The 61,967-nt window shown below is 38.9% G+C and overlaps 1 protein-coding gene across 4 annotated transcripts; it reads right to left on the bottom strand.

The window, feature by feature from the left end:
- Positions 1 to 2,644: 2,644 nt before the first annotated feature.
- Positions 2,645 to 60,945, bottom strand: atp11b (ATPase phospholipid transporting 11B (putative)). Of its 4 annotated transcripts, none has more exons than XR_004846494.2 (32): positions 60,619 to 60,945; positions 48,271 to 48,387; positions 46,954 to 47,043; positions 44,789 to 44,869; positions 43,994 to 44,101; positions 42,088 to 42,216; positions 40,872 to 40,975; positions 39,610 to 39,657; positions 39,187 to 39,251; positions 38,556 to 38,637; positions 38,320 to 38,470; positions 36,941 to 37,138; positions 36,540 to 36,698; positions 35,975 to 36,162; positions 34,326 to 34,394; positions 33,894 to 33,967; positions 33,516 to 33,619; positions 32,502 to 32,683; positions 29,800 to 30,003; positions 28,447 to 28,600; positions 28,211 to 28,313; positions 27,962 to 28,107; positions 27,655 to 27,714; positions 27,033 to 27,160; positions 26,613 to 26,751; positions 26,153 to 26,176; positions 24,923 to 24,988; positions 24,148 to 24,251; positions 23,003 to 23,168; positions 21,728 to 21,813; positions 13,449 to 13,612; positions 2,645 to 7,752 (listed from the first exon to the last, which is right to left on the bottom strand). XR_004846494.2 is itself a non-coding variant. In XM_035943167.2 (32 exons), the coding sequence occupies exons 1-31, from the start codon at positions 60,643 to 60,645 to the stop codon at positions 17,928 to 17,930; spliced, it is 3,444 nt and encodes a 1,147-aa protein (XP_035799060.1). In that variant the 5' UTR covers positions 60,646 to 60,945; the 3' UTR covers positions 13,473 to 13,612; positions 17,879 to 17,927. The 4 variants fall into 4 exon arrangements, 3 of the variants coding, with proteins under 3 accessions (XP_035799058.1, XP_023154635.1, XP_035799060.1); XM_035943167.2 differs by lacking the exon at positions 2,645 to 7,752 and adding an exon at positions 17,879 to 18,015 and having other exon boundaries at positions 13,473 to 13,612; XM_035943165.2 differs by lacking the exon at positions 21,728 to 21,813 and having other exon boundaries at positions 60,619 to 60,943.
- Between the last annotated feature and the right edge of the window lie 1,022 nt (positions 60,946 to 61,967).

The following is a 61,967-nucleotide window of genomic DNA, read 5'->3' as shown; positions in this document are numbered from 1 at the left end:
ACAACAACAAATGAGACAATTTTCAACAAATTAATGAAACTGAATTCATTTAAAACTATCAGAGTCTGTTTTAGTGTCAAATTAAAGCTGATTACTGACAACTAGAACATTAACGTTACTGTTTTAATCACATTTAAGTTTCCTGAACATTACATTAATGTCAACCAGCCACAGTTTTATGAACTTAATGAACCACATTACAGGAACACAACACACTTCAGCTGTTTACATTGTAGTGTCTGATGTGTTACTTATCATATGGAATCTAGAATGTGTTCTCCTTTTAGAAGGCATCCTTATAAGGATTCCTATGTCAAAGATATTGATTGACATTGCTCTTAGGGGCCTCTGTGTCTAGGAGAAAGATTGACAGGGCCCTCTGTTTGCTATTTTGGTCTTTTAGCTGAAACTATTTGTTGTGACTGCATATTTGCCCTCCTTGTTTAGAGCATATAAAATGACCACCAGCCTTTTGTTCGGGGGAGAGTCATATTGGCTGGGGAACTCTCCACAGGCAGACCATGGTGTCTGTTCAGATGCTGTCTTATTTATGTAATAAATTATTATATTAAGCAACAGTGTCAACGGACGTTTTCTTCAACATCTGCACATCCTTGATGGCTAAGAGAAACCACGACAGCATGAAACTCCACACATTAGCTTGATGCTACGTTAGCTTTAATCAGGCTACCACTGAGCAGCTAGCTCAGTTAGCATCACTAACATTTAAGCTAATATTTACTATGCTAACTTTCTTCTCTGGTCACACACACTGAAAAAACTCCACCAACATCTGGAGTGCATGGCACACATTATATCTGACATTAAAGCTACATATAAAGTGCATTAAAAGCGGCACCGATCCGAAAATAAACATTTACTTACCGAACTATCAGAGTCCTTTCAGTGTCTGCTGGTAGAATCAGCCGAAGGCAGAAAACTGGTTAAAACAAGCCAACGGGCAGGAAAACTGTCTGTGGAAAATGTTCTGCTGCTTCACCGATAAATAACCAACAGTTATTATATCAGAATTAATCCAAACGAGGACAGCAGCGTCTCTGCTGCCTCTTCCATAGGACCTGTCAATCATTCCAGACCAGACTGTCAATCAAGTAGTCCCGCCCCCTGGCTTCGCAAAACTTTAACGCTCTATAAAAACAAATCAATGATTTATTTTAAGATCGGCCACCCGATCTCTCATTTTGACCATGAAAACTAACGAAAAAAAATGTATGTACAGTCTATGCACCGTACTCTGTTTGGCTCCACACTTGCTGATGACCACTTCCGGTCTCCGAAAATGAAAAAACGGACCTTTTTTCGTTTCTGTCTCTTATTGATTTTACTTTCTTGTTATTCTAAATATAAAACTAAAATAAAAGCATTTTTTGAAAAAATCGTATATCCATTTTTGATCATGAAAAGGAAAAACGCCTTGTAGTTCAATTTTAATTTTTGTATTTTAAAACGAAAATCAAATCACCACTCGTTTTTTGTTTTTCAATACCCGTTTCAGAACGGAAAATCCAATTACCAGATCCGTACACGGACCCTTGAAGATAACTTTTGGTCACTTATTGCAGTTTGTTTTTTATTTGATTCCAGCATTTAAATGTTGTAAAATGCTACATAAAGTCTCACTTTTATTTCCCCCAAATGATGTTTTATTAGGTTGCGATACCCCATGAAGTAGCCTTGCAAAGAAAGGATATTTTGAATAGTTTTTTTTTTTTTTTTGAAAAAAAATTACTTGAACAGTTTTTTCCACTCTGTAACTACTACTTGTCTCACATTTTGTGTCCATTAAAGCTGCATTAGGCAGAAATGTAGAAAACAGGGTGGAGGGGTCTCAGATTAATCTAAAATAATATCTTAATCTTTCACTTTGGTAGTATACTGTCATGGTTATTTTCAAATTATTTTCAAATAATTATTTTTAAATTTGCCAGTTAAACTTTTAGTCTGTTAAATTGGAAAAACAAGTCATCACATTATACCTGTGTACAAACCTAAAGCACTTAATATGTAACACATAAGTAATAGATAATCATGGATCCATCCAAATGTTGACAAAAAATAAGTCACATTATTACATTTATTTTAAACTTGAAGGTAACTTTTGGTCACTTATTGCAGTACGTTTATTTGATTCCAGCAGCTTTTTCTTCTAAATGTGCTTTCCAGATTCTGTTTTCATTTCATAATGTCTCATTCTTTTACTTATTATTGTACACTTTCTCTATCTCCTGGTCCAGCAGGTTGTTTCTAAACAGCCCAAAGGAATTCTCAAATCTGAGGTGGAGAATATCATCCAGAGAATATCTGAGGAGCCTAATCGACTATCACGATGTTAGTTAATTGTTTGGCTGATTAAATGACTCCATGCTACATATAAAAACAGGTTCAAATGCAAAAACAAACAAACCCATCAGGTTAGCTTTTTTAATTAAACTTCTTCCTCCTTGCAGATCTTCATGTCAGAGTGAATCTGACTGAATCCTAATTAGATTTCTCTCCTTCATTAACATCATGGAAGCTGTCTGGTTGTTTACCTGTTGTGAGCTGCTTTATTGTTGTTTTGTTTCAGTTGATGTCTCCTTCTCATGATTGCACTTTAATGAATAAACAACGAATAAACACCCGCTTCTGAAAAAATGTATTTATTTCGTAAATAGAACCGCATCTTCAGCTATAAGACAGATTTACAGACAGGAGGAGGACGGACAGACGGACGGACAGACACAGCATCAGATATCAGTGAACAGAAGAGTGATGGCGGTGGCTTATTAATTGTCAGGTGCGACACGATTTACTGATGAGAGGAGGAGGAGAGATGGTTTCCACAGAGACGACGAGCAGCCTGCTGTCTGACTGGATGACGCTGAGTCACAACATTCTGCTGCAAACTGACATTTTAGTTCCGACTCCGGCTTTTTAGCTGATTTGATCACGGAAGCCTTAATTCAATGGAGTCTTTTTAGAAGCTGTTCTGCACTGAGGTCATCTGTCTGCAGTCAAAAGTTCAGAACTTCAAAACAACAGTGAAGGCTGAAGTTTAAGGACAATTTATAGGCAAAATTAACACAAATTCTGAAAGTGAATCATCACTCTTCCAGCAGCTCAGAGCTCTTTTAGCTCAGAATGGACCCAGATGAGACATGGACAGTATCTCCGACAGCAGCAACTCCTGCAGACAGACTGAGCTCTGGGTCTCTTTGAACAAGGTGAAGCTCAGATGTTGCCTCTGATGGATGACATGGAGACCATCAGAGAGCTGAGGTGTGATCAAATATTAAATCTCTTTTCTGAATTATGTGTCTGAGTAATCTTCCTGCTCCTGGAAACGCCCCGGAGGCCTCGTCTCCAAACCATGACGTCAGTGCTGCAGCGCTTTAGAGAATCTGCTCCTGGTTTTCACATGATCGGTCCACAGCTGTTCGGACCCGAGCAAAACAGATGTGAAAACACCACTTTGGTGCCACTTGAGAGTGAATTACTTCTGGCGTTTACATCTCATCTGATTGCCTGGTTTGAGGCTTAATTACTGCTGGATGGTATTTTTGGTTTCTGGCGTAAACGTGGGGGAGTGTGGAGACCTCAAGTGTTCAAATCCTAAATATTTAACCAGAAAATAGTAAATGAAACTCTATTATTTTAAAATGTTGTAAAATGCTCCATAAAGTCTCATTTTTATTTCCGCCAAATGATCTTTTATCTTTTTTTTCAAATAAATAAAATAAAATAAAATTCCAATAATTCTTTAAAAGTTTCCTGTAAAAGTTTTATTTAAAAAAAATCCCCCAAATTTGGCAAGAAAATTCTAAATATTTTCAAAAAATTTGTAAAAATCTTCCAAAAAAAATCCTAAAAATATCTAAAGTGATTCCATATATATCAGTAAAACTTCTAATACTTTCTTTAAGAGCATTCACATTAAAACCAACCAAAATCCAGTGAATTTCGCTGGATTTTGGTTGATTTTTTTGTGAACGTTCTTAAGAAACATTTTAAACATTTTTTTTTCCATCAAAAAATGTCCAAAGATTTCTCAAAAATGTTGAAAATGTGGACATCAGAAGTTTCACTGTGAAAATATTTTTTTCTTCCACATTTTCAAACTTTAAACTGGGTTAATTTTGACTCTAAAATGTTTACTCACCTGATGTGTTCTGAAAAGCACCATATTCGGCCAAATCTCCCATAACAGGTTAGATCTTCTAAAGCCTGAAACTTGAGTCAGGCTGCAAAAACGAAGGTCTAGTTTCCTCTGGAGCTCCAATTACAACACACTGACTGGTTATAATGTAATCTTTGTCCAGTGACGCCCAAAACATATTGCCTACCTCGACTTTAACAGTTCTAAAAACATAATTACTCATGTCACAGTGTGCTTTTCTCATCAGTTTAGTTTTGAACACTAAGGGTCACCACACTGAGCACAAGGGGGCATCAGATCTGCTCTAACACTGCAGGTGTTTCTGCACAGCTCCGTCTCATTTGCCTTTGGCAGGGAAGCACTAGACTTCCCTCCTCGGCCATCTGCTCCAAAATATCATGCAGAAATCAGCAGCGTCGCAGCACTGATGCCCCAACACACCGAGGCTAGCGGTCGTCTAATTTCGTTGATGCTTCTACTAACTTGGTGGATGATTTTTTTTTCCCGTTTTTGTCAAATCTGACCTCACAAGAGCCGAGTGATGATTCATTTATGGCATCCACTGACCTCTGAGTAGTTTAAAGGAAAATAACAAACAGACTTTAACTGGAGACTGATAGGAGTATTGTGGATCGACCACATCACCCAGCTCTGCTCCTCATCAGTTTTAGACAATAAACGACACGGCAGGCTCACATTTTTCCAAGTCTGTCTTAAAACAACAATCAGGCATTCAGAGTTTTTCCTCGCTTGGATTCGTGCTGGCCATAATAATATCCACAAAATTGGGTCCTCCTTGTTCTGTGCAAAAATACCTCTACTGCAGCTCAGTGGGAAACAGCAGTTTAGGGAGAATCAAAGCAGGAACTCTGCTTACTGAAAAGAAGAAAACTCCTCCGAGTCCGACTGCTGACACTGTTCAGCGTGCACAGAATGAGGACACTGGATTTTGTCGCTCACCTCAAAAAGAACTTTTTCACCGATCAATAGTTCGTTCAGTTCACATACAGACATGGATATTACTTTAGGCGACAAGGCGAGTAAAAAAAATGTGAGCCTGATAGAAGTGGACTCTCTGTGGCAGTTAAAGGGTCGGCTGTGAAACCTATGACGGTGTACTTTTCTTAATCCATGCACAGATCACAGGCGTATCAAGGTAGATGATTTAATAGCAGATATGAGGTCAACTGGTTAAAAACTGGAAGCGTCCTTTTGCTCTTTTAAATATCTGATGGCAGACTAACATCCTGTTTACAGATACATCGATATGTAAGAAAAATCTAACACAAATACAGAAAAAAAAGTATCGCAATAATAAATAGACACTTCCACTGGCAGTTGCACCCGTGTGAACAGAAAGGAACAAAGAGAACCGTATAGAAAATAAACAACAAGGACATTCAATGAATTGACTGACAACAGTATGACAGACAACATGCTGAACCATAGCAACACAAACATCCTGTGACTCTGAACGCTCCCTGTGTGAGCTGAGGCATGTACCGCTGCGTCTAAAACGGTTGTCTTGGGGGATTTCTACGGTACGCTTCTGTCAAGAACCTTCTGGAGTTCTCCTCAAAATAAGAGCCGTCACAAAGCTCCTCCTTCCAGCTTATTTTGGATCAACAGCGGGGGAACAGAGTGTCAAAGAGACACGGCCTTTGACCTGCATCATTCAACAAAGCTACGTGACAAACTGTACCTTCAACCAACACGGCCGCCACACAGAGAAACATTAAACCTCCACACACACACAGACACACTTCAACAGCTGGTGAAGAGAAACACACACATGGCAAAAACAATGTAACAGCAAACAGGTGATTTAAATGATTTCAGTGGTGACGGGTGACAATGATTTTTTTTCAGAAAAGAAAACCAATAAAATATGAATCTGATGTGATTTGTGCAAACGCTCTGCTTTTCTTTTCCTATCTGCTCAAAGTGAATTATATTTATCTATCTGAACATAGAGACATTCTGCTGTCTGTGTTGACATGCATCAGCCGCGATTTGGAAAAGCATCTCACCATTAAAGCCATTTTTGTCCCACTGAAATAAAAACGATACCATCTTCTGATCAGAAATGTTTCCAGGCAACTCAGATGAAAGATTTTATCTCCAAATCTGTGTGTACAGATGTTAGAAAACCCTTCAAATATGCCCTGATCCTTACTGTCTTTAATGCTGAGATACCTTTGGTCGTCGGGCTGATTGAGAAAAGGCATTAGAGGGGATGAGTACAAAGTAGCAACAGGCTCAAACAGCTTCCATCTGCAGTACCTTCAGTAATCTCTCAATAATAGAACCTCTTCAAAATGTATGGCTTTTTAAACATCCCGCCTCTTTCAGAGCGACACATCGGGGAGACAAGAGGCCTGAACAGTCAGACGAGTAAGCAGCACGAACAACAACTAGTCTTCTTAACAACAATATATAAGCTTCTGTACAATCAGGCACAAAAATAAACACTTTCTCTTTCAAACTCCAGTCGGAATCCTTTGGTCTTTGGTACCACAGCAGAGCTGAAGCTCCACGTACAGTATTGAGAGAGTACTGCAAGGCTGAAGGAGACAAGTCAGCAGAACCTCTGGGTCAGGATGGCTCTGGATGCTACAGGACTGTGGGCGGTTTAGCTTTTTCCCTTTCAGTCTGAATGAGAAAGAAGGTGCAGCAGTGGGGTCGGCAGCTGACAGACACCCGTGTTAGAAGTTTATGGAGCGGTTTTCTGGAAGCAGTTTGATGTGGAGCCTTCGCTGCTAGTCGACACCTCGGAGGTGTTCTCATAATGCAGTCTGACGCTCCCCAGCTTCTGCCCTGGTGCTACATGCAGGATCCTGGTTTGTCAAACCGACTGTGACCTCCGCTGAGGTCGGTCCACTTATCCAAACCGGCTGGGTTAGCGTACCTCTGTAGCAAAAATAGCAGACAGCCAGGAATCTCCATTCTGTGTCTGCTTAGACTTAGAAGGTCTATTTAATGCCAGTCACAAGAATAAATGCTTGGCAGCTGATCAGAAAATGAAAAATAAATAGCTCTGTAAGAACTCATGGATCGAAGGGCTGATCAGACAGACTTTAACCATTAAAGACACTTTTAAAGGTAGTGGATTCCTGTAAGGTGTGTTCAGGTGATTTTACAGGACTTGCTGAAACCTGAATCTTCTGACATGAAGGACTGCAGCTCCACAGACGTCAAGCCAGGCTGACTTTTGCATTACAAATTTTATTTCCTTCAATGTTGCAGCTCCCATCTGATCTTCCCCTCAGCCTTTCTAAGAATTGATTCACTCAGGGACACAACCTGGTGAAGGATGAATCAACCTGCGGCAGCGAGCCAAGTCCTCAGGTTCTTCATCCCGTGTGACTGCGATGACTCCAGCTGAGAGTGCACTGAGTTTTAAGTGAAGCAGTTTACAAAATGGTGGAAGGGCGGAGGGGGGTGTGGTTATGGTTCATAGCGGAGTGGTAACTCTCCCCCAGTCCTGTGTGTTTAAAGTCAGTGGCGCTGGGAGTCAGCAGTGGGTGGCCTCGATGGGCGACAGCGTCAGGATGCTGCGATCGTTGGAGTAGAAGTTCTCCGTGTCGCTCCAAGACCTGAAAACAGGCAGCAGTGACTGAGGGTTAGGAGACTGATGCAGTGTGTGTGTGTGTGTGTGTGTGTGTGTGTGTGTGTGTGCGTGTGCGTGTGCGTGTGCGTGTGCGTGTGTGTGTGTGTGTGAGTGAGGTTTGGATTACAATCTACACAGCCTGACTGGAGGAAGCAGAGAAGAGGGAGAAATGGATGGGTGAAGAGTTAGCAATGGGTGTGATGTTAGTAGTGATGAGTATCAAAAGTCTCTCTTCATAAACTCACAATAATACTGGTTTAACAAGTTTAAACTGTTTTATTTAAAAACACCTCAAATGTATTTTTTAAGGAATATTATTTAGCACAGATTGAAGGGTTTTGGTTCATATGAATGGCAGATTTAAATATTTCTATTACTCCTGTCATTACCTTTCATTGTGAAGAAGTTTCGATGCTCATGCTCCTGTTTCCAGCTAGAATAGTCATTTACCACATTAACAATGTCTAGACTGGATTTCTGATTCATTTAATGCTATTGTCATTGAAAAACTGCTTTCTTTCAAAAATAAGGACATTTCTAAGTGACCCCAAACTTTTGAACGGTCGTGTATGTGTATACAGTTGTGGGTTTGAAAACATGCCCACACAGTGTTACACTTCTAATGGTGACAATATCACAATTTTACCTTTGATTGTTGTGAATTTAGTCAGTAATACTCGACTTAAAAAATAACTTCAACCAAAATTTTAGGCTTCTGAGTAATGAATGCTGCTACCTGGAGTTAAATTAGATGTCAGTTTAAAATGTTAAATAAACACCTAGAGCTGACACAATCCAGTAAGCTGAGAAATTAACTACTGACGGACATTAAATTTGTATTTAGTGAAGTGGATACAATAATTTCTGCTCTTTGTACCACCACTGCTGTTCTGTAGAAAGAAAACAGAACTATAAAAACAACCAAGAAAACATCACCAATTACAATTAAAGCACTGAGTAACTGTGGACATATTGCAACTGAACGATCAAATAAAACACAGATTAAGATTTTATAGATTTTAGGCCCAACAGGAAAGAAATGGAGACTAAATATGCATATATACACTATACTCTCTGATTTACTTTATAACTGTTCCACAAAAGCAGCAATGCACCAGAGTCTGCTGCTGATGTAGTTTTGATAATGTTTAGTGACAAAGGTTCAACAGGTGAAAAAGACCAGTTTCTAAAAACATGCAGTTCCTGCTGTTGTAAAGCTGTTTAAATATTTGAAATCTGCTTCCTTTTCCGGATCTGACTTGTTTGTTGTTTGAGTTTTTGAGGTGAGACTTGAGTTACTCAACTTATGGATATAAATCAACACAATTATTATAAAGAGAAAAAAAGTCATGGTCAACAAGCATCAGCAACATTCTGGCCTCATTCAAGAATAACCATCAGTACTTGATTTCCTGCAGGTAAAACATACATCCTGAAGGTGTGTTAGCTATTTCAATATATTTGCTTTACTAGAAAAATATGTATTATACTGTACCATGTTCCAAAGCACTAAACACACAGTATAAAATTCTATATTCTGTTTTTCTATATTCTATATTTAGAGGCATGACAGACTTTGGATCTCATCCATTTGTTAACCACTGAAAACATTTTGGGATTGACAGACCAGTGTTTGGGCTGAACAAGAAGAACACGGATACATCCTGGAAGTCACAGCTTGCTGCTGTTTGAATCCGCCGTTAAAGGTCACAGCAAAACAACCTCCACTGCGCTGACTCACATCAAAGCTGAAGCTGAGTTGATGATCAGAGCTTCTACCTCAGAGCACTAGCAGGGAGTAGCAGGCTGACTGTGGTTCAACATCACTTGAACAGTATCTCCATTCTGACTGATCCACCTGATCTTCACGTGACTGCAAGAGTGAAGCCTGAAATGTACAATCGCTCATATGTTTCATAGCTGAAAATGCGACCAGAGGAGAACTGCATAACTCTGCACCTGTTGATTTAGCAGCTGATTTTTTAAATGCTAAAAATCAGCTGCTCCTGATCTTTCATTTCTCAGTGCTCTCTGTGATGAAGACAACCGTTTTAAGACCTGGTAAACAGAAAACAGGGCCACCCAGGGACTTTAAATAGGCTGATGACTCAAATGGTATTTTGACTGGAGGCCCTCTCGCGTGCTCCCACACTAACTCAGCTGTCTACCAGGGCTGGGGTCAAACGGAAACATCTCAGTGCTAAAACCATCTTTGCTCCCCGGGTTACGGTAGACTAAGAGGACATTAGCAACTGAAATACTTTTGGCACAAGCCAGTGGGAACATGAGCCCAAGAAAAGAACAGAATAGGCAGATTTCTGACAAGATCAAGCTCACAGGGGACGCTAACAGCACATGAATAATTAATCTGGAAGGTCGAACAACATTATGCAGATTTCAGACACGGAAGGACAAAGACACAGCGAGGACAGAAAAAGACAAGTGCAGGAGGAGGGGGAGTGTGTGAGGGGGGCACAAATACATACAGGTTTACATCGTATATAAAATACCAAAGGCAACAGCAGCCGCCATGCAACAAGACAGTCTGGGCATCCTTGTTTTGTAGCTTCTCGTAGACAAATAGAGTGGAGTTCCTGTAATTTAAACCTGTAGAGAAGGTAGACTCCACCCAACTGGAACACCCCCAGCTACAAAACAAGCATGCCCTCAACATTGGCCTCTTCTCAGAAGCACATATAAGGCTTCAGGATCCAGTACAAAAAATTAGTAGATACAGCGCGTAGCAGAAAAAGAGACTCTTTGAGACTACACTTCCCAGCAGCCTCTCTGGTTTTCAGGTATGGTCCCCTTGTTCTTAGAGGAGTAGGAGCAGGATGGCAGCTGAATCTCCATCCTCTATTTTCAAATTGGAATGCAGATGCCTTAAGTTGTAATTAATATTTTCAGCAGTTCAACAACGCAGGCTTAAAGAATCAGCTGCTGAAATAAACAAGTAGGATTGTTCAGCTTTTTTGCACCACAGCTCACATGTCTTCATTTTCAACTGCATAATTTTATACCAAAAGGTCTCAGTAAAAGTTGCTTGGCAATTGGATGGAGACCCAGCTGCCTGGGTGTGACATCTAAACGGGCGCCTATCTTGTTTATTATTAAAAACATCTTGGACTCCTGTGGACTCCTGACATCCGTGTCTGTTCCTGCCTTGTTGCTTCTAGCCATGATTCAGCTGTAGCATTCAGTGCTGAAACAACAGGCCAAGTCAAGCAGCCAACCACAGTCGGGCTTCCAGTAAATATCAGATAAATACTTTAAGTATTATATAAGTTGTAATTATGCTTGCTATATGTCCTTTCCAGTCATTAAGCATAGAATACAGGAATGGGTAGATATATTCCCTTTCCCCTATGGCAGTATCCTAGCATTAAGGCCAAATGTGGTGAGTCTCACCACTTATTCAATCAATTATCTCCTCAAACCCAAAAGGTGGAAGACAGGGACAGTAGGGACGGACAACGGTGTGTGGTACATAGAGGGTTCGTAAAGTGGGGGGAAGAGAGGATAGAGACAAAAAGGGGAGGAGGGACAAAAAATAAACCTGCAGATTCAGCCTCAATTATATTAGTCGACTATGCTCTTTCTATTTACAGCATAAAGCACACCTAGACAATATATTCTCTGTGTTCATTGTTGTTGTTTATCCTTTGGAGAGTACAAATTGGCTGCTGTTTGCTCACTTTGAAGAATCCAATTGGCTGCTTCGTGCCAAGGTCAGAAAACAGATCAATCATTCCCACAGGAAGAAATTCATCTAAATTTAATCATGCATTTAGTGGCCACTTTATTTGGAAGCAAAATGGTTTTGTGTCTTTCAGTGAAATGACCCTGAGTGGGATATTTTATGGAGGATATCCTACCAACAAACGTCTGGGAAATAATGACGGGTATAAATAGTGAAGAACAGGAGAAGGTTTATGCTCTTCATGGGCTGACTCAAAGTTTAAATGGATTATTTGATGTGAAACATGTTAATGATTTTCTTCTTCTTTCTGTGGTTGCGTAGAAGACAGTGTTATCACAGAGAGTCTGCAGGTTGCTGTCCACAGGGGTTGAAGGGAGGGTAAGGAGAAACACTGCTTCCCTTATTCACCATGCATGCTGTCAGTACCTTTACAACACACAGTTATGAAGAAACAAACATGCGAGCCCACACCACCCGTGTCTGTACAAAGTCTCCTGAAAAAGACTAGCACACAAAGAACAAGAGCGCTACATATTCATTACGGATCTAATCAATACTGAGAGTCCCAAGCTGTTTTGAGGAGTATTGATTGCTCAGCAGAAAGAGCTGATCAGGTCAATTAATCAATGACCCCACCGAGTCACTGGGATTCAGGTAAAAAGACACATTGAAACTGCAGACTGGGCAGACCAGCAAACTGTGAACTCAGCTTACCACTCTTTAGAGCTGCACTAGGCACAAGCCCTTCTGACAAAACTGTTGATATTTTATCATCATTTGTCACAAAGCGGACCTGCAGCACTGAAGAGAGAATCAGTCTGCATCAGCTGAGCTCACTTTGTGCGGTAAACTGACATCATGTTTCATTATTACTGTGCACAGAAGGCTTTATATTTCAGACACGGCTCACTGTCATCTCTGGCCACCTAAATGCAAAATTGCAAAGTGGCACTTGAAAGCCAAGTTGCTACAACTTTCCACTTAAGAAGTGCTTTGACAGCTCTTCAATCATGAGTTAATACTTGGAGTGTTTCACACATTTTCAGTACACATTTAGTGTTTATGATTTGGCCAGCTAACCATTGTTTGGTTTCAGAGTAGACCTCCAATGAATAAGAGGATCCACTGGACAATACAGGAGTCAACCTAAAGCTAACAACTTATTACAGTGGTGGTGTCATCCTATAAAGTGCATTAGAGATTAGACAATTTTCACTGAAAATTGGCAAAAGAAACTACCTCCCATTTGGACACCAACCTTTGATTTGAAGGGAGCACGACAGAATAGATAGAGGAGACAGACAGAACAACAGATCATAGCATATGATAAGACATAGACACATGGGATACAGACAGACAAACCCTTACATATGGGCGACACAAACAAGACATAGTGTAGTATTGAGACCTGCTCCATGCCTGTATAGTGCAGAAACAGAGCATTGAAAGGACCCTAGTAGAAATACTGTAACCCAAACTCTCCTTGGCCAGACTGCCAAACAACCACACCTGCATGCTGTGTAGAAAGCATGGCCATCGCAATCTAATCAGTCGCTGGTCTCTGCTTACAAGGAACACAACATATTTCTGGTAATACACTCCTGTGGATAAGAGGTGAAGCACACTTTTCTGTCTGGTTAATTTAAATGTTCAGACTCCAGACTCTCCCAACATTGACAGTGATGGAATTGAACAACTCATGAAAGTGCCGTCCTTGATGGCTTGATCCACAAATCTTCAGCCTCTAACTCCTCCTTTGGCTGCTGTCCCAAAGTCCTGCTAAGCTGCACCTTAAAACCGATCTGTATGACCCTCTGAAACCCAGCTTCACCAGAATCTGAACAAGAGAGACTTAAAGTCACGTCACAGTCACATTATGGGCTATAACAGTCGGACTGCAGCCCAAATTTTTGACACCAAGATATGGTGAGGGTTCGTCAGGATTCATAATCATTGTTTCTTGTTGTTGTCGTCTTCCCCACCTGTTGCTGCGGCTGGATGCGTGGCAATTGTTGGCGCTGGCCTTGCACTGTCCGGTCATTTGCTCCAGGAAGTGGGCCAGGCGGGAACAGCCACTCTGCCCATGTTGGTAGCAGCACAGGGACTCCACACAGCTGAGGGTCTGCGCCTGGGGGGCTGATAGAGACTGGAGGAAGGTGGTGAAAGAGCAGAAAGAGAGGGTGAAGAAAATGGTGGCATGTGAAGTTGGAAAATGGCATAAGGAGAGTCGGTGAAATCCCAGAAATAAGAAGAGAGGACAAAGGAAAAAACAAAAGAATAGGAAAGCAGAAGTGAGTGGAGAAAGAGAAGAAAAGAGTATGAATTAAAACCAACACGATACAGGCGGACTGTTTTTTTCTGACAGGATGATAAGGCAGCTGGTGGATGACATATTGCATGCTGTCACAACAACAGTGATGTACACAGAAAACATTGGAAACATGCTAGACAGGGGACTGAAACGTTGCAAATAACAACATAAATCACTAAACCTGTAAGCAAAAGAATCTTTGAGGAAACAGACCAAAAATACTCAAAGTGATAAATCAAAAATGATGTGCAGTATAACTTGGGGTGGTTGTAAAGCAGATTGCATCCTTGGTCTTCTTTGGAAACAACATTAGATCGAAGAGCTAAGCAACTGTTCTCAGGCTATACAGTTAATTTTGTGTGGGGATGCAAGTTTTGAACAATTTCCATAAGTGAATTTAGTATGTTTGCTGCATAATCATCTCTGCTACTTTGGGAATGTGAAGAAAAGATCAAGTAAACAGAATTTACAGTGCTATAAATGAACAATAATGACCTCTTTAAACATTACATTACTATATTACTGATATCAGAATAATCATCATAGCTGATCTACATGATGCAGTGACTTATTTACTATAGTTAACATGAGTCCAGCTGCTGGAAACAGCTGTACACAAATACTGTCGCAGCAACTTGATCAGTCCAGGAAATCTGTCAGTATTTATTGCTACCTCTAAAATGTATTATATTCAGGGCAAAGAGTTGCTGATACAATTTAGTATGTTGTTAGAAAGAATGTAATCAGAGTCCTTTTGCTCCTGAAATTACAATTAGCAGTTAGACAGCAGAGAGGTTGGCTCATTTTACGTAAAGCCTTGAGTTCAGTCAGTAAACACACCTGTAACTCCATCTCATTAAAAAGTAAGTTGCATCACCTGGGGGGCACAGCCAGCCACGACAGGAAATCTACAACATCTTCTCACATTTAAACTGCTTGTCCCTCATCTTTGGCCTTTTCAGTTAATATATTTCTAATCCAATAAATTATCAACGACACTTATCTGATTAAGAATCTTCAACATCCGCAATTCAGATTACCTATTTTCCAAATGTCAATTTTAAACTATTACAAATTTCTATGGGGCCTTATATTACATATTATAATAGTGGCTGGGCATCTTACACAGGATACTGTGTGCATAATCTACAGCAAAGTAAAGACACTATATTTAATTGGGCACTTCAGAGTAACAGATTGCTCTCCTCAGATATTTAAGCACCAGTAAGAAGGTCGAAGCACTATCAAAAAGAATCTACAATCCACTCTATTTTAATTGGCCGCTAATTTCACTGCAGTGGGTCAGGATGCACCTCTGGTGGTATAAAATGATTTCAGAGTGATCCTTCAAGGCAAGATGAGCTGTCTCTCTGTTGCATGGCCTCTAAAGCTCAGCTCAGGTCTTTCTGCTAGCCTGTCATATTTTTGATGGATCACTCAGCGTCCAATCCACATCCTTCAGCATAAACTAACCATGAACCAAGGCCAGCTGGTGTGATTCATAGGCAGTTATTTAAGCCAAGCTCCTTTTAACTTCTCTTCCCTTAGAAAGGCATTTTATTAGTTTATGCATATTTCTTAATAACCTACCCTCTGCACGTATCATATGTAACTCTGTGTATCGGGACTATATTGAACAAGATGTGTGGTATCATAGTTCATCAAGTCCAAATGGGTATCTGGAATATGAAGTCTTCTGTGCTGCTATCTTATACATGCACATGATAAGAAACAATACAGCGCCGCCATCATCTTTCCCACTCACTTCCTTTCATATATGTGAAAACTAATATAAAACTCCAAAATATTGCTTGTATCAATGTAGAAGCTGCCTTGCAGTGCAAGGAAACCTCTCACTGTCTGAATAATAAGGCTAAAAATAGATTTTGAGACTAATCAGATTTTTCAGAGAGCCAGTGATGCATTGGTAGATAAAGCTGATTGAAGTTGCTGCCTTGGAACCTGTGGGATCAGGTGGCTCTGTTTATCTGAGTCAGCACCTGAGAGACGGTGTGTGACGGAGAGGAGACAAAGACAAAACAGAGACAGAGTGGTGTGAGGTTACACTCATTTAGTTTGCATTGTGTACCCTCCCTTTGTGCAGCCTAGGAGGACAGCAAAATTAGAGATTAACCCTTGATTTACTTTAGGGACCCACCTGGTTCTTGTGATTTCAGGTATTATGTGTTGAGTCATTTGTCATGATTAAAAATTACTCTGGTACAAAAACACATCATCCTCCCAATTAATGGAGTGCCATTAACTTCTTTCAGGACAGGCAGAGCAACGTAAACACGAGGTAGACTCAATGAGTTAATGAGTATCTCCAAATTTTGCTTCATAAGGAAATTAATTTTAAATGTTCGTCTTTGATTATTTCATGTTGTCCCCTTTGATGTAATACAAAACTGTCCTGTATTCATGACTGAATGTGCCACTCATGAATTCTACAGTGCTCTGACTTATAATGTTGCTGTTGGTAGATTTCTCAGCAGCAGAAATTGGAGATACTGTTGGCAAGAAACCAAAGTTCTGCTTCCTGGCTGGCCACAGCAGAACACACTCAGTTTGATCTCACTATGAATTATTCTGGCAGTGTCAGGTGCTCCAAGGTTTCAAGGCTCTGTCTCTATCACAACATGGGGTTTTCTTTTTGTTTTTGTCTTTGAAAAATATGCAGACAAACTTATCTGTGTAGCTATAACATATAAGTCTCCACTTCTACCATGATGAAGAGAAAAGCTGAGGTTTCAGTCTGTGATTTTTCCAAACAGATTTACTTTAAACCACAGAAAAAAGCCACCAAGTCTCAGCTGTGCTATGGGCATTAATGTGACTGAGGCCAGTGTTTATATGTTGGTAAAATGTCTTTGGTGTTTCTATGCTAGTATGACCACGAGTGATAAAAACTTTTCATTATGATGACTGATTTAGCTTGCTCAAGCCAAAGAGCCACAGCATCAACTGGTGAAGCAGCAATCAGTCATCACAGGACTTGCTATTCACATATCAGCTTCTAGAAGAAGTATCGGCTGAACTGGTTATTTCAGCTCTGTACTGTTTCCAGCCAGCTCCTTGGTGCCATTACCTTGCAAAGTTCTAACAAGCAGGTGTCAGACAATGCCCCCTGTAAAATCAGGCTAGTTCTGTGGTAATCTTTTGTTTTTAGACTTTTGCAGAAATGCCAGAATTGAATGAGTTGCAAAAAATGACCAATGACAGCAATATGGATGACATCAGAGTTTGGTTGATTTACTATATTAGTTAGAGTTCAGCTTGGTTCTTTTATTTAGCGCAACATTTTGTTGGTTGACAACAGAAACAAGAAAGCAAAGTATCTTTGGCAACTGTAGTGCGCTTCAGTCTATTCATGACAACGTAATAATGTTGGGTTTTTAGTGTGGTATATGGTGCTCACAAAGAACATTGTGTGGGGAGAAAGCAACACACTGAAACTGTTAAATTATTAAAGCAAAAAAAAACAAAAACAAACAAAAAACTTTAAAAGGGATTACTGAAGCTATCAAATACTTACAAGCATTCAATGATATATCATTGAGTATGGCAGGAGCAGATGGTTGAATGAAAATATGGCAAAGACAATGAAGCCAGCATGCCAACAGCATTCTCTCTCTGTCTAAACTCTAAACCCATACCTGATCAATAACAGTGAGAGGTGAATTGAGACCGGGTTAGGGAAAGGATGGGCACAATCATGGTTGGGTAAGGGAGGACAGGGTCAGTCACATCTGGGCCAGGAAGGATGAGGTTATTCATTGGAAGGGTAAGGAAGGATGAGTTAATTATGACTGGGTGGGAATGCATGGAGTCATTCATATACAAAGTGAGACGGACAGAAAGACATACAGGAATAGTATTTTTACATATGAATATAAGGGCAGTGTGGAGGGCAGCTGTGACATACAGCCATGAGGTAACAATCAAAGGTGCAGGTTGTCGGAACCAAACAGAAGGGCATGTGCAGTTGACCGCAGCTGTGAGGGGGTGACCAGGGTTGGTTGGTCCTCGGGTGAAGCCATAATGCCAGAGCAGTGACAGCACGAGGGGGACAATGGGAGTGAAGTACAAGTATGGTACTACCTAGGGGAGCATGGGTCTGGGCTGGGGGCAGCAGGGGGAGGATAAGCAGCTAGCAGGTGCCAATTGTCCTCCCCTGGGCTCCGCTGGGCTTTAACAGGGTCATATTCTGGGCCGACTGAACCCTCACCCTCTTCCATCTGAAGGACACAAGATGCTTACAGTGAGCCCTGCTGGCTAGTCAAATGGCTCATCCATCAGTCACCCAAGGAGACTGATGGGAGGCCAGACACTGACACAGCAACATAACAAATCACACTGCAAAAAATATCCATCTTAGTCATTTAGTCTCTTATTCCATGTTAAACAAATTATTAATTGGATGTTCAGATCCGAAAATACTGTTTCTACACTACCAGTCAAAAGTTTGGACACACCTTCTCATTCAATGCTTTTCATTTATTTGTATTATTTTCTACATTGTAGATTAATTCTGAAGATTAACACTTTTTTGTTTACAACATAATTCCATTTGTATTCTTCTATAGTTTTGATCTCTTCAGTATTAGTGTACAATGCACAAAGCCAGAAGGTGTGTCCAAACTTTTGACTGCTAGTGTACTTGTTTCAAGGTTTTTCTGGTATCTAGTCTTGTGTTTAAGCATGGTCTTGTTTCAGGATAGGATGCTCGATTTGAACAAATCCTAATTTTGAGCAATTTTTTGTCTGACAGAGATTAGAATTAGGCTTTTCCAACTGGACATGTCCTCCATTTTCCAGTGAAGCGACTCAGTTAAAGACTAAAGATCTATGAGTAGAGTGGATACGTTTTGTAGTGCTGCTTATTCACCAAATAGCAGAATAATTAGTCCGTAACAAGCGGTCAGTCAGTCAGTGAGTCAGTCCATGCTGCACTGTAGGGGGCCAGTTAACTGAGGACATTTCTGACCCTCACTCTATAGTGTTCTCTAATATACTTGTACTCACAGTACACAGAGAGCAAAGCAATGGCTGAGCCTTCACAAGTGACCTCATCAACTTAGCAACTGAGTTGAGAAAAATCTTTTTGGCTTACAAGGCAAGGGATCAGCTGGTTCCTGGTTTTTGTGCATGTCTGGTCTTATTCCCCTGTTGCAGATCTGAACCAAATTTTAATTGGAACTGTGAGATAATCATAAATCACTAATTGTGACAAGGCCTTTCTGAAAATTTCAAGGGGATGATGAGGTCAGTGGAGGACAGCTTTTATTTCCCACAAAGCAAAGACAACTGAGCACAGTGGCTAGAAGGCCGGTAAGCTCAGAAACAGCTGAAAAAGTAGGCAACAAATGAGCAGAAAGAAGCTTGAGGCATACGAAAGATGTCTCAAGGGAAGCACAGATAAGAGCGAATCTATTAGTATCCAAACCAATTAACCTGCTGCTGAATCTATCAGAGCTACAGAGAAAGCAAACAACAGTAAACCCACGAGAGCCCTCTGGGTTCTTTTGTGATTACTTCCATCTAATCTAATTAGGTAAAAAAAAGATCCTGACAGGTACTGGAATTATTTCAACAGAACTGAATAAATTGCATTATACAGCACAATGACATGAATATATCCCTTTGATTTTAAACTCAATAAAAGCATCATGGGTATTTTTACTAATTCAACAAACAAATTACTCAAATCGAGGCAATAGGATCTCTTTTGCACAATGTACTATGTGCTCTCAATTAACACAATGATCTACAAATCTTTAGTTTGCTTCTGCTCATTAAGTTTGTATGATGAGAACTGCTTTGTCTAGAATAAATATGATAACAGCTATGCAATGAATTGTACTGTCAGGAATTACACATTTAGTTTTTGTTTCAGATTGTTGACTGATGGTCATTGTCATTTTAAAGCTGCTTTGTTAACAGGCAAGTTTCTCATGTTTTATCTCATCCATAATACATAATTTAGAATTGACTAATAGCATCTTGCAGTATAATACAACTCAATCGCACCACTAACTACAGCCTACAAGAAGACCATAAATTTGGATCTACTTGACGGTACGATTTATTACATGTATTAGGCTGCTTTGGTTTTAGTGAGGTGTACAAACTGGCAACTAAGTGTGCTATAAATCACTATAAACATTAAAAACAGCGTATTATTTTTAGAATATGACAGTTAGATTTCCAAGTAATTCCTGAGAAGCATACAAATTAGCATGCTATATAGCTGTAAAGGTGAAGATGTGCTCAAGGCAAAGTAGCATTTAAATGAACTCAACCCATAGTCTAAGATCAAGGTATTTCTTTGGACATTGGTCGTTTGCCTTTATCCAAAGAAGCTCATGCTAATGTTAGCATTTCCCTTGCAGGCTGTTTATAGTGATATCAGCTGTGACAGTGTAAGATCTTGAATTCATCAGTCCACTGACTGCAGCAACACAGCTGTTCATCATGCGTCTAACAAGACTGCATCATGCTGCTGGTACAAGACGGCCCAGACCACTTCAAGAGTTTGTCATGCATCTGTACTAGATTATAAGTCCTGTTCTGTGAATCTGTTGAAACCATGCAGGAGGACAACTCTGAGGTAAGGAGGGTGTCTCAAGTGGTGAAGCCAGTTTGAAGGCTTCCAGCTGGACATATGTCATGAGGATGGACCATGCTATATTGAGAAAGGGGTGGTTTGATGGGCTGCACCATGCGACTGATCGATGTGCCACTTGTGAGGGGCATGCCAGACTGTGGTTGTAAGACAAAACCACTTGGTAATGGTCGGGAGGCAGATCTGATCAGATACCCTGATACAGGATGTTGTAGTCAGAGCTGTGATTTCCAAATCATGACCCCAAAAAGGGTCTCTGCATTACAACATCGCTCTCACATTATAACGAGTGGCGACGGAACAGTCAAAATTAAGTGAGTAAGGAGTGCCGTGGGATTTCACATTCATTCATTCATTCATTCACATCATTTACCTATTTGTTCATGCAGTGGGTGGGTAGGGTAATGACAACACCATGCTGTGACAGGCAAGAGTGGAAGAGGTCTCAAAACACATTCTCTGTGTCAGCCTACAATGCAACACATGCAGCGTCTGAAGGCTTGATATCACATTCTTCTGCATGATCTCCAACCCCACAACGCCCCCAAAACAGGTTTAAACTTCCCTCATCCCAATCACAGAGAATGCTGATTGGCTTGTCCAGGGCATGCAGTCACAGACATGAAACAAAAGGCCCTGCTCCAAAACCAGCAGCACACAACCCTACAGTTGAGGTACTGCCAGCGTTAGAAAAAGGCCTCAGGAGGGCTACATGAAGTCCAGACCTGGGAGAACGTTTTTCTGTATCGTACGAACGACTATAACCAGGAGCGCTTATTCAGTAAAGCAATGTTTCTACTTTTAGAGGCTGTTCACAGTATCTTGTAAATGAGACCTTAACCCCAATTTTGTCAATAATCTGTGATTAGATATTTTCGTTTCAGACTTGTTCGGACATTTTGACGATTACAGTATCTGATAAAAACTTTGCAAAGCAAATATATATATATTTTTTACCAGACATAGTATACAGTTGGATTGAAATTTGCAGTCATGTACAGTTCTGAATAAAATGACATAAACCTCCATTGATCATAAAAATAATTTTAAAATTTTTACATCTTCATGTAAGACAAGACTCTAAGATATTCATAAATCATTCGTACTGTAAAGTGAACAGGAGTGAAATAATATTTAAATAAACTGCAGCATCAACGCAGGAAATACAACAAGTGAGTACTGATGCTGACTATTCAAGTAAATGTACGAGTCTGCTGTATGGAAGCATTGCATTTGAAAGAAGCACTCCTGAAATATTTGTTTCATCTGAATTGAGTTTTCGATCTATTTTAAGCCCAGGCCTGAATCAGTCTCAGATCCTCTACCTAATTTTGCCCAGCTGGCTCTTGGCTCTGGACAAAGGCTGCAGAGCGATGAAGTCATCACCTATCGCCACACGGTTGGAATACATCTACACCAGGAGAGTACAGACAAAGGATCAGGTAAAGAATACACAGACACACAGAGAGGTTAGAAACAGGGCTCTCACACACACAATTTATATATACACACACACACACACACACACACACACACACACACACACACACACACACACACACACACACACACACACACACACACACACACACAGAGGAAGACAAAACAGAACAGAGGTTAGAGCACAAACACAAACACCACATAGGATTGGAAAAGGCAGGTAATTTTTTTCTGAGAAATAAGCAGAGAATTGTCAAAGGAGGAGGGTAGAAACTAAGTCATAAACAATCTCCAGCTGTACAAATCAATACAGTAACAGTGTGGGTCTGAGAGGTGGCCAGGCACACAGTGTCTGTCTATATGGGTATGTCTGTGACCAGAGCCAAGTCATGTGGTGTGTACGAACACCATGACTGTCCTGTTAAGAAGTGGGTTACTTGTGACCACAGAAGCTGGAAATAATGAGCTATTTAAACAACGTGACATTCAGAACATTTTCTCTCTGTAAAGCTTCTGAGTTTCCTTAACATTTTAGTTTATTTTCTCCCTCCAGGCCCTTCTCACATTGCAGCAGATGTAATTTCCATTTTTGTGGCACAAGTAGGAATACACATAAAATCTAACAGTGTGCACAGACGACAGTTTAACTACTGGAATGTATTTGGTCTTTCCTGTGCAATTTCAACACCTTTAATTAGGTTTAGGTTTGAGCCTGGGCCTGCAGACTTCACAGGAAAAAAATTATAAATTTACAGATATGACTTTAATTACCAAAGATTACCAAAACTAAACTGTGATTAAGAGCAAAAACAAATCATCTGCAGTTCCCGAAGTAGCTACAGCAGAGTAGACTCAGAGAAAAAGTACAGAAAAAGTGTTCAAATAAAACAACTGTTGTGACCAAGAGAATTATGCTGCGCCTTGGAGTCAGGCCAGCAGGTTGCAGAGTTTGTAAAAGGCAGGAAAACCTTTGGGAAAGAGCATATTTAATCTGAAAACTTCAACTGTTCACAACCAAAGGAGAAATCCTTATCTACTGCAGACAACTGGATGGAACTTATTAACAGAGGTTTCCAGACAACAACCTGTAAACAATTTCCCATTAAACCATCACACTTTGCTCTTGTTCTTTGTGCTTCTACACCTCCTCCCCTCGTTACCTGACTCTTCTGTGTGCTGGTGGGCTGCAGATGTCTGTAGAAGACCTTCTTCACCACATCAGGAAAGAGGCAGGTTATGACGATGATGATAATGGCGAACCAAGCTGAACCACTGGAGAGCAGCTGCACGAAGACGAAGTACATGTCCTGGGTGTGCAGGAATGGCCTGGTGGAGAGTGGAAAGGACACAATGGTTATATACTGCAGAAGAAAGGGAGAAGATATCTAGCTTTATGCATCTCATTATTGGTTAAAACAAGCCAGTCTTGGCTCACTTTGCCCTTTTCTTCGTAAATTTAGGTCTCTCCGGCAATAGAAATCGTGCTCTTTAAAATATTTTATTTTTCCCTGACACAAAAGTTTAACGACCGGTGCAGATGTCAGACTACAAATATCAATTATGGCCTGGTATCATTAGGATGGCTCCTACAAGTCTCGGTTCACTGGACTGGACAAAGTGGTTAAGATTGATCTGATCAATCCAACATGCAACCAGACATGCAGACGGGATTCTAACAAAGCCTCGGTGATATTCGTGTCTCGTGACAACGTTGGTTGTTCCATTCAGACCCTCAAAACTATGCTGGCAACAAAGAATGATACAATACATTTGCATTATTGTAAGTGAATGTCTTTAAACAGCAATTTTAGGAAAGGCATAAAATACTGTTGATTATTTTAAAGTAAAGTTGAGGTGGTAAATATAGACATTTCAGTAAACAAACTTGTCTTTAAGTTTATCACTGAGGTTGGAGTCTGTGGTGGCATTGCACTGAAATGTATCTGTTTTTCCTCTCGTGTTTGTAAATGCAAAATGCATCCCAGTTCAAAACCACTGCAAACTACAATACAACCTGGATAATGCACATATGGTTCTCAATGTGCAATTATGGCTTGCCATCTGTAATTATGATTTAATGCTTTAATTGTTGTTTCATTCAGAGAGAGCGTTCCAAGGATTTAGTCCTTCTGAAATAGTGTTGTATGGCCATTGCACAGTATGTTTTTCAAACATGGTTAGATGTATAGTCTGAGCACAGGGACATATGAAGCTATGGCAAATCATTTTCCCTGAGTTCAGATGCAACATGTTTTTTTTACAATAAGCAAAAAATATTTAAAAAATTGTAAGAAGTTGTTTGTACCAGATAATGCCTCCATAGAAGAGTGAGAAGATGAAATAGAAGGCAATCGAGCCCCACGTCACGAAATGGTTCATCCACGTCCAAAACTGAGTCTCCAATGCAAGCTGTCATTACATATGTTGACACACAGACACACATACAGGAGGGGGAGGAAACAGAGCTAGGCGTAAAACACTGATACAGGGACAGGGACAGTACTCTGTACTGTAAATAAAAGACCTTGATCCCAACCTGTGACAAATAGTCTCCTGCAGTTAATGACCACTGACATCATCCTGTTCATGAGATATTTTATTTCATACTGGGACCCTGGCAGTACAAATGTGTCCCCATGGACCTAAACACATCATTCAACTTCTGGCTAATGAACACAGTAACCATGATCTGAGAGTTGCATTCAGCTATTATTAACAACTAGGGAGAAAAAGACTCAAAAAATACATGTTAGGAAACAACTAACTACGCATCCAACTTGTTCTTATCAAGATGCACGGCAGATATTAAAACACCTCTTTATATTTAATTTGGTCACTTTGTCTCACTCCCAGGTGTATTATCGGGGTCTGCAGCTTGTTAGGTGCTCAGTTTCCTTCATCAGCCACTCATTTATGCTAACTGAATAACTTGGATTTTTGTTTTGTCCTCAGCAGATGGCATATGGTAACTTGGTATTTCTACTCTACTACATGTTCAAATGTCCCTAAAACTACTGTTGGCTAATCTCAGAAAGACTACACTACTTCACTGTGAGAGTATCATATTAAATGTCATTTACCTTTAATGTGACGGTGATGACCATAACAGTAAAGACCAGCGTTCCAAATGTCCAGTTCCCGAACATCTATAAACACAAACATACTGCAGTTAATAGCAGTCATTCTTAAGTAAGACTTCACCATCTGGGACTGGGTGAGCTGATCTATGTTTTAATTTATATGTATATGTGATGAAGAAACATTTTGTACAAAGCAGCAGTCTTATTCAACAAGTTGCATGGTGTCATGGTACCTATAATAAGGCCTTGTGTGTGACTGCCATCAGTAGCTCCACTTATAGAGTGAGAGCTGTGGGAGGTACAGTTTTGATGCCAGCCAATTCAAGACCCTGCTGGAGTCTGAACATTGAAGGCTAATAACGCGTGGAGTAAGACATATCTCAAGACTCGCAAGGAAGTACACAACAGTTGTGGACCCAGAAAAGGAATATTTTAAGTTGCTGCTTGTTTAAATCACAATTATCAGTTTTTACCAAAATCCCTACAAACTCTTCCGTATGGGCCACCTTTCTTGAAAAATGTTATGTCATTTTTGGTCTCTTAACAATCACTGCACTTTTGATCCACTGTGTATGTTGTCCAGATTTGTCATAATCAAAGTGTAAACTTAATCTTGTTGCTATAGCTAGTCAACTAAATTTGAGGTAGTATTTAGGCCTATGAGTCTACAGTGTGAAACTGTACAAAAATGATCATATATTTGAAGCTTTTGTGACACTTTCATGTGATGATGAATCTAGGTATGTGTGGACTTCTGTGGGCTGTATGTATGTCTGAGAGGGAGGAAATTATAATCAGAGTGATTTAACTTTTTCCATTAATACTGTATTTGAGCAAAATCAATGCAACTGTGAGCTACATTGACAACTGACTTCAAGCAATAATGAAGAAATCACAATTGATTTCAACGTACTGGCATCTTCAAGGTCCAATGAGACATGACCTTAGTTATAGCATCGATCACTCTACTCATTTTCTGAGTTTGTCAAAAAATAACATTCGTAAACAAAACAATCTGACTTTGTTGATTCAGCAGAGTACAAGACGGTATCCAAAATGAGCCGATTTGTAAATAGTCTTATGGCAAAGCATAGGTATTAAAATTCATCCCATTCAAGAGCATCATTATCGAAACTTCATTATCAAAAAAACGTGCTGAGGCATCTTCCTGACAGTCCTCTCATTAACCCCCCAAGGAGACATGCATTCAACTGTAGAGCAGACTCTTACCAGCTGCCTGTTAGCTCGCAAGATCTGAAGACATGCACAGCGTGAAGGCAGAAGGAGAAAGGCGTAATCAACAAAAGATGGAAGACACAGACAACCAAGAGAGAGCAATAAAAGTGAGTGTTTTCTGAAATACCAAACTTGAGACAGAGAGAAAGATATGCAGCAGGGAGGAAAAGAGGCGGAAAGAGAAGATTTGTTAAAGTGTTAAACAAAAAGAATGACAAAGAGACAGATAGGAAAAGAGCAAGATCAAGTAAACAAGTGGCTACAGAAATACCAGCAGGTAACCAACCCCATCAATAGCGATAACACATTCACAAATGACTGCCCTGCATTTCTTTATTACCGTCCATTCGCGGCCTGAAGTAACATTTTCTTTATTTGTTTTTGGAAAATCCTCTCGGCCAGACGGTTCTCTGGATTTTACTATCAAGTAACAACATCATACTCCATCACCCACCTGTCCATTGCCCATAAGAGTAGTGTCTTCTCCCATCAGTATGTACGATCCAAAGAAGAAGACAAAGGCATGACAGAAGCCCAACAGAGTCCAGTACAAGAATGTCCGGAAAGACAACATAGAGTTCTTGCTGATATCCCTGTAGAATACAAACAAAGTAAGTTCACAGAGTATAATTTTGTGATTCAGAGAAAAAAATGTCAAGGAATTAAGGAACAAGGAGCACTCAGAGGGCAACAGCTTACTTAAAATGTTACATAGATTAATTTATCTCCAAGTAAAATTGTTAAGTCTGTAGATTGTGATACAGCATAAAACAAAGTTGCATCTCTTTTTAAAATAAATTAAAATAACTGTTTTCAGCAAACAGTGAAAGATAATATGCAGCAATTAATATACGGTCGTTAGACAGAGCCTCACCTGTACAGGCCAGGTTTGTTCTGCAGTATATGGGGATGGACCAGCTGTTCAAACAGACTGTACACCAGGATGGGCAGCGAGGTGAAGCAGATGTTGTACAGTGTCAGATAAACACTGTCATACAGAGTCTAGTTTGGACAGAGACAGGATTTCACTTAACACCAGCCTATTAGCTAAAACTGCTATCCACAAAAAAAGGCTGAATAAGATACACAAGAGAAAAACGTCATATGAGATGTTCTAGACATGTTACAGATTATAATGTGGCATAGCCTCCCACTATAAGTCAACACTGTATGTAGTCTCATGTACTACAAATAATTTCTAAGGACCAATATCCTCCATGCTGTTTACAAAAATAAATGATTTCAAGTTCCCGAATTATGCTGCATAAATATGTTAAATGCAAATTAAAAAATGTGAATGGTACAGCTCAATTGACTATAAGCAAAGTTCTTGCTTGTTCTTGAAACATGCAAGAACAAGCTTTACAAAGAAGACCTCTTGGCTATTTAATATTACACAACAAGATGAGCAAAAGGACTGTGCAAGATCAAAACCAGAAACAAAACAACAATGACATATGAAAAAGTGAGAGGAACAGAGAGATAAAGAGACTTACTTGTTGTGAAAACAAACAGAAGAACTGGTATAAAAACTGGGGTGTGATAAAACACACATTCTAGAAAAGACAGAGTGAAGGAAAGAAACATTAAAATACGGCACGGAAAGGAGACACTGATTCCTCATAACAGCTGGTGTAAAAACCTGTGTCTATAATTTGGAATATAACCCTTTCCTGATGTGCATGGGGGTTGGTATGGAAGCGAAATTTCAATACCCTAAAATATTTTACCAAAATGAACCCAGCTATCGTAGACCAAAAATTGTAAGGAATGTATGTATTTGTAACAGCAGCCAGGCGTTACCTTGTAAAAAAAGTACTGTACAAGCGTAGCTATTCGAATGTAGTAGAAGTGACCGTGGACCAGCAGTAGTTTAGCCAGGAACTTAAACCTGGCAATTGCATAGTCACTGTTTCTCACGGCCTGGCGACCCTCCTTCCCCATGATACCTGGAGATACATGCATACACACCAACGAACATGAGATGAAGCAAATGACTTGACAAAAACCATGGAGTTTGACACCACATTGTCAGTGCATGTATGTGTTTACCTATGCCTACGTGGGCTTCCTGTATCATGCTGACATCATTAGCTCCATCCCCAATAGCTAAGGTGATGGGTTTTTCTGGAGAGGTCTTTAAAAGACGCACCACCTAGAAGGAACAAAGGAACAATGACATCTGGATCCATCACATGAACACATCATGAGTGGCAACGAATGTTGTTGCTGAAATATTCACACTATTCCATTTCTGGTTGGCGGTGTGTACAGCGGTGGGTCAGTACCTTAGCTTTCTGAAGTGGGGCCATGCGGCAGCAGAGCACAGCTGAACAGTTTTTACACACTTCCATAAAGAGCTTCTCGTGTTCCCTCAATGCTAAAGACAGGCTGGCCCCATCTACAACCAACCCATGCTGTATGACATGGTCTTCCTTTATCCTGGAAACAAAGAGTCCAAAAAGAACACAATGTGAGGAGAGGAAAGGAAGGAAATACTACTGGTGTGTAATGCCATTTTTCAAACTTACGATTAGTCCTTTCACCAGCACAATGACTTTTTTTTCTTTATTAATATTTGGAACAAAGTCATTCTACTTATTCAGTAACCCTGCATTATACCTTCTAAACCCAAAGCAGTTTTGGGACATTTTTTTTGCTCCTGTGGACATCTTTTTCACTGCAATATACATAAACAGAAAAGTCCTGCACCTCTGTGGGACCAGCACCAGGATGGCTAGAAGTAGAGAGAAATCTGAAATGTCTTTCGGTTTGTATGACAGATTTAATGCCAGAAATAAGAGAAAAAAACTAAAGTTGAGTATTTATGATTATTCATATTACAAAGTACTGAAAACGTCTAGAATCAACATCCTCAGCACCTTCAACAGTGTCCACAGGTTGACAAAACTGGAAGAAAAGCATTGGCTCTTTTATACTTTAGATATTTTACTACTTACATTCTGTCTCTACAAACTCTGCATTTATCACAAAAACAGTTCACCTTGCTAAATGTATCTTTAACAACTTTCTTTGTTGTATGCCATTTTGGACCATGCTTCCTTTTTTAATTGCTTAGGTGTATATTATTATTCTCCTCTCAGTCTCTCTAACAAGTTTCCAGACTTAATTCTCAGTGTTCTGCCAAAAAGACTGGGAGTTTTGGTTACATGACTGTCACATCTGAGTGACTGAGGGCTTATCTTTTTTTCTGCAATTGCAAATCCAAATATTCTTCCTGTCTGTTGTTACACTTTCTTTCTATGATAAACTACATAATTTTTTCTTTTGCTACAATTTAGCATGAGTTTCTCACCAGCTGGCAGGTTTTGTGATTCATAAGTTTAAAGACTGAACATTATGGAAGAATGAATGTTACCAAATGTGGAATATGATTCTTCAGAAAATCACACAAACATCATTCTGTGATTTTTTTTTTTTTTTTGTCATTATTGCCTTCACTGAAGCAACTGTAAACATGTTACTAGACTTTTTTTTGACACACAGTCCTGTAACCTTCTGCCTTACTAATGGTGTACCCTTAAGGATTCACATGGTAATGCACATTTTCATGACAATAACACTAATGCCATCAGACAATAAATGCATTTTAAAAGCAGAATTACACAAATTGCCCTCACCTTCTGGCCAGTCTGCGGAGCTGCTCGGCACACTCATTATCAGAACGCTGCTGCAGGAGCTCCAAGATGTTCATGGTTCTGTGGAAGTGGCCACAGGACAGGCTGACACTGACTGCTGTCTCATGTTTGTCCCCTGTCAACACCCATACTTTAATTCCTGCCAGCCGCAAAGCCTCGATGGTCTCTTGGACTTTGTCTTGAAGTCTGAGGCACACAAGAGAGAGACAGAATATAGACCATGTAGTCATGTAACACAGAATAGTATATTCAAAATGTCCAGTGATTCCTGAGTATTTATAGATTAGTTGTGGGTAAGGCGACATAGCTGGCTGGCCTTTAAATCTATTGTTTAACTGTCCTGGTCTTGATGTAGTAAAACCATTCGCCAAGCTTACTAGTGAATTGTAGTGTTCATAATTTAATACCTCCAGGGATTAGCAGTAACTCTACATTTTCTTAAATTATTTTTTACCTCCCAAGTAATGCCAGAGCATGGACAGACCAGTTTTAAAGCAAACAAAAAAACTCTGCATGCAGTTAGACTAATAGGTAATCTAAACAGACTTCTTCAACAGCATGACATGAAACTAAAGGCTCCTGTTATTCATATTTGCCTACATGTTATTCATGCCTGATGAAAAGGAGAGGGTGAAAATGCCTCTAAAATTAGGCAGCACAGATTTTTTGGAGAATACAATATCTCTAAGCGCAGTTAAGATTCCTACAGGAAGATTAACAGACGGCTGATATGATCTAATATTACCATGCCTATCAGCATTACATTCTTCATAACAGACTGAAAACAGAGGGAAATGTTAGTCATGTCTTCCATAATAGAGAAGATCCTTTGATCGTGACCATGTGCGCCTGGGGAGGAAATCATTTCAGAAACAGAAACAGAGCTTCGGAGAGAAATGAGAGAAAGAGCAGAGAGAGAAACAAAGCGGGAGAAGAGAGAGGCTTATGTGAGGAGCAGATGGTGAAGGGATGCAAACACATATCAACATTCATTTTCAGAGTGGCTCAGTGGGGTGACGTCTCCATCTCCCTACTGACTATACATTGTTCATTGAAGATGCTCCCTCCCACTGTGTTTGTCTGTTTTTGGGGATGTGTTTTCTACCATATTATAAAACTCATTTTTTTCTATAAAAAATATTTTTTTCTATTGTAAATTATGTTTGACTCACACAGCTAACATTGTACAATCTTCACTGGAGGTGGAGCAACGAAAAGTAGACAATCATAACTAACAACTCCTATTTTTATTGAGTGTTTGATGTAGCAGTACTGCATTTTCAAGTAACAGACAATTTTACATTACTAGCTCAATGGCACTGGCTCTACAAAAGACAGTACTTTAATCTAAATGCTTATATGACCACAATGACATTAACGTACTTCCTAAGAAACAGGTTAATGGCTTTCCTTTCTTATCCATTTTAATTTAACACATGGACTTTTGCAAAATATCAGTGTATACAAACAACAAATGAGGCTGAGGGAAATTTTGTTTTGAATGTTTGAAGGATCATGCTAGATTAAAAAAAAATGTCAAGCTAAAAAAGACCAAAGTCACTAAGATTTATCCTCTGGAAACCTTGACTATGAGTACCAAACTTTATGGGAATTCATTCAATAACTGTCAAAAATTTTCACTAAAAAACAAAAACCTGCTGGTGGTTCTAGCAGTAAAGACAGGAGATCGTGACTATCCAATAGCTGATCAGATATTTAGATCTGGATCAACATGGTGGACTAACTGTCAGATCACCTAAACAAACAGGAAAACCACTAGCCAGTGTAGCTAAAAATTCACAGGCAGCACTACAACATTCATGTGTTACTGTCCAATCTCTTATTACATGACACAGATTGTTGTTAAAGCTATCCATGCAGAAATAAAACATATGTTTCTTTTCAAACAATAACTACATGTTATTTACTCACTGCCAGTGGCAACACATGATAAAAGACATACGTTACATAACTCAGCATGTCGATTAGCACTGGAAGTGAGCAGTAGGCTGTAAGATGTTTGTCAATTATCTATACTATTCATTAGTCCTAACATTAATGCCAATAACCAAACTACACTCCAGCGCATATTTACAAATCCAGAACTCTTGATTCAAAATAAGCTTCCTCTAAATGTACAAATCAATTAACTTTAGTTTGCACATACCTAACTTTATTAATAGCAAGCAAAGGAGGTAAGTAGATCCAGCACAAAATTGTGCAACTCTTTCTTTGATCAAGAAATGTCTTCTGGGTGTGAAATATTAACCCCTTGACGGCTGAATTTTTTTTACAATTAAAACAAAAAAAAAAAAGGTGTTTTTGCTTTCCAGCTGATGCTAAAATAAGTGGAGATTGTTAATGTGTCTATTACACACAGACCAGATATATAATAATAATAACAGATATATAATAATTTAAGTCCCACTCCGATGAGAAACCAGTGCTTGCAAAAGGTTCCGAGGTACGTACTGAATATGCACAAACCGGCATTGGGGAAATGGATACTCTATCTCGACTGCAGTCTGAATGAAAGTGGTATGATGCAAATTCACGACCATAGGCATCAAGAGGTTAATAAGCCACAGACATAGACATTAGGAATGAGTTGATAAATGTGATGTGAACTGTTTCTAAGATATACAGCATCAATATATTCCAGTTTAGATTCAGAGCTTTCATACTTGTCTTCTACCCCTGTTGCTCCCAGAAGCTGCAGGTCTCTCTCGATGTAGCTGAAGGCTTCCTGCAGTCTCTCCTCCCTCTGCTGCAGCGCGGTGCGGGCGGCGTTCAGGCGCCTGTCCACATCAATGTACTCTTCTGGACTGAAGTGTCGACACGCTACCACCAGAGTCCGCAAACCTTTCTACAATGGCATGAGGAGGATGGGTGCACAAAAAAAACCAAAAAACAGAAGAAAGAAAAGAGAATTTAAGAAAAATGAGAAGCAAGAGAGGAAAGCGGTATATAAAATGATGGAGGAATAAACAAGAGAACACATTTGTGCAAAGAGAAAGGTTAAATGGGAGCAAGGAAAAAGGAAAAGAACAAAAGCAAAGAGAGAAAAAAACTGAACAACAAATTATCAAAGCTTAGCTTTAAATCACAGAACCAGCCTGAGGGGCAGATGACCACAAATCAACCCAGTCCAGAGCCCCGACTCCTGGGTACTAATGTCTGATGGCAAGATGTGGGGGCTGGATGTGTGTGTATATGTGTGTGTCTGTGTATGTGTGTGTGTATATGTGTGTGTCTGTGTATGTGTGCGTTTTATGATGAATTTATAGTCTAATGGGAACGGAGTGTGACAAAGCTAAAAGTAATCACAGTAACACTGTCAGGCCTACATACACAGACACAACTGTGAACATACTGTATGAATCAAAAATAAAATATTTAAAAGCTTTCGTTTTATGTTGGAGAGCATTTTTTCTCTGAAGTGGCAGTGTGGTACATTAAGTTATTAAATGAGTCTCAAAGGACAGGCAATGTCTGCTCATCAGCCCTTCTTCACATGGGGAAAAGATGAACAATGATAATTACATTAACTCAAACTGTGTAACGCACTATAATATACACAGCTACTATATATAGAATTTCATCTGCTACTGTGCAGTGATCGAATGTGTATTATGACAGTAACAGTAAAAATTGCTGCAGAACAATTTTGTTTTATAAAATAAATAAATAATCCTCACCAAGGCAAACTCGTCAACGTGCAGTCTTGTCTTTTCAATCTCACCACTAGTAGTGAAAGGCAAGATGGCTGACTCTGCACCCTTGGTGAAAAGCACTTTGCCTCCTTGAAAATCAAAACAGAAAGAAGGTGGAGTGAAATATAAATATTTAAAAAAAAAAAAAATAATAATACATATTATATCTGCTTATAAATTTATTAACAATATTAAAAGTCTTTCAAACTATTTTTAATATTGTTGATGGCACTGATTTCATATTAATGTTGTTTTTATGATTTGTCTTTAATCATCTCCTCTTCGACTGTATTGTCAGTTTGTCCTATGCTTTGATGTTAGTGGCTGAAGGCAATGTTTTGCAGTTGAAGAAAGTGGTGTTACCCGAGGGAGTCTGTAGAATGACGCTCATCCTCCTGCGATCAGCATCAAACTCTAACACATGGAGTAGTTTATACCTGAGAGACCAAAGACAAAGAAAAAAAACAGTGTGTTAACTTCACTTTGTGGGGCTGAAATGACTGGACACACATATTGTCACGACTGGTTTTGGACAAGTGGATTCCACTTTCTGTCTTAACATTAAATGCAAACTATGATAGCATGAATCACTCCAAAGTGTTGCATCGAGATCAAAATATAGATAAAACAAGTCATCATTTTACCAATTCATTTCACATTAGCTATGGAAATATTAAGCCTCAACTGACTGGTGATCACATCCATCGTTCTTTATGTGATTTTAATAGTCTGCTGAAAATCAGTGTACAATAGCTTAGAGTATTAGTGCTTTAGAAAATGCAAAAGGTGACATACTTCTCTGACTTGCCAAATGTTTTGATTTCCATGGTATCTCCGCTGCTGCAAGTGAAGGCCACTCCAATCCTGAGGGAATAAAAAGACAGCACTCAAAGGTAGAATTATTAGGAGAGTGAAGATGTTGACCTTTAAACACTGGGTGACAATCCAATTTAAAGTTGAGTAGGTTTGACTTTTAGCTACAGCACTCCCCTTAATACATTCAATCATTCATTCGCTAATCCAGTTATTGCTCCTCATTAGAGTCATGGAGGCCTGCTGTCTGTGGTTAATGGCATGTGTTTATAATTTGGGGAAAAGCCCAGACATTCTCAAGAAAGGCAGGAGGACAAACAGAAAACTTGCCCTACACCTATATACTCTTGGACCATCTTGCTGTAAAGAGATTAAACATTGAACCACAGCACAAATGAAACAAATCTGAGATATTCTTGAACATCATGATGTATATAAGCAGTAGTCTGGTGATCAGTTTCTCAGTCAGGATTCATTTTCAGTAAGTCAGATAATTGTACATATTTCATTACGTTGTTAAAAACAACGACTGACCTTCTTTCTCACTCTCACTCAATGACAGTTTCCAAAAATTAACAGTCTGTCGGCTGTTGTCACACCTTCAATTGCAACATTAAGTTAACATACACATTTAATCTTTCAGCTCTTATTTATTGTTAGACTAGTGGTGTCTCCCTGCGGGTTTTAGGAGAACTCGTGATTAAGTAGCACTGAGTTGGAGGCCAGAGGGAGCGTGAGGACAGGGTTGTACAGAAAGTGTGAGAGAGGATAGATGCAAACACTGGCAAGGATTTACACGAGAAACGGGTAATGTAATACAACATCAAACTATATCGATATAAACTGTACTGTCTCATCCTATAAACTGTGTAAAAATACATCTATATGTCTTAGAGAGTTGCTATGCCACACATGCCGATGCTCTTGTAGAACTGGTTTTTGAAGTCCTGGCTTCTTGAGCTCTTCTGTATCAAACAGAGAAGAATCAGTTCCCATTCTATAACTGTTTTATCCCTTTTTCAAGCCATTTTCAGCACAGGTCCGCTTGAGGGTTTCTAAACCACTCTCTTGAGACTGAATTGCTGCCTGTGCTGTATTTCTGTCGTACTAAAAAGGAACAAGTATCCCGCAGTCCAATCTCCACAAATATTTCAATGTCCCTTTGCTGCTGATACAATCAGTCAAGGCTGTACAGCAGATGGAATTTAACGTCATGTGAAAAGCGAGGATTTATACATGTGCAATGGCCAAGAAATGGTACAGATATGATGTTTATGCTAAAGTAAAGTCCAAGCTCTTCTCTTACGCCTACAAAGCCCACTTAAAAATATGGACATTGTCTTTAACTTGGTTAATATCTTTCACAAGTTATGTTCCTGAATTACTGGGGGCCACCAATTTCCCCAGGTTTCCTGTGTTCTAACAAACACCCATATGATCTGGTTAAACCATAAGCCCTTTTGGGTTAAACGTCACTATAAACGCCAAAACGCAGGTCATAATTAATTCTTGATTTTTCTTAACTTCAGCTTTCATCAACTACTGTATTTCTAGGCTGCATTCAGATTTTAGCCTATTTGAGGCTTACAGAAGAGCGGACATGTCTTCAGGAAGCTCTTATGTTGCCTTACCTCTTTGCTGCCTCTACCAAAGCTTTCTCATCTGGTGAAGAGGCATAGTACTCCATGTGATTGGAAGAGAAACCGTTGGCATGGGAGAATGGGTCTCCTCCCCCAACCAGACAGTCTGGCTGGTCGTAACTGATCTGAACTGTGTGACACAATGACACTGCCTTGAGAAATAACAATTCCTCACCAATCTGGACGGAGAGACAACAGGGAAGGAGGAGAGGAGAATAAACATCAGTTCTTATTCTAGACAGAGAAGTACTGCGTGTCATTGTGAACAGACGTCATGCATAATTCAGAGGTGAAGGTGTAGAGGTTATAATACACATACTGTATATGAGTTTTAACATTTTGTGCAGATTAATGTGTTGTACAATCCCAATTTTCATTGTGTAATCATTGTGATAATTTCAACATTTCAGTTCTAAGTCGCATTGTTACATTATCCCATTATCTACAGCTGTTCAGATCAATAGGCTGAGGTAAAAACACGCCTCTAAGTTAATTTGTTCATAGCTACTGTATGTGTCTGCCAAAAGACAGTGAATGGAACATATATGTGAGTTACCAGGTGAGGTGTGGAACCATCTGGTGAATCGTCTGTCATTCCCTCTGGTACCAGTTTGCCATTAACTTCACGGTACTTGGTTCCATTGATTGAACACTCACGGAATTGCATTTCATTTTCTGTTAGCGTACCCGTCTTATCGGTAAACACATACTCCACCTAGGAAACATAAACACAAAATATTAAAATATCCTCATGTCTCACATTCATAGCAAAAGTAATGCAAAATACATATTGGACACAATATACAACATCTGACTGGATAAGTCTTTTTGTGTATACAGTACATTCCGTACTAATATACTACATACTAATACGAAAACACAAATTAGATAGATATTAGCTTTGTGTACACACATGTGAGTGAACAATATAAATCCATCTTTACTCCTCTTCCATACCTGTCCCAACTCCTCATTGAGGTCCGAGGTGTTGACCTGAGCTTTCTGATCGCTTTCCTCGTGGTAAAGGTCCAAATCCCAGCCAATGAAAAAGGAGCCCAGGAACTTCTGCATCTCCACAGTAACATAGAGCGAGATGGGGATGATGAAGTTATAGAGGACCAGAAATGCCAAGAAGTCTGAGATGAACTTTAAGATCTGAGGGAGAAAGAGAGAAATGACAATTTTTTAAAATCAAATTGGGAAAGAGAAGAGAACAATGCAGTAAAAAAAATCTCTAAATGATATGAAGTCAAGCTTACTTTAATACATTTAAGGTACAAAATGTAAAGTGAGTGAACAAATAATTAAAAGAAAAAAAGTAATTAAAGGACAAGAGAAGACCCCCTGTCAAAAAAAAGCCTTATATACATCTTAGCCACACACAGTATATTCGAATTTCAGCACTTATCCTTCTAAATCAAAGCAGGCAGGCCAATTCATTTCCATTAAGGAGTTAATTACTTTATGTGACAGGCAAGGAGAGTGAAGAATGATTGCAGACTGGAAGACAGAGGATCAGCGTCAGTATCAGCTTTAAAGGAACCATGTTTATGACATGTTTGACCTGGAAAAAGCTCTCAGTAAATAGCTGCAAAACAACCATTTTAACATTGGTCCAATGTGCGAACACAAAGACTATTTGAGCAATCAAGTTATTTGGAGTTAAAATCTTTGTAATCTTCAGGCTTTATACTTGAGGAAAAAAAAGACTTTTAAAAGACCAGTTGGTTCCCTGAAGAAAAGAGATAACTGTAATGTGGAGACATGCAGTCAATGGTCCAGCAGGTTTCTGGAGATCCTGTTATACTAAATCTGAAAACATGGCTGTTAATTTGTTTGCTGCTCTTCCGCTTTGTCTCCAGGAAGCAGGAAAACAAGAGCACAAATGTGATTTGTTTTCTCTCTTTGTCTCAATACATAGAGGCTGCAGTTCTCTCTGACTGATTAATGTTGGAAGGTAGGCTTATGTGCCAGCAGACTGGCCCGGTGACAGCCACTTCAACTCTTATGCCTTATCACAAAAGCTAAAGAAGCTAAAACTGCCCTAACCAGCACCCCTCTAGGTCTGTATGCATTCATAGGCATGGAGTCAAGCAGGGCCTCATCTTTGTATCTTCATTATATTAATTGTTAAATCTGAGAGAGAGCAAGCCTATTATTAGTTGGTGAAGAGACTGAAGTGAAAAACAACACAGATTACATATGTAAAGAAAGGGAGAAAGAATGTCGACAAAAATGTCACCTGATCTTATCTCTGGAGCTGATGGTCTGCACTACTTACAAACACAAATCAATGACAATGCATTCCTCTGTTACTTGGTGCAAAGCAGACTGACCGGACTGCTGTTTCTCTCCTGTTCAGTCTTTTGGTTGTAGAAAGGCTCGTCCCATTTCTCCTCTGCCTGCCAGGCATACTTCAGGATGGTGCTGAGGACGGCCTCAAAAAGCAGGATGCCCAGGTAGATGATGAGGAAGGTATTCATTGACCTGAAGTAAGGGAATATTTTTAAGTTAACAGCTGCATTAAGCACATTCTATAACAGCCATATGAGAGACAACAGAAACTGCTCACTTCTCTACTGCAGAGCGTTTCTGGGATTTGCACTTGTAGTTGAGAGCCATCTTTGATTCCATCCCTGTGTAAACTGCCACACCTGCAACAGCACAGTAAAATTTCATTTTACAAGAGGCTGGTGGCTCATCGATTATACCGCTAATCGATTCGTGCCTAAAGTCATGAAAACACAAAAAAACTCAAATAATGCATGTGTCTGAAGTAGATAAATAGTTCATGGTTCATAACACAAAACAGCTGCAACATTATATAGAATACATGATGCTGAAACTTCAGGGCACTGCTATTAAATGTGCAGATAAACCCCACTCAGGACTTATCCCACAGAAACAGTCTTTTGCTAACACAATCAGACCTCAGATGTATGATAATGAGAGGTCTGTCCTACTCATAATACTAACGTGTTTGACTTGTTCATGTGACAGCAGGATGTAGCTGTGTAACCACTCGGTCTCCACTTTCCCTAAGCACTAGTCAAACACAACTTCTTTAACAACTATATTTTGTCATTTCAAGTGGAGAATTCCCTTTGTGTGAAATAATGTACTCCTCTAGCTGCAGTTTCCTACATGGGGGAAGGTCGATGTTTGCTTAAGTATCTCTTTATATTCTCTTTATTGTAACTCACCGTAAATCTCTTTGGTATTTTTTAACCTGGCACCTCTCAGCAGCAAATTCTCTGGACCCAGTGGTCTGAAATTAAAATAAAAAACAACACAAACACAAGCAAAGATAGATGTGGTTATAGATTTTACAATACACACACATTTTACAAAGTATTTAATTAATAAGACTCATTTTGCTCCACAGTTTCCTCGCTTGTAAAAGACATACATGCATATATACATTTGCACATGAAAAACTGAATGCTCTACTAAAAATCCCATTGACGTGATTTCCTGTATTACCGTATGAAGGTGTAACATTGGCCCCCTGTCTTCCCACAAGTACCAACCTTACTGGGAATGTCCATTTAGCAGTATTTCTACCTTTTAATAATTACTTAGTAATTCAAAGACTACTCACTACAGCTGGACAAAACTGGTCTTACCTGACTATCTCCTCTCCATGCTGAGTCACTGTCATACGACCAACAAATCTGAAAAACACCACAAGCATTTCAGTTGAGTGGACTAATGGAGACTAAAACTATGGTCACATGCACACAGGGTACTGGAAAAAAAACACAAACACAGGAAATCTAAGAAAAACTTTTAACCACACTTGAACAACCCAGTCTCTATAAAACATCTGCTTGTGATTTTTTTTTTAATCCTCTACCCTCTGACATATTTCATATCCATTAGATTAAGTCCAAACAAGCTTTTGACTCACATAGCACTAAGAGAGTAGACTCACAGTTAACAGCTTTACTTAAACCTAGAAAGTCTAAAAGCTAAAAAACCAACTAATGTTCAGTACAGGGTGCAGAAATATTCAGCTTTCATTTCAATTTGACTTGGATTTTGGATTTAATGATTATGAAAACAAGCATATATTATGATGAGTACAGATCTTTCCTTTTTTGCTGTTGCACTACTGCCATAGACATCCTTTCCCTGACTGAAGTGTTTGTGATGCACATGTACAGCTGTAATAACTGTTAACAATCAGGTCTCTCCAGCAGAATTCTAACCGAATTTATACTAATGTCTTAAACTGATTAAGGAAACCAGGTAATTTGATGTTGAAGTAATTAGATTACTGTAGAAAGCTGACGACCTGGGTTGGTTAAGCGCATGTAAACATTGTGAGTGTAAACAAAGAGACAGCAACCTGAGGAGAGGGATGGGAGAAAACTGCCAGAGAAACAAACTGCCTGATCTAAAAATACACTGATCGATCCTAAAGCAGGCAGTTAAGTGACAGGAGGAAAAGAGATTGCTGAAGAGGTGACGAAGCCATCTCACCCCATCATCCATTTAATAACACATTTCTGGCAGGGCGTGTCTCCCATGTTTGAATTATAGTGGCTGTTAAAATGGGGTCTGGAGACTTCCAGGAGTTCGTCTGGGAATCCCAGAAGATGTGAGGGGTAAAATCCTATCTATCAGTCTATCTCTATATAGCTCTCTATATATATTTACTGAAAGACATACAGGCAGAGAGAGTGACAGTTAAGCAAAAAAGAATAAAAGAAGCACAAACATTTTCCTACATAATTACTCCAAAGGCAGAACCTTATTTCCTAATGTTCTAATATGTTTAACTGGGACTCTTCAGTACTGTATGAATCTACTCTTCACACTGGACTTCCCAGTGGGCTTCTGAGCTCTCAGCCTGAAGGTATGGTTACACAAGGGTGCAGATTACCTGTACAGGTCAGCTTCAGGTTGTTGACACTCCACCACAGCTTGCAGAGCCTCCATTTGGGACACTGACTGACACACTGATGTCTCTGCCACAGAGTAATGGGTCTACAAACATTTACACACAAAACATAAGTACATGCAAAAGGAAGGGAAACATTGCTTAATGGAATTGAGGTGATTTTTCTGTGAAATATGACGAAATTTTAATACAAACAAGTTCTTAGACAAAGAGAGTTTGCATAAAATGTTGTGTATTTAAAAAACAACTGGTTCTGTAGGTTGTAGTTGCGCTGTTGGGGAGGATGTCATACAAAAAGAGAGAATGGCAGCACAGAGTGAATGTGAGGATGAGCCACACTAGTGGACTGAAACTACTTGTTTGACTGTTTTTATACAGGACAAATCCTACATTGGCAAACTCAGTGAATTGAGAGACTGTCTCTGTTCAAAAATGAGCCCTGAAAACACTTTTTTCAAAACGTTTGACACTTTTGGATTTGTGATTTAACAAACATTACACAAAACATATGTAACTGACAGCAATTTATAAAGATATCAAAAGGTGTAAAGACTATACAAACACATTTCTAGGCCAACACTAAAAGCCCACCATGCTGTACAAATAAACTGTAACAGAAGTAGCTGGATGTTGTTAGAGAGACAATTAAGTTACATTGCCTCTGGCAAGACTGTGGGGAGGAGGTGAGGAGAGGAGATGACTTTCTAAATACAAAATTACAAGGTATAAAACACTGAAATTATATAATCATATGCAAGTCATTTTGAAACCTTTTTCATGGCATGCATACACCTGGCACACCCACAAAGCTGGCATTTATCATAGCCATTTCTAACAAATGAAAAACTAATACCTAATATATGCACACAATTTCCATTAAGCTGCTTATAAATGATCCTAAATGAAGCTCTCTCCATGCATAGAGCCTTGAATTGAGCACCATTAGCCTTATGCACCAGCAGTATCAGCATATCATCAGCCCTCTTTTCTAAGGCACCACTACTATCACTGGTGACAGTGCTCATAAAACTCCACTTGCTGCTATGCTTTAAATCACACAGATGCGTAACTTCAAATGTACCTGATGACGTTTTTGGCCACTCGTCCCATTAAGTTTTCCTAAAGGTGTCCCCATTTGGTTTGAAGTGCACACACACACACAAGCATGCTAACGATGCAATTCACATCACACACAGACCTTAAGGTTGGTCTCTCCATCGAGGCTGGCTGTGGTGACGTGACAGGTGCCATCTGCACGATCTGACGACAGCAACACCAGGTCAGCTGGGAACGTCTCATCTTTAGCCACACGAACAATGTCTCCCACCTAGCATATAGGAGAAATACACACAGACACACAGAGATACACACACACTCAGGTCAATACTGTTCAAATGCTCTGCAGTAATTTAGTTGAATGGTCCACTTAATGTTTAGATAAGAACCCTATTCACCTTTACATCTTGCGGTTTAACTGGGCAAAAAGATAAAAGATTCATATCAACAAAATATAATATATTCAAATTATGTATCTGAAAGCATTCTAAGTCTTCAGATGTCCTTCTTACAGCCAGGTTAATATTAGTGACGTTTGTCCCATTGCTCAAAATCTTCTTCCATATTTTATAAAAATCTAACTCAAGTCTAAATATCATTGGTCATGACAAGAACGTCCTATTGGCATTTGTATTTTAGGTTTTCATGTATTCCAATTCATTCATTTTGAGAAATTAAACAGGATCAACACTTCATTTGTTACTGACATTTTCTTTGAAGCTATGAGTAAAAAGTTAAAAATTTCTGCACTGTGACTTTACTTAGACTCCACTGGTATTCAGCTGTCAAACTTCCAATGACACACAGCAACCCCGTACACCTTATGCTATTTCACTGCTGCTGACAGCAAGTCCCCTGGCTGTGATAAGATAAACAATATCAAGTGTGCTTGACAAGCTTGAGAGCTTCACGGTTTACTGTCTTAGTAAAGGGCACATGTCATTCAGGCGGAGGTGGTTTGACTCCAGACATACTAGTTACAGTGTCTGAGAAGTATGATCTCAGAGGATTTGTGTGCACTATAATGTTCTGAGTTAGAGGCATACCATGGCAGCAAAAACCTTGCCTCAATGAGATGTGTGAACAGCAAGTTCTGTTCAAGCTAAAAGGTGCACTTCAAGTCTGCGAAACAGCTTGAAAAGGCTAAATTCTGTATTTCAGTGATTCACATTCTTGCAACAAAAGCTACAATGAATGCATGTCAGCATCAAATGAGTATACCGTTCGCTTTATTATTCACACGATTCACCACAAATTGTGTAAATAGCGAAATGTATGCATGACCATATTGCTGTCTTTCAATTGTATGTTCATTCCAAATCACAGACATATTTTATTTACAAATATAAAACACAAGAAAGTCGTAAGTCTTCCGATTTGAGAGGCTGAAACCAGGAAATGTTTGTCATTTTTGCTTAATAAAGTATTTTCACGCTAGTTTATTATTTTACTTATTGTTTCAGCACTACTTGAGCCTGTGGCACACTCCACAGTGCCTGTGGAACAAATGCAGCAGCTAGTTCAATCAGTCCATCAAATGTATAAAGATGTACATCACTGTTTTATTTATTTTTTTAATGTGAACCAGACACACGTAAAGTATTGCTAAACAGACTCCCATTTGCAGTGAGCAAGCACGTCATCATGAAAAGTTAATAAGTAGAATGGCTATTGAAGGTTTGGATCATTAAAATGACAAAGATGGACAACATGGGCAAAAACCAACAAGTGTCATTGGCAAAAAATGCACCAGTCACATTTCTGCTCCATATTACTATAAACGGCTCAGTTTGTTTCAAACCTTACATATGAAACAGTGCTCCTTCCATTGACAGCATTAGGTGTTTCTATACAGTGCAGAACTAATGGAACGCCACTAGCACTAGGAATTTAACAGCCAAGCTTTAAGTTTGTTATGGGGGTTGGTTATGAGTTGCAGAAAGCTATTTTTAGATACTTTAAAGTAGAGGATTTCCCCATAAACAACATAACTTAGAGTAAATCTCTTCTTGCAAAGTTACTTTAAACTGTAGTTGTTGCGATCTTACCCTGATATTCTTGGATCTTGTCTGGACCAGGCTTCCACTGCGAACCACAAACACTGGAGCCCCATTCACCTCATTGTCTGCCTTGTGTCTCAACCAGTCCTCATAGCCCTGTGAAGAAACGCATTCATTAGCAAGTCTCATAATGCAAATGACAGCTGGTTAATATGTTTTTTACTGGCATAGCTATGTAGTTTAAGTTTTCCCAAACACATCTCTTTAAGATCAACTTTGTTCCTTGGTAGATAAACCATTCTGAATCAACTTGAGATTTTTCATATTTTCTGATATTTAACTAATTAAGTGCTGAAATTGACAGAGATCTTGCAATTTTTCTGATTCGATACTTTATGAATTGAGGTGAAAGCTGAACTAAGTTGCGACAATTTAAATTTTACAGTAACCTGATGTGCCAGATGGTTTGTTAGACAGGACCATCTGAGAAACTCTCCTTGCAAAGTGGAAAAGGGCAGGCACTTAAAAAAATACTTGGCAGGTGATCGGATGTTTATCACCATGTATCACAGGGTAACTCACTTCTAAAACATGCTCAGAGCTGCCAGTTTGTCTTCATCGGATGCTGACTGGCCTGACAAACTGTGGATTGGCCACAAATGCATAGACATACAGTGACTTGCAGGATGGATTCTCTTGTGATCGTGATCTTGTGACAGTCCAGCCTCACAAGACAAGTTTCACAGAGCTCTGACTACAATTATCTTTAATGACAATGCTTGTATGTTAGTTCTCTATTTTCAGGCCAACAAAGAGGAAGCTATCCTGTGCTTGTGTTCTCACCTGTTTTATGGCAGTTACTGTAATCACAAAGAAGAGCGGCAGACCGCTGGTGACTGGGGAAGTTGGGGTATCTATCATTAACTGGAAAGAAAAATACAGAAGACGGAGTGCAGAGACGTCAACTGATTAGAAGCAGTGGAAAAAAAACATCAGAGTAAAAGTGGGTGTGACCTAAAAAAGAAGCGGACTAGAAAGACAAAGAGAAGTTGTGGCTGATGAGTCAAACAGGAAATCCTTATAACTTCACTCAAAGGTTAACTGTCAGATTAGAACTCATACACACACACACATTTGTACTTCAATCTTTGTGAGGCAAGTAACTGATATAATGCATTTCTTAGCCCCTTATCCTATCCTTAACCATCATGGCTAAATATCTAACCATAATCTTCACCTTTGAAGGCACATCAGAGAGTGAGAACCAGTCAAATTGTCCTCACACCTGAGGTCTAGAACTCACATTGGTCCTTGCAAAATAGATGTACAAACGCATACAGACAACAGAGGGACATTAAAAGCTTCAAAGTCAACACTGACTGAAGTAGGCACATCACAGTTTTCTCAGCCTCACTTTAATCAGTAAAGAACCCTTTGTTCATACAGTTTCAGTTTAGACATAGTTTTGCTGCAGTGATACAAAAACCTAAAGCCAAGGCATTCTTCTTTTCAGATGTTCAAAAATCGTCCATCCTTAAGTGCTTTTTTACGGCTGAGCTACTTTTTCATTTCTACAGAATCATGTAATTTGACAGTTTGCCTTTATTGGACAGCTGATGGTACAGAGACATGATATGCAATGAAGGCCCCCAGCTGGACTCAGTTAAAGAGTGTACAAGTATATGGGGTGATTTTATGGTGTCACTCAGGAAGCAGGGCAGCCCATATAATGACTAGCTTATTTTAGTTTAGTGAAGCACAGAATATGAATGCACATTAATATATTCTCCTAAGAGTTGCTCAAAATTGTACTAACGGTGTCATTATTGGCTAGAACTGCATATTCTTCTTGGTAGTTGACAATGAACAGAGCCGTAAAATTCATTATTGCATAAGCTCACATCCACAATTTAGACAACTTAATCCTTTAACACGTCAAAAATCACACATGGTTATGTGATTCATGCCATCTGTAACAGGACAAACGACTTTTTTTTCATAATTGTAACTTTTTTTTATATATTTATCCACAAGAAGAATTCCTCTTAGGAAGGCTGAGGAGCAAGTTATAAGTCTGACCGCTGTGGCTATAGAGCAGTGCTTTTAAGAGCAGGCCCCCATTCTGTTGGTTCTCTTATTGTAAGAAAATGATGCAAAGCACATTTCTGCCAATTGCATGACACTGTTGCACTGTTCGACAGGTGGTTGTAATGAGGCCAAGAAGAAATACAAAAAACTGCAATGCTCCAGCAAAGACAGGGGAGAGGAAGGATGCTAGAAACGTAGGCTTCAAATGAAGACAAATCTGCTGGCAAATGCTTAATGAAGAAGAAAATGCACTCATCTTTGTTTAAAAAGAAAACCCCTCTGAGTAAATAAGACATGATAGGACAAAGATATATCTGAGCATTTTAAAAAACAGTAACAACAGACAACTAAATAAAAAATATAACAAGTCTAAATCTATTCTTTAGAGTGTTCTAAGGGGATCTTCAAATGCTGAAGTTGGCAATCTAAGAAAACATTTTCATAATATCAAGATTAAAAGAGGCTCTTTTTTTCAGTGATTGGAGACTAAGCTGACTTCAGCTTCTCTGACAAGTTGACTGGGTGAAGAGAAGAGGGTCCTTTTAGACAGAGCTAAGTCGACTGCTTTGGCTTCACTACACAATCCCAAATAAATCAGGATAAGGTTGGAAATTTGAAAGCCAAATCCTGCTTCAGCACAGGATGACTGATGCATAGTGAAGGCCTAACCCTTCAGGGGAGCTGTGAAGACACACGTATTGCTAAATGTGTGGGTGTAATGTTTTAATACAGAGGCAGACCTGTCTCTCTTCTGGTCCCTAGAAGTCAATGACTCACTCACTCATGCATGCACAAACAGACGTGCACGCTCATTTGTATTTAGGGCAGAACAACTGAGGTCACACTCGACCCATCACCATCTGACTGAGCATGCAACCCCAAACAAGGAATTGTTTATTTGTATTTGTGAGTATTATTACCTGCACAAGGAAGATAATGAGGAAATAGAAGTTTGCTATCCTTCTGAATTGCTCAAACAGATTCTTGGGGACAAAATTCCAAACTGTGTACTGAAAAAGAAAGAAAAAACAACACACAATGTTTACAGAAACAAGACAATGGCTGTAGAAACATTATTTAAGGAGCATATCTGCATGTTTCAAAAAGCCGTATTTAAAACTGGTTACAACCTCTTGACAGATATATGAACTGATGCGCACATTTGACAGCAAAACCAGCCTTTTTCAGAGGATTTCAAACAGATAACATGTTTTCATGTCACCACATATGCTATATCTGCAAGGCTGATGAAAACAGGACATCAGATTAAAACAGCACTAGAGCAAAAATATTTTCCTCTTTCTCTCTTTAAAGGTTTTATCTTAAGATAGCTCACTGGTAGCTCTAAATATGAGCTGTTATCTGGTGAAGGTGTTGAATAAAGTACAATGTTCTCCAAGTAAAATTCTCTTAATTTACTCAATAAATATGGAGTTTTAAACAATTTCCTTTTACCCTATTGAGGTAAAACTCACTAGGCTCCTACAGAAAAAACCCAAAATCAAACTTGTTTTTATTGTAGCTGTTTTTGTTTGTGAAAAAATTGTGCCTTCAAATGAAATTTTCACTAATACAGGTGCTTTAACTCTCTTGTCAATCATTTAATCAACTGCTTAATCAGTGACAGGCATCCCGGCTGGTGGCAGGCAGCAGCCTCTTTGGATTATTGTTCTTTTGTCCAGACAGTCTTCCAACTGACCTATTAATCCCCTCACCAACACAAAAGTTCCACTGAGCCAGTCCGGTATTATCAACAAATCCTGCTTCAAGCTTATCTCTGTCCCACCACACTAGAGCTCCAGACTATTTATTTAACAATGATCATGCTGGTGCCAGAAATCAGTGTATGAGTTTAGTGGTTTTGTAGATGGCACACTTTTTTCAGTCATGGCTGCTGTCAGTGCACAAGCAAAATGTCAGGGTTCATATCGTTACACAGAAGAAGTGTTTCATCCGGAAATAAAACAACACTAGCACCACTCGTCTTTTTTACACTTGTGGCTAAAGAAGCAGAGTTTCAACAAGGTGCTTTGCAGTGGTGACTCAAAATTTGAGAATATAATTGTGGCAGACATGCAAAAAACAAAGCTAAGATCTGAAGACTCATTCAACAGAATTTCTACATCCTTGTTTCACATTTATGACAGATTCAGTCATTCTGGATCATCTGTCATCAAGGCCTACAGTGATACCATGATGGGGAAAATTCCAGTACTGGCTTACACAACTTTTGATACCTTGGATGAGATGATTCTGTTGTCAGCAAAGCGCTGTGGTATGTAGTGGCCATGCTGCGGGAAACGGTTTTCTACATAAACCGTTCTGGTCTCACTCTGATGAGGGGGGTCAAAGCCCTGAGGAAAGAGAGGAGAAGAGAAAGACAAAAGGAGACAACAGGTTATGTTCATAACTCTTAGCATGTTCCTTATAGTAGAGATCTCACTTCTTTTTTTTTGGCACACTGTTAGTAAATACAAGTCTGTCCCAGTTGACATTACAGAGAGACACCCTGGACAGGCCACCAGTCCATCACAGGGGCTGTGGAAGTGAGTCGGTACAGTCAAAAAAACCCATGCAGCCACAAAGAGACCATGAAAGCTCCATCAAGAAAGGTCCCTGCCAGGTTCAAAATGTCAGTCCTCTTGCTATGAGATAACAGTGCTAAAATCTGCATCACTGTGTGACAAAGTCTATTTTATATCAGAGCATATTTTAATAAGTTTAATAAGTTAAAAAGAAGGGCAATACTATTGCTAAAATGAAGTGCTGACTAATTTCAATAATCAATAAATTGCACAAATCACTTTTGAAACAAAAATGTCCAAAAATGTTCTAGAGCACAAGCGTCTTAAAATGAAACATTTTTCAGTAAAATGCACAGCTGCAAAGTCATTTAATATTGTTGGCACTGGGCAGAAGTGTGACTAACTGTTGAAAGTATACACCACTCTAAAATCTGCCCAGGGCAACATTTTGTTCTTCTATTCACTGAGGTTTCAGTCACTGTAGTTCCAACAGTAACACCATTTCTATATGGGCCATTATTTTGTCGAATGAAGGCGTGCTTAATTTAGGTCTTGATGGATCCTACAAAGGAAGTCACAAGAAGTGACAACTTAGGGGAAAGGAGAATTCTGACAATGTGATGTTGCTTATTTTTATATGGTACCAAAACTGCCATTCGTACTGTAAGTAACAACAAAAATGGTGACAAATGCAGGTGCAGCAAACGGTTTGCTGCAAAAAAAACAAAAAAACAAAAACAAACATGAAGTCAAGTCTGTAGGTATTTTGCACTTGAGTCAGATGATCAGTGACAAGTTATAGTTATACATTAGGAATGAATGGAGGAAACTCCTCAAACTTGTAGCTCAATGACAGACAATCAAATGGTCACAGAATTCAAGCTAAGAGAGTCTGAGTTGTTTCACCATTATACTAACAGCGTGTTGTCAGAATGTTCTTGTCCCAAAATGTTGCATTTTTAGTTGTGAACTCATTGCTCCACAGTCCCAATGTTTGAGCTAATGCAGCCAAAACTCATAAGTATGCTGCTGTCATCATCATTCAGTCTTGAATTTAATTGTGTGCAGCAGGATTTTATTAAATAAAGATTTTATGTTAAGATGCATTCATTAACTGTTTATTTTTTGTGTGTCTGTATCAAATGTATTGTCAAGAAGGAAGTTCAATGGTAATGGTACTAGCTATCAAATTTCTGGTACTGTGACATACTTAGATCCTACAGCAGAAGACAAAAAGAGAAGCATTACCAGACACTACACTAGTGTTACTTCATACAAATAGTGACTATGGTATTATTTTTACAGGTCAACAGGGAGAACATGGTACACATTTCTTGTTCAGCCACTACCGCTCCATGTTTCCTTTTAATAGCAATTTTATGAGTAGCCGGTCAGATGAAACATACGCTTGTTTAAAGTGCAGTTTTCGCATTAAGCCAAGCTTATCTGTTCACTATAACAATTACTAGACAAAAGTTAAAATATATGTTGAGGAGAGAAAGATTTTTTTAATGCCTAGTGCTGAATTCAAACCTAAATTGAACAGAAGTCAAACTCCAAAATATCACAATGTGCACAACAAAAGGATAAAACCATTAATAGTAATAATAAACTACACTGACATATAGTTTAGAAAAACTAGCACAAATCAGCCTAGCTCAACATAATTTAGTCACCAGTCTTGTCATTCTCTTCTCCCTTCTAAGTAACATTAGGACATAAAAGCTGTTGATTAGCAGTAGTGAGTATTTGGATATTTAGAACAGAATAGAATAGAATGTGCTTTATAGTCATTATACAGTGTATAATGAGATTGGCTGGTAGGTGGAATTTAGAAGAACCAGGACATTTGTGAATTTTATGCCAACACCCTGTATGGCTTTCTAATTATAATGGAAATCGGGTGTGGCCATACTTGCACAGTTTAATCACATTTCTAGAAGTCAAAAAATGTAATTTCTTAAGCTCTGGTTGATACTATCAGCTGACATTCATAATTTTCCCTCAGTTACTAAAAAATGGCCAAGTGCTGGGATGCAATTTTCATCAGGTTACAACATTATCTGATAGTGTCTTGTGTGTCACACTCCACCCAACTGCGACATTAAGAAGCCTGAAGCCACTGCTTCCAATCATTTGCAAATGTTATGACGCAAGTTTAACACAGACACACACACCCATATACATGTAAAGAGGAATGTAACCGGGCCACGTCACTCCCTCCCACACAGACTCAACCCTGTTCAGGGCAATCTTCTGCTACTGTCTTGTTATTATACAGATAAATGCACCACACATAATAATAAGAGTCACAAATTCATATCACTTTCTTACCTGAACACATGCAATGTACTTTACACTGCAGTATTTATCAAAGTAGGAATAGCTAAGAAGTCTTCTTTTTATCTCTTACAGATACAGATGTAATCTTTAAGTACAAGAATCATATCAGTCTTTCATTTTCAGGGCTCTGTAAGAACTTTCTGTACACAGTGTCCTTGCTGTCTCTGGCATCGAATCAGTGATCCACTTGTAGAAATGAAAACATGTTGACTTTCTATTTGTGTTGATCCATTCCTTTCCATTTCACTCACAGCTTTCTACAAATGGTCCATATGAGATATCTCTATCAGTTCTCTGCATTTAATTACATTTTAGTCTCACGGCTTTCTTTGCCTTTAATCTCATAGAGATTAGTCAAAAACTGGTCACAGAGTAGAGCAGCAAAAAACACCCAAATGTACATCTTGATTAACTTCTACCCTGTAAACATTTAGTAGCAGATTCCATAAAGTACATTTGATTATTTTCTTTTCACTAAATACTTTCAAATTCAACAGCATTGCCTGCATGTACTCTGGGTAAAAAGAATTACCTTGGACTTCTATGATTAAACATCCATGGCAAAAATGTTCAAATTAAAGCATAGTCAGCTGTATGTGTCTGTTCTGTTTACTCTGCAGAAGAACTTTGAAGGCTTAAAAGAGAAACCATAAGTTTAAACATACATTATACATACTGGAAATAAGTCTCTCCAACGTACTGATCCAGTGAGTCATGACAAACAACAGCAATTCTCAACTCACTGTGAATTCCTGACCAGGGAATTACAGTCAACAAAGCAAGTTCTCACAAATTTCAAGTAAAAGAGCTCTGATTAAAATTGTCCTTCACAGTGTTAGAAAGTAGCTTAAACACCACTGTGAATTTTATAAGTGTAATGTTTGGCAAAGTACCTGAACATAACCACCGAACCAACTTTTTAAGCCAACATCTTGCATCAGATTTAGATGCAAATACAGCGCAGCAGAAGTAGCTTAGCATCACCATTCACAACCTGACCTGCTCAAGGTAAGGGGAACATGCATGATACTACCACTGTTTTGTAACACAGATTGCAAAATGGTTCCCATGCAGCAGTTACACTTAAACAGACATGAAGTAAAACAGGATTTTGCATCAACAAATATGAACCAGTACGTGCAGGTACTGAAGGGGCCAGGAAGTGAATTTTGAAATCCAGAAATCCCCACATCTAGCAAAGCAATTGTTGAGTCACTGGTATTAATCAATGAGTTATCACATCCCTGCAGATAACTTATGGTAATTTTGTACTTTAAGACAGTAAACATCTTACTTAATACACCTTTAGATGATTGCTGTAAGGGACTGAGACAGCAGCTGTTGGAGAATCTTTCTTATTCACCACCGGGTTTTTTAAGACAGTCTGAGGAGTGAGGAATCCTAGCTCAGCACCCCATCAATCATCTAACAGTAAAGTTGCTTAATCATTAATATCTCCACACACAGTAACTCAAGTTAGCCTAACTGGAGACCGAGTACACACACTGCCCTGTCTAATATCAACAAAGCAGCCTTGTAAAAATAAGGGAAGCACCTCATTCAAAGCTTCTGTAAGCACCCCATTGCAGCTTTAATACAGTCATTCTTGTCCATGCTTTAGTGCTAAGCTAATGACACTTCACACTGAAAAGATCTGACTGTTTGAATTAGCAAGTCAACAACAAAAGAAAAACAGAAGTGCACAAGACTGATAACATCCAGGGTCATTTGAAGTTAATAGAGCTTTAGAACAAGAAAAGAAGTGGCTGATAAATCAAAATTTTCCTAATGGCTAATACAACCTTTGCTATTTAGTCTATGGTCTCTTATCACCATTAGCAAAGATAAGCACAGTTAGAAAGATCAAACTTCCAATGTCTGATGAAACTATAATGATTCTCAAATGTACATGAAAGAATTTGCACAAAATGACTATGTGATTTGGGGGTAATAAAAGTTGAGGTGTTATAAACACAAGCACTGAAGATGGGAGAAGCAAGTAATCAGTCACGGCAATTTTATTACAAACGACTACATACACCAATAAAACTGTATGGTTTTCAGTATAAACCATACAGTAAACTGCAGGTGGTTCTAATAGAAATGTAATGGTTCACTAAATTCATTGTTTGGCATGTACCTTGATTTTGCGTCATGTTTAGTTAGATTCTGTTAAACTTTCGGTTACACTGTTACACTCAAGTTTTCTTTAGTAAAGAAACGCATAGTGTCATAAGCCTCAAACAAATAAAAACTGCTCAGGGTCTGCCCAGCTTTCCAGGCTAACCCTACCAGCATGCTAAAGCATGACAGACAACAACTGGTGCACTGACTAAACATTCAGAATCTATGCGGTTCTGCAGAAATAGGTGGAGGTCTGACTAGGGCTGCATGACCTAATTGACAATCACAATTATTTTGATCAATATTGTGATCATGACTATTCATTGTTTTTTTAGGGACAAAACATTTTTACATAATAAACCGAAGATTGCTTACACGTCCTTGTTTTGCTACATTCCTGCTAAATCTTAGCATCAAAATTAAACTGAAAATGAGGTTCTTCTTCACCTGAATTCGGTGGATCTCCTAGAGGTAAAATATAAACTAAATTACCCAAGTCTCCAAACAGTTGATGCTGTTCTAATGTAAAATTGACTTGATTTGAAATTAAGTGATTTTATCTACATCAGCTGTTATTATGAGCAGCATTTTCCATGTGAAGGGCTTTTTAATGAGCAGAGTACACACTTTAAACATTAATATTGTAGTCTGTCATGTTCACTTAATTGTGGTCGGGCAAAATTGTGATCATGATTAATATTTAATCAACTGCAAAGGTAAACCTCTGACAGTAAGTGTTTGAATCACAGTACACATACCCCTACTAACTGCTGATTTCTACACTAAACGAAGACACAAATATACAAACAGTTAAGACTATTTATTGTTCTGTTGTTCAACAACATCTCAGTTATCCCACGCAAATGAGTCTTTTTTGCATATTATGCCATTAAAAAGCCAATTGCCTGTTCAGGAGGAAAAAAGTCCTGCTGCACTAGCCTGAAATTACTATCCATGCTTTAAATGTTTGAGGAAGACAAAACATGAGCAATAAACTGGAAAAAAAAAACACAAGCACTCAAGCAGTGGACTGAACCTATTGCAAATGACCAAGGCATGCAAACTGTCACTGAACTCTAGATAAGGCTGATAAATACATCACTTATTATACATGCACTACCAGTCAAAAGTTTGGACACACCTTCTCATTCAATGCTTATTTATTTGTATTATTTTCTACATTGTAGGTTAATACTAAAGATAAACATTTTTTTGTTTACAACATACTTCCATATGTATTCTTTTATAGTTTTGATGTCTTCAGTACTAATCTACAATGCAGAATAATACAAATAAATAAAAAGCATTGAATGAGAAGGTGTGTCCAAACTTTTGACTGGCAGTGTACAACCAAACATCATCTAGATCTCTGACTATATATTAAGGCTGAAAATACTAACTACTAATTATGTCTGACACCAATAGACATTTAGTTTACTGTCACACAGATTAAAGAAAAGCCTCAATTCCTGACTTTTGAGAAATTAGAAGAAAATGTGTATCAAAATTGAAGATACTTACTTTTGTAGATATATGCATGCAGAATATGACTTAATGGACATAAAGATGTGCTTAAACATCTTGACATACTTGAGCCAGAGTACAGCCAGTATGATGAGCCAAGAATCTTACCAACGTTTTGAATGGGAGGTTCAGTTATTTATGACTCTCTGTAATGGAAAACAACAACTGTGGTACAAAGGTGTAAAATCTGCATAATGCTGATGCCATACTTGGCTGGCAGATTAATCAGATAGATGTAAGACTGGTACATATTATAGGAACACTTAGCATTTTATTAAGTAAACCAATGAAACAAATCCAAGGGGAAAGCCATTCTTCATTTTAGATTTCCCCAAGTAAATTTATACTAATCACAAACGAGTTGATGGATACAACAGGTAGCAGGGGATTTAAAGGACCAGGATGAAAGATTTAGGGAGATGGTTTCATGAGTGTATTAATACTTTGAACTACGACTTAGCTTGGATTCTCTTCCACAGAGCATGCCAAGTCTCTACAGCAGCGCAAATTGGACAAACCAAAGGACCTTTTGAAAAGTATGTTGAAGTGTTTGTTTTACATGCTTGGGAAGGAAGAGGTACTCAGTTGGTTGAAATCTAAAGTGTCACTGCTCAATGCCGTTAAATATTACATACTGGTCCTTTAAAGAAAGGTTTCAAAGCATTCTGACTATTAAGATCGTGCAGACTGATGTTTATTATCAGTGAGAGTTTTCATGTAAGTTACATAACATATTTTCTGACAGAACTTTAAGCTGTATGGAAGGAGTGTCCACACTGGTTACAATGATAGGAAATAAATCCATAAAAATAAACCGGAAATAGACACAATATTGCAAAAATTACAAAGCAGTTCACTTCTAAATGCTCTGTGCATCTGGAATCAGACCCCTTGCTTTGTCCACTGGTAATTACTCCCTGCATAAAGTCCCACAGTGCCTTGGGGCAACAGCAACACATTACAACCAAAGTGATGCACTGAGTCGCACTATACACAAAGAGGCATTTAATCAAATGCGGTGAGGTAAGTGGAAATGCAAAAGGGCAGGGAGGTAGTTGCATAAAAAACAGGCACCAAAGACAGAAACTGCACCACAAAGAGGAAGACAGAGAGCAACAGACTGTCATCAGATCCCGTGGGTGCCGCTTTAGCCTGTTGGACTGATGATAACAGTCATAATAACATGACCACAAGCATGCTAATCACCTTGTACCATGGAATCATGAAATGCATCACCATTAGCAGAGTTAAAGATGGAGGGAGGAAATGTTTTTATCATGGTTGGCTTAGGATAGTAAATTCTCAAGCTTTACTGCTACATGACAGAGGATCATTAGGTTTGTTGCAGCAGTGTCCACAAAAGATCCTGAATTGGATTGTAAAAGTGTATGACATCCTGTTGGCTCAACAGGCTAAGAGACAAATTATACACATACATAAAGCTATAGGTGTTTTTTCACTACAGCCATGAATAAAATCAGAAAGCAATGAGTTAAGACCCGATGGAGATACAGGTCATGCATTAAAGTGAGATCTTCTTTCTAAAGCACATCATGACAGTGATGCTGTTGGAAGCAATTCTTCTCTCTTACTGCACTGAGGCTATAGATATCCAGAATCCCATATCAAGCCTTGACGCAGAAGACTTACATGTTCCAAATACACTTCTAAGAATTCACAGTCAAAACACAAATAATAATATCAATGAAGTTATAAAAATTGTGAGTGAATTAGTTTTTTTTCCTTTTTGCAGTTGAATGGATCTCTACGGGTGTATGAAATGCATGTAAAAATATAAGAGAGAGAGAAATCTTAGGAATTCAGAAGAAGCTGAAAAATTTGTAAAGTGTAATATATATAAGCATGAACTGTGACATTTAATTAGAACCAGTAAAAAAAGCCTACCCAAGTAAATTAGTGGAAGAGAACAGAAATAATATGAAAGGTACGTGGAACAATTTACAAACATAGGAAAATCACTTCATACAAAGCTGTGATACACAGAGGTTCTAAAGGCACTCCATGATTTCATTGATAATGTGGAACTAAACAGAAGGAAGTAAACAAATATAAAAGATGGTGAAGAACTAGTGGACAGTAATAAATTTGCTGTTCTACAGACCTGCAAATGAACGTCAACAGACATTAGGGCTGTACCATCATGGCCAAAATGACAATGCTGATTGTTTAGACTAGGGCTGGCCCGAATAGCAATTTCTGGCCTTCAGATATTCGGACTCAATTAATGACGCATATCTGTCCGACCGGGGGGTGGGGGAATATTCGGATCTCAAAATAAATATTCGGATACCACCGTAACAACCGAATATTCGGATATCCGGATATTCTGGTCCAGCCCTAGTTTAGACCAATACTGAAATCAAGATTATCTGTTGATGTTAGGAACTAAATATTTTTACTGCATTTTCACATTTAAAAGAGCAGTGCTTTCACTTCTATACTGTGGTAGATGCTAGTTTATGACCAAATCTTTGCATCAAAATAGGCAACAAAACAAGGTCCTTTCTTGCTGTGCATCTCCTAAAAGCATATAGAAGTAAAACTGCAACAAAACCTTTTACCCAAAACAAACTCAACAGAGATGTTTTCATATTTACAATATGGTGGTACACTGTCAAGACTTTGGACAACAACTTGGGCAAGGACAGAGACAGTGAAGTATTGTTAGCAATGTTATGCTTCTTGGCCGTCATGAGTTTATCATACTACAGTTGGTTGCGTTTTTTGCTTTGTGGCAACAATAAATCTGATACACTCCTCGCAAATGAAGTGCTCTTACTCAACATCACTTGGCCAAAATCCAAAACACTTCCAGAAAATGGATGATGATCCGTTTTGAGGGGCTAGCTCTTCACCTTTGGCTCCAGATATCTGATTTCTGTTTTGTCTGACTACTCTCTGTTGTAAACTACTCTTCTACTTTGGGCTACAGCTGCAACATCCAGGAAATTTGTGCACAGGCTGCTACTGCAGGAGTGCATGTGCAGCAGCATGATGGCAGTGAGGCCAAAAAATCTCAAACGCTCCTGCGTGGCTGGCTGTCAGTTTAGCAAGCTGTTGGTTTGATATGCAATGGAGTTTTCAATGAGTGGGGCTTCTAATTGCAACACCAACATTTCAATCCAAATTAATATTCAATTAATAGTGCAGCCCTATTGGGGCATAGTTAAAAAAATCTAAAGTAAACTGGAGTAAAAGGTCCACATATTGCAATGAAACTGATATGACTTTACTGAAAGAAATTAAACCTTTGACAGAGCAATAATCAATATTGTTTTAAAGCTACTTAATGCAATGGGTTGATATTATTGAAACGTCCAGAAGAATAAGCTACTGCTACGGTCTTCTTGTCATCTACTGTGAGGGCTTTAATAGATCTAAAAAAAACAAAACAAAAGTATTGATAAATCATTAATCATTAAATTTAATTACATCAAAAGCATAGTTTTAGCATCAGAGAAGTTCATTATTGACTTTGTTCCTAGTTGTGGTATTCCACAGGGTTCAGTTCTTGGTCCAAAATTGTTCATTTTGTATTTAAATTATCTCTGTAAAGAGTCCAAATGGTTCAAAGCAAGGCTCCAAATCTTTACCAAAAATCTGTCAAATGTGACTAAACATTTTCATTAGTCATAGCAGTTTGCCTAACATGAAGCAAATCTATCTCTGTTTGTCCCATAGCAGCTCTGTGTGTAGTTATGGTATGAACTGTGCAGTTAAGGGATTCCACCTGAAAGCTTACACTTTAAATCAGGTGTGGAGCCCTGTTTCAGTTCAGACTCCTTGAGTCGAGTATTTGTCCAACGTTTATCTACATGAGCATCACCATGCTTAACTGATGAAAGAAGCTGATACCTCAGATACAGTTATACTCAGGTCAGAGGCCCAGTGTTTCTCTTTAAAGAAAGTGGCCTTGTGGGTAACCTGTGTGTGACGTAGGTACACTGTTGTGGGAAGTAAGCCACGAGTGTGTTAAACTACCAGCACATAGCTGCAACTACTGTGCAATCCATGTACGGATGATTAAGTTACTGCAGTCAGCCATAAAGTGTCTACACAGGCCTAGTTTTCAGTTAAATTGGTATTCAAATATTATGTTGTGTTTGCTGCTCTTCATGTGAGTTGTCTTTTATATCATATGGGTATTGACCAATTCCTGCCTTAGAGAAAACAAATGAATATGAAAACTGATGGTTAGTAATTGTCAGCAATAACAATAGTAATAATAATAAAAAGAGCATTGTCAGTAATAATATATACTTTGGAATCTGTGATTCTTCACAGGGAATACTGAAACGCACACACACAATAAGATGTCAGTTTTCCCAGATGCTACTGTTACTTGTGTAGTAAATCTATAGGTCCTTGATGGTGTAATTGCAGCAGTATTAGCATGATGTCAGCACTGTTTTTGGAAGAAGACTGACATTAAAGCCTATCACACTGACAATTAGTTCCCCTCCTTTCCATAGCACCAGAGAGACACTGATAAACAATGAGAGTGAATAAACTGCATTACCTTCCAGCTGATAGCAAGGTCAGACAAATGCCTTTTCACAAACTTTTTCATTAGGCCACTTGTATTAAGATGCATTTTAATTACACTTTTAATTAACCAGGCAGGTCAGTTATATGGGATGGGTTAAGTGAGCTGAGCTATCGCAAATTAGGAGGAGGCTACCATTTCTAAATGGACACAAACCCTCTGTGGCGCTCTTAAAAAGTGATGGCCAAAATTAATCTCTAACTGTGGAAAGAAACCCTTTTGAATAGACTGCTTAACCTGCTGCTCAGCAGGAGTCAAAGAATTTATTAAGTGTCACTGTCACACAACCCTGAGGGCAGGGAGTACTCAGCAATGAGGACATGAGGGTGCAAAAACACCTTAACACTGATTAAACTCCAAGGCTATAGTGACGTCATAAGTTTAACTGTGTGTGACTAATCTCATTATATGCACTCATTCATTCACATGGACACGCCCCCCTCCTCACATGCTACCAGACCACCTCTACCAGTCATACCACCTTCATTTCCTGAAAACTGAATGCCAATGCAGACTCTTATACAAACACTACAAGCAGAAATGAGCAAAAAACAAACAAAATCATTATAACCACAATCATTTTTATCACTGCAGCAGCCCTCGAGTACTTCCAAAACTCAGTTTACATACAATGTTCTGGCAACATTAATTAAAATCAGATTCAGTCAAGACTCACTTCCGTGGCATAGACCAGTATTGTGGTTTAACTGCTGTATCGATGCGGTTGTCTGTCAATGCGTCACCACACAGTAATGTTTGTAGGCAAACAACAGGTGATTACAGCAAAAACAGGATGCTCTCTGAGCATATAATCAGAGACGTTAATGTTCAGACGGTGCATACAGATTTACATCGGGTAAAGAATAAACGCTGGAGCAAACAATCCAAATGTATCGGAAAAGTTATTCTATGATCCTCGGAAGCAGAAGCGAATATCTAACCACTTATTGAAGTTAGTTTACTTGCCCGCAAATAAATAAGTCGATATGAAAAAACAAATAGCAACTCCGCTAGCTTGCAGTTGTTCGTTAACAGCATATGAAGCGGTGTTAGCAATGGTTTTTTACGTTGCCAAGTTTTAGCCAGTTAGCTAATGCTGACTTAGTGAACTTTCAGGTACATTTCACAATGACAAACCATTCAACAGTAGTTAAGCGGCTAACAAACTTCAAATGAAACTCATAACTCAAATGTAAACATAACACTTGTCTTCTTTTAAGGTCTGAACCAGTTTGCTTTGTTACCCATCCCCAGCTAATTAACTAAAGCTAGCTGGGAAGGTAACTGTTTGCTAACACAACCTATACCTGTCATCAAGACCAGACGGACAGCGATGTTTTGGACACATCGGCAACAGCTAATTGGCTAGGTTAGCTTTTATTTTCCTTAACAAACAAAGTTCAAACATCTTTCCATGGGCTAAGCCTTGTATTGCGTCGGGTGGCTGTTGTTGAGAACTAAAGAAGGCCAGCGGTACGAGAAAGGTAGAAGAGCAGTTTTACCAGCTGCTGTCGTATCCATCGTAGCATCCTTGCAGAATACGCTCGAAGTAGCCAGCACAGCCGCTAGCCCAGTGCTAGCAACTAGCTACTCCAACAAAACGGTCCCGGAACATAAATATTTCCCCCCAGAGGCAACCGTCCTCGGTCGCATTACGCGGCACATTCATACAGTGCAGCGGTACAAAAAATACGTGTAATCTCTCCCATTCCGCGGCGATGTCAGGCAAATGGTTTCTGGTATAAAAAAAAGTGACAGACGGCTGGCCGCGGAGTCCCAGCGAGCTACGCTGCTACATCTCTGCTCTGCCACGATCACTTTCCCTTTGCCAGCACACACACTGCTCTGTGCGGATACTGATGCTCTGAGACGGCCTCACGACGCCCCCTGGCTGTGGATAGATAGATAGATAGATAGATAGATAGATAGATAGATAGATAGATAGATAGATAGATAGATAGATAGATAGATAGATAGATAGATAGATAGATAGATAGATAGATAGATAGATAGATAGATAGATAGATAGATAGATAGATAGATAGATAGATAGATAGATAGATAATGGCTTTGTTACTGTAGTAATTTATCTATTTATTTTAATTGTGGGTCATTACATTTACAGCTTTTCAAAAAATTACATAAATGCAGCCACAAAAATATAATTTTATCTTATGTTTAAGCCTTAACTACAGTCTAGGGTTTATCTTGCCTTCAGTAAATTGTAAACTGAGACCAAAACCAAAAGTAAGCAAATGCCCTCAAAGTCCCAGATGCACTGTATAACAGTTAGATTGTTGTGTTTTAGCTTTTTTTTTTAGACTATAGAAATACGTGTAACTAATTTACAAGTGATATGAGTACGGCCCAAGTCCTTAGTAGTCAAGTGTTGCCACTAAACAGATATTATGGTAATGTATCTGGTAGTTATTTCAGGCTAAGAAGACCAGGCCTCGATCGAAATGAGTGGGGAGAAAGCCACAACTGCAATGTCAGTCATCTCCAGGACATTAAAGATGCATGAAGGGAATGACCAGTGAAATCGGATGAATTAAAAAATTTTAAAAAAGGTTGAAAAAGCAGATTTCTCCACAGGCTATACTTCTATTTCACCTGCACAACATTTTATAGCATCATACTTGATTCAGAGGTGCAGGACATGTCACAGAATCGCTGTCTCAGATGTTACAGAATTCTCCCATAGATTTTGACTCTTTCAGTGGCCAGCCTCTCCCTTGCACCATTTCTGATAAGACATTTTTGACATCTTAAAGGATGTTAAGGCACTGTCTCGGTTTCAGAATCCTGCTATAATTGCATGCTCCATGTCAGTGTCATCAAACTGTAGCCA

Source organism: Amphiprion ocellaris, chromosome 2 (assembly GCF_022539595.1).
Source record: "Amphiprion ocellaris isolate individual 3 ecotype Okinawa chromosome 2, ASM2253959v1, whole genome shotgun sequence".
NCBI lineage: Eukaryota > Metazoa > Chordata > Actinopteri > Pomacentridae > Amphiprion > Amphiprion ocellaris.
Note: the sequence above shows the minus strand (reverse complement) of the source record. Positions and strands in the feature narration are given on the sequence as shown.

Coding starts and splice junctions, on each gene's coding strand:
- atp11b (XM_035943165.2), bottom strand. CDS start 60,645: ATGCTACGATGGATACGACAGCAGCTG. Junction 47,044..48,270: donor ACAGAATCATCTCATCCAAG/GTATCAAAAGTT, acceptor TTTCTTTTTCAG/TACACAGTTTGGAATTTTGT. Junction 38,638..39,186: donor AAATACCAAAGAGATTTACG/GTGAGTTACAAT, acceptor GTGCTGTTGCAG/GTGTGGCAGTTTACACAGGG.